Source organism: Homalodisca vitripennis, chromosome 2 (genome assembly GCF_021130785.1).
Source record: "Homalodisca vitripennis isolate AUS2020 chromosome 2, UT_GWSS_2.1, whole genome shotgun sequence".
Taxonomy (NCBI): Eukaryota; Metazoa; Arthropoda; class Insecta; order Hemiptera; family Cicadellidae; genus Homalodisca; species Homalodisca vitripennis.
In genome coordinates, this window is record NC_060208.1 from 127,061,556 (window position 1) to 127,133,644 (window position 72,089).

General features: G+C 32.0%; 2 protein-coding genes across 5 annotated transcripts in view; one reads left to right on the forward strand and one right to left on the reverse strand.

Annotated features, from left to right (window-relative positions):
* Positions 1 to 2,812: 2,812 nt before the first annotated feature.
* Positions 2,813 to 49,714, reverse strand: LOC124354697 (mitochondrial potassium channel ATP-binding subunit). Of its 4 annotated transcripts, none has more exons than XM_046805345.1 (13): positions 49,628 to 49,714; positions 44,459 to 44,786; positions 41,948 to 42,106; positions 40,204 to 40,349; positions 39,170 to 39,245; positions 37,049 to 37,348; positions 34,965 to 35,168; positions 33,327 to 33,446; positions 23,431 to 23,534; positions 14,225 to 14,399; positions 5,938 to 6,116; positions 3,343 to 3,490; positions 2,813 to 2,973 (listed from the first exon to the last, which is right to left on the reverse strand). In XM_046805345.1, exons 2-13 carry the CDS (start codon positions 44,600 to 44,602, stop codon positions 2,884 to 2,886), a joined length of 1,845 nt encoding a protein of 614 aa, XP_046661301.1. In that variant the 5' UTR covers positions 44,603 to 44,786; positions 49,628 to 49,714; the 3' UTR covers positions 2,813 to 2,883. The 4 variants fall into 4 exon arrangements, with proteins under 4 accessions (XP_046661301.1, XP_046661300.1, XP_046661303.1 ...); XM_046805344.1 differs by having other exon boundaries at positions 49,468 to 49,700; XM_046805347.1 differs by lacking the exons at positions 41,948 to 42,106; positions 44,459 to 44,786; positions 49,628 to 49,714 and having other exon boundaries at positions 40,195 to 40,334.
* Positions 49,715 to 55,772: 6,058 nt separating this feature from the next.
* The window catches only part of LOC124354698 (glucosidase 2 subunit beta), a 33,396-nt gene continuing 17,079 nt past the window's right edge, over positions 55,773 to 72,089 (forward strand). Inside the window, exons 1-8 of the mRNA XM_046805348.1 lie at positions 55,773 to 56,015; positions 61,336 to 61,548; positions 63,162 to 63,334; positions 65,197 to 65,420; positions 67,675 to 67,753; positions 67,842 to 67,958; positions 71,325 to 71,372; positions 72,034 to 72,089. The exon at positions 72,034 to 72,089 is cut by the window's right edge and continues 92 nt beyond it. Coding sequence (XP_046661304.1) covers positions 55,928 to 56,015; positions 61,336 to 61,548; positions 63,162 to 63,334; positions 65,197 to 65,420; positions 67,675 to 67,753; positions 67,842 to 67,958; positions 71,325 to 71,372; positions 72,034 to 72,089 — 998 coding nt within the window. The 5' untranslated portion in view covers positions 55,773 to 55,927. The remainder of the gene's footprint in view (positions 56,016 to 61,335; positions 61,549 to 63,161; positions 63,335 to 65,196; positions 65,421 to 67,674; positions 67,754 to 67,841; positions 67,959 to 71,324; positions 71,373 to 72,033) is intronic.

Genomic DNA, 72,089 nt, shown 5'->3' on the forward strand with positions numbered 1-72,089 from the left:
ACGAACTCTAAACCGCTTCTCCCAACATGATCAACCAAGGTAGCCATCTCTCTGGAGGGCGTAGAATCCACATAAACATACGGGATATATGATGGTGTGATCAACAGGGTTTGTCCAGCACCAGCCAGACAGAGAGAAATCCCTGGAACAAAATTCCAGAACAAGAATACTGTTCACCTCGTTTCTTACATTATTAACATGGGCGCTGACAATGTTGACTCCTGCCATGGAAGCCCTGATATTTTACCCTTACAAATCAAGGGTTTCTGTATTAGAGCCTCGTGACATTTTTCCGCCATAAAGCGTCTGCAGAATACACCTGAATCAGCTTTGCTTTGTTGTAGATTGATCTGAAGGACCTTGATTCCCATGATCAGTTGGAACACCTTGCATTCTCAGCTGGTCTGCTAGACCTCTACATCAACACCGCCAACTGCTGAATCTTCGTTGATGGTAGTTGAGCGTGATGAACAGGCAGAGACACCCACAGCCAAACTGCTAGATGCAACTGCCTGCTTTAACCTTTCCAGATAAAGATCTGTTAATTTTTGAATGGATTTCAGTATCCATAAAAGGTCACACGAGTACCGAGGTCCACCCAGTCAGTGCCCCGCGTGACCAGGTAAGCCTATTTACACTTGGGAGGGGGCTCAACCCCCACGGGCTCCGTTTGTGACGCACTACCCCTGCAACCCTTAGACACGGGCCGCCTCACAACGTGGGACTGGAGGGTCCTCAGTCATGCAAAAGCGGTGTGTGGTACGATTCCGGACAGACCAGCCGAGACTGGTCATGACCGACCTGGCACCACTACTACAGAGTGCACAATTGGGGCACTAGTCTAGATCCTGGGGTTCAGTTGAGAGCAGGACCATTACCGGACGCTTACTAGCCCAACTATTGGTTGGATTACCAACTTTTCCAGTTCATTGGGGATCACCCGGATTAAGGTCAGTCCATCCCCTAGACCCCTCTTTAGAGTTTCAACATTATAGCCATACACATATTTTAATATTTTGTGAGCTTCTTTGGCATTATTTTGCAACTGAATGTAAATGCGTTGTTTGAAATCCATGATGCACGACAGACACGATAAACATGACCTCTCTCTAGCAGCTCTGCCAATTGACTGATAGCTCCAGCCCGTTCAAACTACTAGGCAAATTACATTATATGAACGTATCGTCAGCAGTTCCCGCTATAAAAATGTATTTACCGTATTTTTTTGTATCACACCTTGTGTGTACAGGTCTGATATATATACTCACTTTTTTTTGTAACACACACACATATGTATACACATTCTTTAAATTGGTATAAACTGCAATAGGTTAATTAATTTCAATAAACATTGAATCTCAAAAAGTTTGGTGGCAAACTCGAACCCTGATCTCTCACTTGCCAGATGAATGCACTACCACTACACCACAGAGCCCATACCTTTAACGATTCAATTATATTGTACTTGGCAGTTTCTGTCACATATGCATTTAAATAACCAAATTAACATATGATCGGAAAACCAAGTATCTTTTGAACGATTTATACATATTTTACCATATGAACATGGGTCTCTGATGTTTAGTTTCCCATTTATCTGTCTGTATATGTTTTTATAAAAAATTAATATCTTAAAAATTAATTAATTAAATTATACCAAATTTGGCTCAAATGTTTATGATAACAAGGCCAATTACTGAAAAGAATATAAATTATCTCTAGTATTTTCAAAAAGTTGGCCATTAAAACTTTTAAACTTTGAATATCTTACAAAGTAGCATTTTTGATCAAGAATTGCTAATCTAATGACAGCAAAATTATTTAAATAGAATGATAAATAACTGATTTAGAGCAGATTTCCTGTAACAAGATGTGGCCCACTCAAATTATTGTTGAAGTTACATCCAAACTAACTGCAGGCTTATTTGGAAACTTATTCAATAATTTGCAACATATTCAATGCAGGAGGCTAGAATTCTAGCCTTGCAATTCTAGTGTGCTCTGTGGCTGACTGGAAATCCAATCACCCACTCCACCCTGACTATTAGCCATTGCCTCAGTGTTAGCCCAGGAAAAGGGAAAGAATGTTGTTTTACTTACCACGTATAGTGCCAGTTACACTGTAACCGCACTCACCAATCTCATATCGAAATTATGGTTTATTTTCACTACTGTGTATTGTATTTCTTGTGTTTAGTGTATCGTGACTGTGAATATTAACTGTAGTCCAATGGAGGAGGATACTGTACTCATTCAACACTTGAATCTTATTAATTTCAGACAGTTCTGATGATGACATGTTTGATCATGTGATAATGTTTTTGATTCAAAATAAATAGGGAGGGAAAGGTGTGCACTTTTTTTTATAAATATATATTTTCAAAATAATCAAACCAATTCACAGTTGTGATTGAAAAACAAAATAACCTATTGTGCATATTTGCTAAAGCAAAGTTGAAAGTCTAATTTAATTTTTTTTTAACACAAGTGTTTTGTAAATTGATTTGATATAATATAATATGCATGATGATATAATATGTACATATTGATATGACAGAATAAAAATTTAAGTCAAACTGTATTTATTTCTAGCTAATTTCACAATAAGAAGCATAGATAATAAATCAGTAACGTTACAAAATAAATTATGATTTACATAATTTAACCTTTCAATGACACTTTTCCTAGCTGAAGACTTGTTTGAAACCATATAATTGTTCTTTGTCAAACCTATTAAATATTAACAAAATAAGTATATTCAAATAAACAAAGTCAGATTAATAAAGGATTATTTAAACTATATACAGCAAAATACAGTTAAAAGTCTTTATTATTTACAGTTAAAACCAAAAACTTAACAAATGCCATAAAATGTCATGGTTTCTATGCTGAGGACCTGTTGGTTGAACTCTGCTGGTTCATCAGATTCCAATAATAGCCTTTCTTCTTGATCAAACTCTCATGATTTCCCATCTGGAAATAAAATTACACTTTGTAAGATAAAGTCTTAAAATAATTTAGCTCATCTACTACAAATAAATAATAATATTAACACAATCACTACCACCACATTAAAAACTTTCTTTGAAGATGAATTAGACACTTAATCTCTGGTTTATACATGTCTGTGATAACAAAAAAAACTGTAAAGTCAACACAAATTATGTTTAAGTTTCTACTGTAGCAGCATCTCCTCAATTCATTGTTTTAGTTGTACACAATTCTTCAATGATAAATAACTTATATGGTATTCACATAAATTTCCTGGCGCCTGTAAAGACTAAGCCACACTGTTTCATATCTTCTCTTTCCTTATTGGATTTGACACATTGCACTACTGACCTCTACTATGTGACCAGCACTAAGCACAACTATGATGTCAGCATGTTGAACTGTACTAAGACGGTGTGCTATCACAAGCACTGTACGATTCCGACTCGCCTGCTCCAATGCGTGTTGGACCACCTTCTCAGACTCTGTATCGAGGGCACTGCAGAAATATTACAACTCTTAAGTTAATCAGAAATGTAACAGATTATTTTCTTTTTATAGCAAAAATATATGCGAAATACAAATACATGATGGCTGAAAATTATATTCTCCTCAATGGTTTTTAACGAATTAACTCATCGTGCACCATTATCCTTTATATTATTATTGACAAGTCTTAATTCTAAATAGAGGAATAAACTATGTACTAAATATCAATACTTAATAAACATGCTCTGCTTATATTGAGTATGCGTTGCTTAGCTAATGTATGAAGCTTTTATTACGGTATTGGAAACCTTACAGCAAGCAGCGGCCATTTATACAAGTAGACAATTAATCTTATGTTATAATTTGAGACCAGCAAGTACAGCGCAACTATCGTGGATTTATTCTGTAAATAAAGAGCAACTCAGAACAGCCACTGATGAAAATAGAAAAATGATTAAACTACTTTCTCTCTCCATCCCTCAACATGCCTTCTATTTAAAGGGGAACAGCTTTGTTTACTCCCTCGGTAATATCAAACCAACCATACCAGAGCCAAGACACCTTGTGCTGTCTACCTCTTTGATCTTTGCTGAGGATAGCACCTGCCAGCTACTATCGGACTTGCAATTGCAATTTGTATTGTGTTTGCTTGTCATGCTACACTTACATTAATAATTATACTAAGCATCTTAACAATATTGACATTGAGGTAAATATTTTTTAATACAATTTATTGTCAAACTTGGTATGAATTGAAAAATTGTGAGAAATATAAATTTGTTAAAGGAATACAAATAAAACTAAACAAGCCTAATGAGTACTATAAAGTATATGAATAAGAGAGTATTCCTAAAAGTATCTCTACACATCTTTAAGGGAATGTTTAAAATGAAAAAAATTATTGGAGTTTTCCATGTTACACACAATTTTTAGGTATTAATATAGTAAAATTGAATTGTAGTATGAAGAATGTAAGTTATTTAGTGCAAAGAGTCTTATTCTAAGATTAGAGATTGTGTATCATTAGCCATAATATTGTGAAATCGTGACTTTCCAAACATGTTTTAGGCATTTCTGTTGATTTTATTTATTATTTTGTAATAAAATACTTTGAAAATATTGGTATCAGAATTGATAAGAATCAAGTTATCAAGAAGTGGAATTGGCCTTTTATAATTTTTACGATAAAATTATTTATTTATTTATAGGATTCCTGCTCCCATCTTTTCCTTACCGATCCTCCCCATGGAAAATTATATCCGATCCATAGAACTCAAGTCAGCTCTGAGACCTAAGCATTAAAGTTTGGGAGAAATTGTCATCACGTTAAACTCGAATCACACTTAACTTAATTATTTTTCAGTTTTTAAGTTTCATATGGAATAAATAAAAAATCAGCAATAAGTTATTTTTAACACTCTGAGGTCTCATTAAAAAACGCACCAACTGTCCTCAGGTCAAATTTATTTTCTGCTATGTTACGGCTTTTTTACATTATACAAACCAATTGCTTTAATAACTTTTTTCTGTAATATTTTTTTTATTTTTACAAAGGAAAGTTAATAATTCCAAAAGTGCCTATACATTCTCTTAAAATATTTTGTTCATGTTTATAAATAATAATTAGTAAAATGTAAAAATAAGATATCAAATTGATAAAAACTAATTTTTATTTCACACACATAAACAATAGACCAAAATTGCATGGATGAAGGTATAATAGCACTAGAATATTATTAGGAACATGTTTTTACTCACTGCCAAGGTTATTTGAAATGTTTTCTTTGGGTGTGACCATTTTCTTTACATGGGATCCAACCTACATTGTAATTAGGTTTATTTGGCCTGGATCCAGGTCTAGGCCTACTATTAGTTATGAAACAGTAAAAGAAATAGCGACAATACCTCTGTCGACAGTTGGTTTCCACAAAGTTTTAAGAGGAAATTTTACTCTGATTCGATTAAACATCACTATCTCGGTCTCCCTCAATAATTTGTTGTTCATTTTGAATGCTAATATCGCTATAAACAATATCAAAATTATTTAGTTTATTTAATATTTTATCATCATCGATAAAACTTCTAGAAGGATGGCCATAATTAGACACAATGCGAGTGCAGACGACATCTGAGATGGTGTTCTATTTTTCATTTTCATTGCCTCTTGTATCATAAGTATCAAAGAAGTATTCATTTAACACAAATAGAAGTCCAAAGTGTCAAATAATTCAGCAATTCAGCCGAACAGCAATAGTAGTAAAAAAAAAAAAAAAAAAAAAAAAAAAAAAAAAAAAAAAAAAAAAAAAAAAAAAAAAAAAAAAAGGCGACAATATCTGGTTGGCCTATAGTTGACACAATTATTTAAATAATGAAATGGAATAATCAAATGCAATACTGTAAAAAAATCCCTATTAATAATTTTATCAACAAAGGCTATAAAAACAAACAAATAGGTACCTGGTGGCCTCATCTAAAATCAGAATGGCAGGATTCTTGAGCAAGGCTCGGGCGATTGCTATCCTCTGTTTCTGTCCTCCTGATACAGTGACTCCTCTCTCTCCTAGCACAGTGTTGTAGCCTTCAGGAAACTGGCTGATAAACTGGTCAGCATTGGCTAGTCTTGCCACCTCGTACACCTGTCATATAATTTGTGTAATCACAAGTAACAAAACAAAGATGTTGTAAATGAAGGAATTTTTGTGAATATATTTCATTTCATATAACTAAATGGCTGAAAACTATGATGTATTAGACTCTTTATTAGACAGTCTACGAGAATCCAATGCTAAAATCTGTTACTACTGGTAACATTGTGGTTGAGCGCTATCTAGCGATAAATTAAAGAAACAGTGATTATAAATATATTATAGAAAAGCACTGAACATGCTTTATTGTGTAAACTCTGAAAATAATAATAAAAATAAACATTGTTCTTATTTATAAGAATAATGTTTAACTACAAGATTAAAATTGATTACAACTCTAAACAAAAGATTTAGTATGGTAAATAAAATCACATGTTAATAAGCACAACTAGCTATACAATATATTTGCCATACAATCCCCATAAGGAAGAAATCTATTCCCTTAAAGTCAAAGGTTGTATCTGGTTCTACCTACTTAAGACCATAACTAACCCATTTATTCCAGAGATGGTCTGCCTAATAATATTGGGTTAGGTTCTGTTTTTTTGGGTTTCACCAGTTTTTTTTTAATGGCCAAATAATATCTCACCACTTGTCAAAATCTGTTTCAAGGAAATATTTTCATCAGTTATGTTAATTGTGTACTTTTATTACATTTTTCTTTTAGGAATGACACAAATCCTGAATTATTACAGAAACTACTATGAATGTTCCCACATGAAATCCCAAGTTCACAGACAATATCCATCATTGTTATTCAATTTTTTGTGTGCACAATTGTCTTGAATTTAATGACACTAGACAAAAATTCTTTTTTAACATGTTCATTGAGAACAGTATCAGCGTCATAGTAAGGAATAAAAGTGTGTTTCACAAAATATGTTTGTAATGATACATAAGATTAAATTGCAAAATTCAAATGTCAAATAGTCTTTGAAAAATTCTTCTATGGAATAGAAGGGGTGGGCAGCAAGCCATGTGTGTAGTGCGTTTTGAGTTTGTTCTCTCCTTTCTCTCTCAGCTCTGATACCAAGTGGTTGTGAAGCTCCCTTCCTATGTATGTGGGCTCCTTTTCGAACTGTTACAGTTGATGTGCTGGAAGGTCATACAAAGTAGTGTCTCTGAGGTTGTACTGATGAACTTCACCCCGCTTTGGTAGGCCCTCTCTTACTGCGTGCATTACAGTTTCTTGAATGTATAGTGATACGATAGTGAGAATCTTTTGGGTTAAAATAAATTTTTTTTAGAACAATTTAAACCTAACCAGCTGAGGTTCCTCCCCATGCTACTAAACCATATCTCATGTGAGCCTCAAATAAAGCGAAATAAGCAGCTCTTGTAGTTGTTTCTTCAGTAGAACCATTGATGTTTTTGATTGCAAAGAAGCTGGAACTCAACTTTGTACTGAGTATTTCTATATGAGAAGTCAGGATAGGTTTTTATCAAGAGTTATACCCAAAAACTTGACCTCATCATTCATTGTGATCTCTGGTATATATGGCACACATTCGGATCTACTTTCAAAAGCTATTTGGGCAGTTTTGGTTGTATTTACTGCTATTTGTTATGACAGTTTTAGTAGGCCACGTTGAGGGACATGTAGGATGTGATTACTAAATTTTAAGTTGAGGGTCCACTAAATACCAGGGTTGTGTCGTCAGCGTACATCAAGGTTAAGCGTGCATCTCCAATGTATTGAGGCAAGTCACTAGTAAAGAGGATGAAAAGTACTGGTCCAACAACAGTTCCTTGTAGGATGCCTCGGCTAACAGGTAGGACAGTGGATTTTACATAATTAGATATTCCATTTTCCGTTTGTCTTACCTCAACCAGTTGTTTTTGTTCTTCTAGGTAACTTTGGAACCAATGTTTTGCTGATCCTGCTATTCCCAAGTTTTCCGGTATCGGGATGATGAGATCATGGCTAAGACAGTCAAAAGCTTTACTAAAGTCTAGGAATATTCCAGTTGTTAAAATCCCTTCTTTAATAATATCTATAAGAGACTCTACCATTTTACCATCTGTTGGAAAGATGGCTCTAAAGGTGGTGAATTAATCCTTAGTATCCCATTGTTTTTTCCTAATGTTTTTTTGGGTATGTGTAAAAAGTGAGAGTTTAGGTGGTCTGCTACTTCTACATAGCCGTCAATTATTTTTCCATTAACTTCTAGCTTTACTTTGTTCACTTATTTTTCTTTCTTGGATCGTGTTGTGGTTATGACTTCCCACATAGCCTTGGATTTATTTTCAACATGGGCAATATGGTCTGAAATTGCTTGTTTTCTGAGCTTTTTAGAAATCATATAGATTCTTCCTTGTCATCAATAGATCCAGTCACTTCATATTTACAAAGGGCTGTCTGGTATCTGTCTTAAAAATGTATTGGCTTCATGGTCAGCAAATTATTTGGGTTTTAGTTTTTGGTGTGTTTTAAATTTCCTCTGTAGGCATGTTGCATTCATGGCAAATCTTAATAGTATTGCTTAGTCTTTCAAAAGCTTTGTCAGCATCTTCAGTTTGTAAAATGTTTGACTAGTTCTCTTCACCAAGTATAAATTTCAGCTACTAAAGATTTTGTTTTTCTCAAACAGCGACTCATTTTGAGTGGATTACTCTGTATTACAAAGTTGATCTCATAGCTTTAGGCAGTATGGTCGGAGATGCCAGCATGGATAACATCTGTGTTAAGCTTCTAAATATCCATATTAGAGCAAATACAGTTATAGAGATAGTATCCTCTGATTATGGTGTTTTCTATTGGGTTTAGTTTAAGACCATGCTTTGTCAGAAGTATGTTTGGCTTAACTTTTTTAACTAAATGTTGGTCTATTAATTTTATTTAATAGACTTTTAAAAATTATATAAGAATTTAAGAGATAGTAGGTCTGAACATGCTCTATTGGCTTATAATACCTATTTAGGTTGTAAACGTAATTATAGGTCTGAGTTAAAGAGAGCAAAAAGGCAGGCCTGTGAGAGTTACATTGAGGCAGCCCCAAATAAATGTAAGGCCGCCTGGGAAATCATTAAACAGGAAAATTCTAGCGGCAACTCTCAAGCAGTAACACTTGATCCAAAACGAATCAATGATTTCTTTTTAAATTCAGTCCATCAACTTTCAAATGGTATTCCACCCACTAACACCTCATATTATGATCTGTTGGGCGATAGATCAGTTCCTTCTGAAACATTTTTTTGGCAAACAGTTGAGCCAAATGAAGTAGAAAAGATTACAGCAAAACTCTCAAACTCTAAAAGTATGGATTTTTATTGGATGTCAAATTACTTGGTCAAAAAAACTATTCCTTTCATTAAAGAACCACTAACATTCGTTTTTAATAAGTGTTTGGAGTTTGGATATTTTTCGGATTTACTAAAAATATCGAAAGTTATCCCCATTTATAAAAAGGGCGACAAACAATTACCTCAGAATTATCGTCCTGTATCTATTGTTCCTATATTTTCTAAAATATTGGAGTCTTTAATGCACAAGCAACTTTCATTTTATTTCAAAACATTTAATCTTTTTACTGAGTCACAATTTGGCTTTCGAAAGGGAAGGTCAACGACAACTGCTGTTATGAACATTGTAAATTATTCCCTTAATGCAATAGATAACAAAGAGTCTGTGGCTCTTTCATTGTTGGATTTAAGTAAAGCATTTGATTGTGTCACTTTTGGTATTATTCTGAATAAACTTCATTTTTATGGGTTGTCAAAACATTCATGTATGCTTATAAATTCTTACATGACTAATAGAAAGCAATATGTTTCAATTCAAGGTAAAAATTCACCTGTGGAGACAGTTACTATTGGAGTGCCACAAGGCTCAGTACTTGGCCCATTTTTCTTCAATATTTTGATTAATGATTTGCCAAAAAATGTATCTGTGGGTGCTGTTATTTATGCAGATGACACTTCTCTCTTCTCCTGTAATAAGAATCTCATCAATCTTCAAATGACCATGAAATCAGGGGAAGATGAAGCCTTGAATTGGTTCTCCTCAAATAGATTGCTTTGTAATCAAGATAAAACCCAAAATATTATATTAAGCTTATCAGCTCAAACTCAGGAGGTTCAATCAGTAAAGTTACTTGGCATGTACATTGATTCAAAATTAAATTGGTCTCATCACATTAAAAACCTGTGCTGTAGGATCTCTAGGGTTAGTTACCTGATTTGGAAATTGAGAGACATTGTTACTATAGAATATTTAAGAACAGCATATTTTGGTTTGTTTCAGTCCCATATTTCTTATGGTCTGATTCTTTGGGGTCATGCAACATCTGTGAGAGATCTTTTGTTGATTCAAAAGAGAGTTATAAGAACTATTTGTAGAGCAGGTCCTTTTGATCATTGCCGACCACTTTTTGTTCATTTGGGGATATTAACCGTTATCAATCTTTATATTTTTCAGGTATTAGTATACACAAAATCTAACCTACACTTATTCCTCACCAGGCAAGACATACATGTACATAATACAAGAAATAAGTTTAAGCTCAATATTCCTCAACATAGATTAACTAAAATTGGTTCATCTCATAAGATAAATTGTGTAAACTTTTTTAACAAATTAGATGAGTCTGCGCAAGCAGTATCTCTTACTGTGTTTAAAAGTAAGCTAATGAATTGGCTGTTGAGTAATCCATTTTATACATTAGCTGAATTTCTCAACTGTGAAGTAGATTTAATGTTCTGTTGACTCTACATTGACTTGTCTTATGCAGAGCTCTTATATGACTATTGCATAATTGTACTGTCATATTTCATATTTTATAATTTTAAATTATGACGATGTATTTTATTACTGTGCTTTTATATTTTAGTATTTTAATTTATGACAATGCCTATTTCATGTATACAAATGTGATCAATGGCAATAAATAATTTGATTTTGATTTGATTTGATTTAAAATTTCTAGTGTATTTTGATGCAGGATAAAAAGATTTGATGGAGTATTTTTTTGGATTTGTATTGTGCGATGATCCTAAGTTTCTGTGCTGCGCTACACTAATATTTTGTTCCAAAATATTTTTGTTTTGTGTCTTTTTTTTATGATTCTGTTCTAAAAAAAGGAAAATTTGGGTGGACATTAACAAGTTAATTTGGTGATAAAAATTATGATCCTGCGATTTTACTGGAGTTACTATCATATTTGTCATATTCAGTAGTGCCGAACAGTTTAATTGATTTTTGAAAAGTTTGTCTAAATTCCCCTGATGTTGCTTTGGTTGAGTTTTTTTTTATTAACTTGACTGGTTTTCCCAGTCAACTGATTTGATTTTGATCAGATAAGGTTATTTTATCATATAAATTTTCATTTAAAAATTCTTCAAGCTGTCATTTTCATCTCAGAGTTTAGCAGAAATATATTTTTTTTCTATCTTATTAGCGTTATTAGGAATCACAGGCATTGATTACTTATTGGTTTGAGGGAATTGTTGAGGACATATGCTGGTATCATACATGGTTGTGTTGATTGTGGGGTTGGGTTTTGGGGTTTTCATCTTTTGAACTTGTAAGGGAAACACTAAATTTGTTTTGTGTTTTCTTGGCGCTATGTGTTCCTCCAAGAGGTTTTTTAAGAGGGGTACGGCAGGGTGTAGGATTCCTTGTTTTCCCACTGTTTTTTACAGATGTTTTGTCCTCCTTGTCTTTCAGATTTTTTACCTCTGCTTTCAAAATTTTGAGTTTTTCTTTGAATAAATTCTGATTTTTCCATAGATGTCCTATTTCTGTGGAAAGAAAAGGAAGAGTTGAATTTGTTGAATTATTGAGATGTTCTGTTTGGGTTTCAGTGTTATTCACAAACTTTTCTTCTTTGTGACTCAAATTATGTCCACTTGAGCGTTTTATTTTCAACTGTATAATTTCTCTGTCAAGTTTATTTATTTTTATTGAGAAGTTCTGCTTGCTTTATGTCATGGTCTTCAAAAATATTTTGCACCTTGAGAAGATATTCTTTTTCCTTAACTCTTTATGATTCCAGTTCAGCATTTCTTTCTTAAAGGATTTCCATGGTGGTCATATATTTTCTTCACAGTTTTGTAATTCCTTAATTTTGGCCTCCATGTTGCCCAGCTTACTGCTTAGTTTGCTATTTTGTACTTTTAAAGACAACTTTTCATCCACCAATGCAGAGCCAATTTTAGCAGCAACAAATAAATTTTCATCAGTATTTCTGGGTTGAGTTCCATAATACTTTGTTCAAATGGGTTGAAGAGTTAGGTGTATTTATTTCTATTTGTACGTGGGGCTGTTTTCAGGCTACATATCTGCGAAGTGCTGCATTTTTTACATATCCAGTTTTTAGTCAATTTTAGAGAAATCATTCAATTCCTTACTTGATAAGTTGACACAGTCTGCATGGTACCATTTTTTACAGTTGCCTTTATATCTTACTCCTATTGTACAAACTACACATAACTCCAGCCTCCACAAGCTGTACGTAATTCAGTAAAGTAAGACTGTTTGTGTTAGTGTTAGTAGAAAACACATATAATGGCAAATAGTTGTAACTATCAATATAGAATGGTTGTTAACAGAGATAGTACTTGGCATATTGTGGAACTGTAGTTAAAAGAGAAGTGTTGTGGTGTGTCAGCACTGCTGACACGGAATCCAGATCGGATTCCTGTTACTGTGTGCTACTACTGACACTGATTCCTATTGTAGAATTTTATGAAAAGTGTAAACAGTTTTTTGAGTCTGGTTTGACTGGTCCCTATTGTCTTGTATAACGAAATTGGACAAAATGATACATGCCCTTGTATAGGGATATTGTAAAAATATTGAATGATGCCCTTGAGAGAGATTGTCAGAAGTTGTAGGTTGCAGTTCCCTCAGAGGTAGGCAGTGTGTTGCATACTCAGCTGGTGATGCACCTAGGTCAAGACTGTTGTGACAGCAGGTATCAGATCACTCACACTCAGCTGGAGCTCAGCAGTCTGTATACCTCCACTATTGTTGGTGGGTGAGTTGGAGGAAATGATGTGTTGGAACTAATGAATAATTGTGACTTGGCTATGGCATCACTACATGTCATGTTTGTGAAAACTTAGAAAGTAATAACTTATATAAAAATTGAGCGCTTGTGTCTTGAGTAAATTGACTTAGTCCTAAAAGAGAAATAATTGCTTGAATATTTAGTTATCAATTGTGATGTACTCTTTTTAGTTCTCTTGAATTGTATGTTAACCTATGGTTTCTATGTTTGTATAAAGTTCTTGGTAAGTAATTGTTTTATATATATATATATATATATATATATATATATATATATATATATATATATATAAAACACAATTACAGTTCTTAGTTGAAATGTTGTGAATAGTTGTGAACACTAATAATACTGAACTTTTTTAAGAGTCACTTTCACTAAAATGTTACCTGTCAGCCATCTTGAATGGACAATTCAATGAATATTGTCATATGTTGTGGCAGTAGAGGACGCCCATTTTAAAGATCTTCAATTATATATGATGTTCATGGCAAATATATGCCTCTTACACACCATCATTTTTTTACCACACCTTCTCTGTATTTTTCTTCAGCATCTTAAAAGTGTTAAAGAGATTATTTCTAAAATAAATGCTGAATTTAATGTTATCATCCATTTTTAAATGTTTACTAAAAAACACTTAGTTAAAAATAATTCAAAACATCTTGCAGTTTTCATTGGCAGTAATTGGAATATTCAATAATAATGTTGTCAACCACAAGAAGAGAATTGTTTCATTCAGTAAATCCCTGCTTAAATATATATAACAGTTATGAGAATATTTTTACTTTACCTCATATAACATTGTTATATAAAAGTTTCACAGTATAAATACAAATCTGAATATGTTAACAACATTTTATTCTTATTTCCTTATTGTTCACTTTCATTTAACGTAAAACAATAACTATTGCGATAGGAAGTCGTAAGGTTTCATTTTAAAGCTACCCAACAGAAGCGATGATTAATTTTAACAATAAACTACCAGCAGATTCTACTAGTTATTGCTCTACACTACAAAAAAACAGCAAAAAATCAATTTCTTTACAGCTCAGTCAAGTACAAATTACCCAGTAAGAAGTTATTGCAAACCTCCTGGTCGGTGGCTTGAGGCCGGCCGTAGCGGATGTTCTCCAGGATGGAGGTGGCAAACAACACAGGCTCCTGATTGATGATTCCGATGGTCTGACCTCGCAGCCAGCTGGGGTCCAGCTCTCTGACATCCACTCCTCCTACTCGTATTGTTCCGCCATCCACATCATAGAATCTTCACAGAACATGGTGTACTTGAACCAAACTTAAACAGATTGATAATTAATAACTCAATTCTCGATAACCATGGTCTATAGAGAACTCAAAATCAAAGGTAAAACTAAGGAATAAAATTGTAAAATTACATTAATGTCATTTAACTAATAGATTTATTATAATGAGAAAATAAATCGTGGCACATGCCAAACAGAAGCACATAAATACATAAAGTCCGTCATAAGAATCTAAAATAGTATTGATTTACTATAAATAACATAATAATATCACAGATAATGACATTATTATATCAATGTGTCGCAAATATCTTGAGACACAATAAAATGACAGTAATGACAATTCATTCAGTGGATAGTGAGACAGTGGGAACGGAAGAGAAAGACGTTTTTGGTATATTCTCTGTTAAAGGCTTTGGACAGATCAAGAAATATGCTAAGCACATGTTCTTGCCTATCCAAACCATCGACAACATTGTCCAAAAGGTTTTCCACAGCGTCAATTGTGGATCTGTTTTTTCTAAATCCAAATTGCTCTGGATTCGGAATTTCGTATTATTCCAGAAAGCTTTCAAACCGTTTTTTAAAAAGATATTTTTTTAATATTACTGAAAACTGGAAGAATTGAGATTGGATGATAATTGATTGTGAGACAAGGATCGTCCTTTTTGAAAATTGGGGTGATATTGGCTGTTTTTAAAAAAGATGAAAAACTTCCAATTTCCCATGAAAAATTGATGAATTTTGTTAAAGGACTCCAAATATGCTTGAAACAGCATTTGAGTAGCCACACTGACATTGTAGCCACATTGCGTCACTGGTTTTATTTATTTATTTGTTTTTGTATGACAAGTGCTACGTCCTCCTCACACAGAAATCCTCTGTGAGACTGAGGATTCTTAAATGATGAATTTGTAAAAGAAACGATTGAAGAGTATTTATTGAACTCATTTGCTACTTTTAATTTATCTCCAACAATTTTGTTTTCAATCTGGATTGCAATAGATTTGGAACACTTGTTGGAACCCCCATCTCAAGAAGTTATTAATTATTTTCCAAGCCGTTTTACAAAAATGTTCACAGCTACCCAAGGCTCTATTAATGCCATAGGCTTTAGCAGTAAGGATTTCTATTGCCTCTTCTGTGATGCCTTATTGTTGATGATCTGCTGATTAAAACTCAACAAATACTTTGAAATACGGTTATGCAGATGACCTTGTCTTTATAGCAGGAGGTAGCCATGAATTTGTATTAGTCAAACTCATGCAGAAAACTTGAACTCATGAATTTTTGGTGCTGAAGAGGGATTGAGTGTCATATCCTTCAAAACCATTATAGTTCCATCTATCCAACGAAGAAAGCTTAACCTTCAGCCTGTGTCTTTAAAAGGCCAATGTGCTTGATTAAAAACTCAAAATTCGTATTTGCAGTCACTATTGTTGCAGTGGTCGCTCTTCACACTAGCTGACAATACTGTAGCAGAACTTGGAATATGCGACCTAAAATGGTTGCCTGGCCACCTAATGATCACCTAAGGTTGTCTTGTTTGGTAGTCAAACATGGAGCAGAAGCCTGCGACTTCCAGACTTCACAATGTTTAGTGTCTCGCTTACCTCAGTAAAGCCATTTACTCTGGTCAAACAGTAACTCTCAGTCCTGCTGTGTCTCCTTCACTTGTGCATGAGGAAGTCATGTGACTTGGCTATGAATACGTATAAAATCAATAACTTGAAATATTGCATGTTTATATCTTGCTCAGGAACTATAATGAAACAATCAATATCCTGTCTTCTGATTGATGTTTTGTATCACTGAACAATAGCTAATATCTGGAAAAATATTGTTTCCTTCACTACTGTTTGTCTAAGGTACATTCCTACTATTAATTGTCTATACACAGTGCAGGGCTATTCTAATATGAAAAGTAATGTCTACTATTACTTAGGGGACATGAAGGGGTTGCGTGACTTGAGATGTCTACGTGTCGTGTCTCATTGACTTCCCTCTACCAAAATAGCCTGTAAGGTCCTAGACGAGCGAAAGTTGTCATAGACCCCTTATTGATTTTTAGAGCAGCTATTTTTGGACTCCAAAATCCGGACATTAAGCCTCGCGCGCACTACGACGGAACGGACGGAAACAACAGAACGGACGACTGGAAATTTTAAGATAGGGTGCGCGCATTAGGACGGAACCGCCGCGCCAAGCCAGACTTGTCTTGGGTGTTTTAATCAAGTTCTCAGTCTGTGTTAAAACATTGTCAAAGATGCTTCAGTGCTTAGATGAAGAATTAATTATTGTTGCTGCATTCGTAATAGAAGAAGAAGAGGCAGAGAGAAGACGAAGAAAAGCCAGGTTTTGGGTACATAACATAAACACTAAAAGGTTAGCTTTGGGGGAGTTTCATACGTTATTCTCAGATTTGATAGAAGACGATGAAAAGTTTTTTGGATATTTCCGCATGACTCACAGCAAATTTGAAGATCTTCTTATCATTATAAAAGAGAAATTATCACTCAGAAAAACGAAGTTCAGAGCACCAGTTGAAGTTAAAGAGAGATTAGCAATATGTTTGAGGTAAGCTTTTATATTAGTTTATCCAGATTTACTCACTCACACGCATTACCATTGTTATTATTTAATTTCCTTTGGCCAATTATGAACAAACATACTAATAATTACATATTATTTAATTTTATAAAATTATATAATGTTGAATTAAATACCTTTAACGCTACAATATGAGTATATTCAAACAAACTACAATGAATTGCTGCATGCAATAGGTTTCATATGTAGTGAACACAACTGTATATGAAAAATAAAGTTTAAGTAACGTTCTCAGAATAATATTCTGTCATTTCTGAAATAGCAAATAAAATACACAATTAATAATTTATTTCAGTACAAAACAGTGGTCGGGGATAAAATTAATATAAGAAAGTTAATCTTGTAAGCCAATTACCCTTTTGAATAAATAATTTAAAAAATTGAACCTTACCAATTAAGTTATACCTTTTTTAAGTCTTTTTTTTACTTCTTCAGTTCAGCGTTTTTTTATTACTGCTAATAGTAACGGAAAACATTATTTTATAATGTTGGTACTTAGAAGATGAAATAAAAAAATAATTGCCTTTTTAACATAAAAGTTTTATTTATTTTAAACTATTTACAAACAAAATGATATAGAGTGGACACAAACAACAAAATGCATAACTCAATGAAAGAGTCCAAGTGGTTGTTATGTTATTATGAAAGTGTGTTATTATATGAGTTCAAAGATATGTCCAATATGTTGTACCCAAGTAAACGTTCCTCTGGCGTTGCAGCAGAAGAACTTGACTGTGGTGTAATAAATGACTGTTCGACAGGTTCAGGACTTGGTCTATACACAAGATCCATTTCCCTATCACTGACTAGTTGAAATATTTTCTTTTTCATCTCAATTTGGTCTCTTAACCCTTTGCGTGCCACGGCGACGATACATCGTCGCCAAAAACCCTTGCGAAAAGTGCCATGGCGACGATCTATCGTCGCCGACTTACTGTGCGAAAAGTGCCAGGAGACGATCCGTCGTCGCCGTCTGTTATCGTAATTTTTAAACGCTTTATTTTTCATGAATTCTTTTCACGACCAATATTGTTTTATTTGTTAACTATCCTGCAATAGATAAATAATAGTTCACATAATACTTTATATTAGTGAAGATAAAAAAACACAGAATAATAGAAGCAACAACAGCTGGCGGTGATCAACCGGGTGCGTAACATCGTTGGCGCGTAAACAACTCGCTACGTATAGTATGCGTAATATCTAAAATAATACGTTCGGTCACATGGTTGTGTATACATCGTTTTGAGGTTAGGATCTCTAAAATGATTTTTTTAAATTGATATCTCCCGTGCGTGCGCGTGCGCACGCGAGCGTGTGTGTGTGTGTGTGTACATATCTTTTGGGAAAATATGAAGACCATATATTAGATATACTTTAGAACCAAAGGATAAATGTAAGTAATGCATTAATTATTTTTGTTTTAGTGTTGTGTTACCGGTACTGAAAAATGATTTTTTCATTATGTACATAATTTCAAGCATTGTTATGTAACTATAGTAATTATATAAAAAGTCAACCATTATTTTTTTTCACATTAACAATGTTATAAAGAATATTAAAAAAATTCTTCCCATAGTAAAATTGTTTCTTATTAATTTGTCAAAAAAAAATAAAAACTAAAAAATAAAAATTGCTTTATACATTTTTTTTTGTTTTGACATGCCAAAACTAATATTATTTTATGTTGTTTCATTTGTTTTGTAACATTTTATTGTAATACAATTTTTTACAAACATTTTGATACCTCTTTCATAAAAATAGTATGAAAAATAAAAAAAATATATTCTTTTTCCGGAAGCCCGGTAATACTTCTTATTATTCCCTGGCATTTTTCGCATATGACTTGCAATATAGTTGCTAGTGCATTTCTTTTGTACTAAATTTTTTGCCTTGTGGCATTCAAAGGGTTAAAGGAAAGCCCCTAACCGTCTTTTCCATGGATTGAAAAAAAGTTGTAAGAGAGTCAGCCACTTCAACTGTTTTAGGACGCTCAGATATATTATTCAAATAATCTTGCAAGACAGTAGCCGCAGTCTTCGGTTGACCACCATTTCTATTCCGTTTCTTATACATCAATGGTTTCCTAGTTAAGGAAGACGTATTTGAAGAAGAAGTCATTGCTTGGGACACATTTCCTGGTGATAAAGTTGAAGAAGTGTTCAGTGGCACAGAATTTGTGGTATTCACAAGCAGTGGGGATGTAGACAGTGACGCATGATAACTGTCTTCTGTGTCGTTTAACACTTCCTCCTCGTCCTCATCAATGCCACCAGCTTTGTCTTCAGTAGAATTTACGCTGGGAGCGAAGTTGGATGTACGCTGGTCGTCATCAACAAGATAAGGCACTAAAAATGCAAGCTCCTTTTCATATCTGGGAAGTTTTTATTTTCTTGGCTGCCTGGCCACTTTTTGTCCTGCGCCGCTGAAGTGCTTTGCGATGGCAGTCTCGTATCTTTACCCAACGTTCCTTGCAGTCTGAACCTGTAACATTACCAAACACTGTAACATGTTTTAACATTATAAATTTATAACATAAAACAAAACAACAAATTATTGTTTCAGATTCCTTGCTACTGGGATGTCCTACCGTGCAATGGCATATTCTTATCGCATGGGACTAACAACTCTTCGGGAAGTAGTCCATTCAACATGTGCTGTGCTATGGGAATGCTTACAACCGTTAGTTATGCCGGAGCCTACACAAGACGTGTGGGAAAAGATAGAAAGCGGATTTCACCAGCAGTGGAATTTTCCTAATGCCATTGGCGCTTTAGATGGAAAACATGTGTTAATAGAAGCACCACATGACAGCGGGGCTGATTTCTTTTGTTACAAAAAGTGCTTCAGCATTGTTTTATTGGCATTAGTGGACGCCGATAAAAAGTTTATATTCGTAGATGTTGGTGGCTATGGGAAAAACTCTGATGGAGGTATTTTTAGTACTTCGGAATTGGGGAAGAAACTGGAAAATGGAACTTTACGCTTACCATCTTCCAAAGTACTTCCAATGACTGGTGTGCATCTTCCTTATGTCATTATTGGTGATGAAGCTTTTCCTCTTCGAACAAACTTAATGAGGCCTTATTCACGAGACAATGTGCACGGAAAAGATAGAGAAAAAATCTTTAACTACCGCTTGAGCCGAGCTCGGAACGTCGTTGAAAATGCATTCGGCATTTTAGTTCGAAGGTTCAGGATTTTCGAAAGAAGATTAGCCCTGTCACAGGATCATCTTTCTTCTGTTGTTCTTGCGGCTTGTTGTTTGCACAACTACTTAAGAGAAGATTCAAGTCATTGGACAGAAAGGGATTTAGCGTATACAATCTCACAGGCTGTGTCACTAGCTCCACTGAAAGGTACTGGTGGTTTGGCTGGTAGTGAAGCTATCATAGTAAGAAATATGTTCAGGGATTACTTTTGCTCTGAATTTGGATCAGTTTCGTGGCAAGAAAGAAGAGTTCAAGTGGGCAAGCTACGTGTTTGATTGAGTGAACGTAACACGAAAGGAATGATTGTTTCTAGTTATTTCTACCACTACTGCAAAAACTCATTCACAAAAATATATATGTCAATAAATCTATCCATGTAATCTTATTTCTCAATAAAAGTATTTTCATGAATTAACTATGTGTTTGTAATAAACCTTAATTTTACAGTGTTTTGAATTTTCTTCTTACTTTATGGTTAGTTCTATTTATGAATTTTATTATTTCATATTTATTTGTTATGTGTGGAATAGTTTTTTATCTAAAATAATAGGCAATTCTAGGAAAGTTGGAACTTGGAGAAGTAGGTAGAAGAAGAAGAAATATGCAAATATTATGTATTACAAACATCTTTGAACAGTGATAAGCCTATTAAATAATTTAGAATATTATATAAACAAAATTGAGATTATTCAATATGATCATGTACATCATATAAAAATAATAAAATGTATAAAAAAAACATACGATCCGGAAAACCCTTTTTATAGCTAAAACAGAAATGTATTTTTCACCTAAACAAAATCAATTTTTTATTTTAATTTTTTCCCGAAATAATACTTTTTCACCAATTTTTCTATTATTTTAACCCTTTTAACCCCGGCCATTAAATCAAGTGATGTGCCAGAAATCCTAAGCCATTTTCAGACAAAATGTAAGGGTTTTGTACAAAATTCATAACTCAGTTATTTTTTAAGATATTTAGGTAATTCTTTTTTTGTTTTACTTCTTTAAACATGTCGCGTACAGAAATATACAAATAAAATTATTATTTTGAAAGTAATTTTTTTTAAATGCATATACAAATATAAAAAATAAATAAAAATGAAGAAATTTCAAGTTTGATCATGGAAACCATATATATAAAAAAATATTTGACACAAAAATACCCATTTACTTTATGATATATTAATTCCTTAATAAAAGGAAACAAAAATTATAGGCCTACCTTATTTACAAGTGGAGTAACATCAATTTCTGTAAAGCTGTGTAAATTTTTCTTTTTGCCATTTCTGGGCAAGGCAATGTAACACGACCTTTGAAATTCACAGTAACTTAAAATAAACATAAAACCAAAGTTATTTCTGACAAAATAACTAAAACTGTTCATAATCTAAATTTTAAAAAAGTTTTAAAACAATATTTACATCACTACAAAATGTAAATTTTCAAGATATCCATCACTTAAATCGTCGTCACTAATCACATCCACACCATTTGCAACTAGGTTACTAATTATTGTATTTTCACTTACGGGAGACTTTGAACAATGTCTTTTACTCATTTTGAAATAAAACAAATAATAAACTAAACTTTAACTGCCATACTTTATACTGCTTTAACCTAAAACTGTGAAGAAAACGGAATATTCACAACCATGTGATATACAGCTGTCTGCAACAAGCGTGAGCAGTCAGTCGAGACGAACTGCAATTGCTCAGTCACAGACTGACAAAATACGAAATCAAACCATTACAAACTAATATATTTCGATGCAAAAATATCTTTGTGCACAAGTCTGTGAAATTTCAAAGCATTTGGTGAAATAGGTGGCCAGTAAAGTAATAAAAAGTGCACGTCCGCACTATACGGACGTCGGGAGTTGACGCCATTTTTACGACGTCCGTATAGTACGGACGTCGGGGTTAAAAGGGTTAAAAGATATACTTACCAAACTGTAAAAATATGTTCTTGGATCAAATAATCAAGTTCCTTACACAGAAGCTTGATCAAATCCTTGCAAAAACCCTTGCATATGCTACAACGAAAGCTGCGCTTGTTCTATAGTCTCATGTATTTAGTTGGTTACACAGACTTAACACGAAGTACTGTACTACACAAAAAAGGTATGTGGTATGTTCAAAATCCTGTAATAATGAACATAAAACTATATACTGTACTGTATAGGCGTTACAAAGAAGCGTAAACAAACGTTGTCTAAAGTAGCGGTATTTGAGGTTAAGTTCGCCGAATTAACAATCATCAAGTGTCTACAGTAAAACCATTAGTAATTTGCTCTTACCTGCTTGTCCCAGCATTGCACCGATTTCTTCCCAACAATTCTCTCTTCTATTGACGTTAAAATATTCAGGATGACGCATGTTGTACAGCTCGGTGTAGTTTTGAACAAGAGAAATTAACTTGGAGACATCCATTTTGGCTCAGAAGATATAGCTGGAATAGAGAAAATTTCCTTCCGTTCCGTCTGAGGTGTGTGCGCTTACAACACCGGACGGGACGGACCCAACGTCGCCGACGCGCAGAATTTGTTCAAAAGTTCTTTTCTTCAGATAATCTGACTGATGTCCGACGCGTCTCTTCCGTCCCGTCCGTCCAAGTGCGCGCATCTCCATAACAATCAATACTATTCATATTTGAAAAATTCTGTCGTGTCCTTCCGTTCCGTCGTAGTGCGCGCGAGGCTTTATTCTCTAATCTGTGGATTGGACATTGAACACTTAACTACTACCTGTATAAGATGCATACCTCACATTTGCAAGGAAGTCAAGGGGTTGCTATACATATCATTTGTAACAGGGCAGTTGCCCTGATTAGGAGAAATACCTTCAAAGAGTTTTTCTTAAACTGATTTGTTATCTTTAGCTTCGAAACATGTTTTGGGGTTACATTAAAAGCATCAAAATTACCTGGGCTGTCTAGATTTCTGGGTTGTCACAATAGAGCCTTAAGGTAGCGGTGACAGGAATATACTCTTGCCCAATCGATTCTCTGTATTGTTTGGTAAAAACTATAGAAATATGAAATATTATTTTGCACAACACAGACATTTTGTACACTGTCGACCTATGCAATATCGCAACACTCAAAAGGTGATAACTTTTAATTTTCTAGGATTAATACTTATCAATACGTTCTAATTATGTATCACTAATTAAGATTCATAACTTAATTAATCACACAAAATGTTCTTTACCTCTCCAACAAAGCAGCTATTGTTGACTTTCCATTGCCTGATGTACCAACAATGGCAACTGTCTTTCCAGCTGGCAATTTTAAGTTGAAATCTTTTAGAACTACCTGAAAAGAAACAACTGATCATGAAACTTGTAGAGAAAACACCGGTAAAAATATTAATCTATTGTGTCAAAGACTTATAAAAGTACTTACACAAAATATGTTCTTTAGTTCAAGTTTTTTTTAACCCTCTAATTGGCAACTGCTGTATATACGGCAGTTAGGCCGCTCGCGTTCTGGCACTGCCGTATGTACGGCAGAAAGCAGACGTTTCTGAAATCGATTAATATTTGCGTATTTTCGATGTTTTGGTTTATCGATGACAGAATGATCGAATCTATCAATTGAGGTATATTATTACTCAATAAATCAAACTTTATTCCTCTTTGTATGGTTAGAAGAAACATTTTGTGCAAGCAACTGTTTTGACTGTGACCAGCTGACCGGGACGACTGTCTTATTAGTTACGTCTGTTGTCATTGTGTTTTGGTTATTAGTAATATGGCTGATAAAGTCACACTTAATTTTAGGAACAAATCGAATAATTTGAGAGAACTATTAGCTGAATTGGAACCAGCATTCTTATTAGACTTGTTCAAGGTTAAATGTTTTTTGAATAAAAAAACTATAGCACCAATAATAAGCGAGTATTATTATTCCTGTAGTTTTCCTGAACACAATGACATATGATAAGTCATATATAGGTTGAATTTCAATGTTGTAAAGAATTGTACAAAAATGCTGAAAAAACAACATTTAGTACATTTTGTGCTAAAGTTCAATGCTAAAAAATTAAAATAAATTTTAAGTAAAAGCACTAAAACTACATACATTTTTAGTAAGTATAAAATTGTGTTTATTTTGTATGATTTGGAATTTATACAGGGTGATTCATGAAGTTCTCCCCCCACTTCTACAGCACATTGTACTAGTAAAAATAATGAAAAAATTGTATATAAACATAGGTCCGAAAACGCTTCTTTAGCGAGTTACAGCTAGTGAAAGATTTCGCCTGAATTCCTGGGTAAAGAGTAAAATAAAGCCATACTGAACTTTTGGAAAGGTTAATTAAGTAAGAAATATCGTGGATTCTTATGTATTTTTACCTGATAAAGCTAATAAAATAGGTTTCAGAACTGTACCTGTAGTAGTTTTTGAGGGATTGAGGGTTAAATGCAAAAAATTGGGGCACGAAACAATGTTTTTTTAAGTTTGATGTACAATAACTTTGTTAAATTGGTAATAAATACATAAAATCAACAAACATTAATTATAGAGAATTTAATTCTGAGAAAATTGATATAATCAAAGTCTAAAATAAAACAGAAATAAGTACCAAAAAATCGATTTTATTCAGTATAATACATTACTAGTTTTAAGCAAAATTAATCAGGTTGGGCCAACCGTACGCACCTTTTTATAATAGATGTTCGAAAATGAGGCCATCATTATCAATACATTTTGCAGCACGTTTGTGTATTGCTTTTGTTGCGTTTCTTAATTTTTCAGGACTTCCCTGTATCTGCACAGCCGAATCCATAATACGGGCAATTAATTCATCACGAGAATTCACTTTTGTCTTGTATACAATGTCTTTCATCCATCCCCAGATGCAATAATCCAATGGAGATAGATCTGGTGATCTTGGTGGCCAAGGGTGAGGCCCTCCACGACCAATCCAGTGTCCAGGAAATGATGATTTAAGTAAGCAGAAACGGCACGTGAAAAGTGGGGAGGTGCTCCGTCATGCTGGAAGTACAAATTTTGTCTGAGATGTAAAGGAACATTCTCTAACAGCTGCGGCAACTCTTCTTGAAGGAAATGCAAATAGAACTCAGCATTTAGGCGTCCAGGTAATATGAAAGGTCCAATCAGCCGATTGTGCAAAAGGCCACACCAGACATTGACGCTAAATCGGTGTTGAAAGTTCTGTTCCACTACCTCATGTGGATTTTCTTCTGCCCATGAGTGTTCATTGTGCAAGTTATTGACACCATCCCGAGTGAATTGTGCCTCATCCGTAAACAAAATACGCTTGTAGAGTTGATTATTAATATTCAAAAAGTTGCAAAACTCCAAGCGAAGCGGACCATCCCCTAGCTGTAGATGTTGAACCTTTTGTTTATGAAACGGATAAAATTTGTTTCGATTAAGTGACCTCCACAACGTTGACTGCGAAACTCCTATCCGCCTAGAAATACGTCGTGTACTTACACCTGGACTGCGATGAACAGCATTAATAACAATATCATCATCAAGTTGGACAGCTCGTTCATAATTGGTTCTAGTACTTGGTAGTGATCCTGTTTCCCGAAGAGTACGAAAAGTTCCTGAAATTGTTTTGGTATCTGGAATCCTCCTATTAGGGTAACGTAGTTCATATTCTTCTACAGCAGCTCTAGCATTACCATTACAGTAACCCAAAATAAAAACCATATCAGCATATTCCTCTGATGTAAATAAGTAAGGCATTTTTTCGCTGAATAAACAATCGAATTATAACTCACAGAAAAATTGCATTTAATAACACGATTCACAGAACCCGATCTCCTGCTGTAGCTTGCAAAACACCACTAATACACAGTTCTAACGTAACAGTACAGAATACCATTGTTGATCAGCTGTTATTCGTGCGTTACCAACTTAGAAATTAATAAAACAAAAAACTGCATTTCGATGATTAGTAAACAATAACGGGAAAATGTTTGCTTCATTTATTTTCGAACATTTGATGTAAATTTTTATTTAAAAAAAAATACAACGTAATAAAACATTGTAGACTCTTGGAGCAATTGGAAATTCTTTAAATATTATTAAATATTAATAAAAACACTACTTTTCCAAATTGTTTATTATTTCGGGCGAGGCCTTTCAAAACCAAAGGTTTCATCTTCAGGCAACTCCACAAATAAATATTTACATATTGTTTGTTAAAATTAATATTAAATTAACATATGGTGTAAAATGTAAATACAAAAATTTTGGAAATATTTCAGCCAGTATGAAAAAATTATATTTGACTAGAGTTTAATTTTTGAATAAATTCAGAAGAAAGAAGATTGGAATTTTCAATAGGGCCCTCTTCATTGTTCATGAGTTTTTCTTTACTTCTGTTTATGTATAGTGTTTCCCAAGCATTCAAGTTCATTGGTTTTGTTATTTCTTTTATTAATTTTAGATTTGTAATTGATGTTCTGTGTCCTGATTCAATGCAGTGCTTGGCTACAGCAGATTTGTCAACTCTTCCATATTTTGTGTGCGATAAATGCTCTTTAAATCGTGTTTTTATTGTTCTTTTTGTTTGTCCAATATAAATTTTGTCACAGTCATTGCATCCAATTTCATAAATTCCCGATTTATTATCATTTGAAATTTTGTCCTTAGGGTTTCCTAAAATTTGGGATAATTTGTTGCTTGTTCTGTGAGTGACAGTTTTATTTGTATGCTTTTTAAAAGTTTTGCATATTTGGTTTGAAAAAGTGCTGTATGTTGTGCAAATAAATTCATGTTTTGTGTCTTCAGGTGGTCTTAATGTTGTCTTATCTTTTCTACTTTTTCTTTTTAAAGCTTGTTTTAGTATATTGTCAATGAGTTGTGTAGTGTAACCATTGAACATAGCAATAGATTTGATGTAATTTAGTTCTTTCTTGTAGTTTTCTGTTGAAAGTGGTGTATTTAACAGTCTATAAATCATTGAATTAAATGTTGCTCTTTTTTGTGCAGAAGGATGGTTAGATTCATTGATGATGAACCTATCTGTATGAGTTGGTTTTCTGTAGATATCGAATTCAAATTTTGTTTCATTTCTAATAACTAATACGTCTAAAAATGGGATACTATTGTTTTGTTCAATTTCATATGTAAATTTTCATTGAATTCTATTGAAAATTCCAATCTTCTTTCTTCTGAATTTATTCAAAAATTAAACTCTAGTCAAATATAATTTTTTCATACTGGCTGAAATATTTCCAAAATTTTTGTATTTACATTTTACACCATATGTTAATTTAATATTAATTTTAACAAACAATATGTAAATATTTATTTGTGGAGTTGCCTGAAGATGAAACCTTTGGTTTTGAAAGGCCTCGCCCGAAATAATAAACAATTTGGAAAAGTAGTGTTTTTATTAATATTTAATAATATTTAAAGAATTTCCAATTGCTCCAAGAGTCTACAATGAACATGGCACTCAAGCCCAGTGAGCTGAACAGACTTCACAAATACAAACAAAAAGTAAGGTTATTAGAATTAGATATCCAGTTTTTAAGAAAATGCAAGAAATTTAAGATTTTCCCAAAGTTTATTAAAATTAACATTCCAATTAAAAACAAAACCACTGACAGAGTTATACATAATGCAAAATTGAATTGGCTTAACCTGGAAATAAAAAATCTTTACTCTAAACAAGATACTTTATCATTACAAGCTTTAGAACTACATTTGGACATAAGTAAAAACTTATCAACGATCTATCATGAACTTTTTCAAGAAAAATATTGTAATATGCTGGATAGTATTGATTTTAAATACAAAAAGAAACAGGAAAAGTTAGAAAACAAATTTAAATTACTTCTAAATTCCAATGAGCCATTTCTTCATCAAGAAACCAAATTTCCTATCAAAAACCAACAACTAGTGTGTAACTTGTCATCAGAAACATTTAACGAAGAGGAAATGAATCTTTTAAACAAAGGTTTAAATTTTAACCTAACAAGTAGAAATGACAGTGAAAATGTAATTGTTGATATAGAAAGTAACATTCAATATTTAGATGAGAGTACAAAAACTGCCATAAGATCCGACATATACTCTACCTTTTCCAAGAATCTAAAAGAAAAACGTTCCTCACATTTACATAACACAAAATACAATAGAACAATAAAACGTCTTAAACAGAAGAATGTATTTTATTTGAAGGCTGACAAAAGTAATACTATTGTCATTATGAACAAAGAAGAATATCATAAAAGAGTTAAACAAATTTTAAACACTGGACAATATAATATCCTTCAAAAAAATCCAATCCAAAAGTACACTAAATCAGTATCAGAAACCTTAAAAAACTGTAAAAATTTAATTAACAACCAATTATATAGAAAACTCATAGTTCCTAATCCTACCATTCCAAAATTACACTGTCTCCCAAAAATACACAAACCTGGGAATGGAATGCGACCAATAGTGTCATGTATAAACTCCCCAACATATTTTCTGTCTCAATGGTTGTCGAAAAATCTTCAAACTTTAGAAAGTTTTCCTTCATTTTCCATCAAGAACAGATACGATTTTATAGAATCAATTAAAGACATTGTTCTATATGAAGATGAATATCTCGTTTCTTTTGATGTAACATCGCTTTATCCTAATGTTCCTATTAAGGACACAATTAAAATAATTACAGATTGGTTAACTTCTCAAAATTTACAAAAGGAAATAATTGATGAATATTCCCGTATGATAAATTTATGTATGAATCAGAGCACATTCCAATATAGAGAATCTTATTATACCCAAATTGATGGAACAGCTATGGGAAATCCTCTCTCATGTTTTATTGCCAATATTTTTATGAGCTATTTTGAAACTACAGCCAAATCTAAAATGACATATTTCCCAAGAAAATGGATAAGATACGTCGATGATATTTTTGCAATATTTAATAAAAATGAAAACATACAAGATTTTATCACAACTCTAAATTCGTTTTACCCTACTATTAAATTTACATATGAAATTGAACAAAACAATAGTATCCCATTTTTAGACGTATTAGTTATTAGAAATGAAACAAAATTTGAATTCGATATCTACAGAAAACCAACTCATACAGATAGGTTCATCATCAATGAATCTAACCATCCTTCTGCACAAAAAAGAGCAACATTTAATTCAATGATTTATAGACTGTTAAATACACCACTTTCAACAGAAAACTACAAGAAAGAACTAAATTACATCAAATCTATTGCTATGTTCAATGGTTACACTACACAACTCATTGACAATATACTAAAACAAGCTTTAAAAAGAAAAAGTAGAAAAGATAAGACAACATTAAGACCACCTGAAGACACAAAACATGAATTTATTTGCACAACATACAGCACTTTTTCAAACCAAATATGCAAAACTTTTAAAAAGCATACAAATAAAACTGTCACTCACAGAACAAGCAACAAATTATCCCAAATTTTAGGAAACCCTAAGGACAAAATTTCAAATGATAATAAATCGGGAATTTATGAAATTGGATGCAATGACTGTGACAAAATTTATATTGGACAAACAAAAAGAACAATAAAAACACGATTTAAAGAGCATTTATCGCACACAAAATATGGAAGAGTTGACAAATCTGCTGTAGCCAAGCACTGCATTGAATCAGGACACAGAACATCAATTACAAATCTAAAATTAATAAAAGAAATAACAAAACCAATGAACTTGAATGCTTGGGAAACACTATACATAAACAGAAGTAAAGAAAAACTCATGAACAATGAAGAGGGCCCTATTGAAAATTCCAATCTTCTTTCTTCTGAATTTATTCAAAAATTAAACTCTAGTCAAATATAATTTTTTCATACTGGCTGAAATATTTCCAAAATTTTTGTATTTACATTTTACACCATATGTTAATTTAATATTAATTTTAACAAACAATATGTAAATATTTATTTGTGGAGTTGCCTGAAGATGAAACCTTTGGTTTTGAAAGGCCTCGCCCGAAATAATAAACAATTTGGAAAAGTAGTGTTTTTATTAATATTTAATAATATGTAATAAAACATGATATTTTTATTTACAAACAAATTTATTTAACAGTTAATCTTGTTTTCTCAATTTATCTCATCATTAAGGAACAAACATTTTGTTTTTGTTTTATTTTAACTAAATACCGTACGGTATTTCTTTACAGCTAGTAATGTATTATACTGAATAAAATCGATTTTTTGGTACTTATTTCTGTTTTATTTTAGACTTTGATTATATCAATTTTCTCAGAATTAAATTCTCTATAATTAATGTTTGTTGATTTTATGTATTTATTACCAATTTAACAAAGTTATTGTACATCAAACTTAAAAAAACATTGTTTCGTGCCCCAATTTTTTGCATTTAACCCTCAATCCCTCAAAAACTACTACAGGTACAGTTCTGAAACCTATTTTATTAGCTTTATCAGGTAAAAATACATAAGAATCCACGATATTTCTTACTTAATTAACCTTTCCAAAAGTTCAGTATGGCTTTATTTTACTCTTTACCCAGGAATTCAGGCGAAATCTTTCACTAGCTGTAACTCGCTAAAGAAGCGTTTTCGGACCTATGTTTATATACAATTTTTTCATTATTTTTACTAGTACAATGTGCTGTAGAAGTGGGGGGAGAACTTCATGAATCACCCTGTATAAACCTTTCATGCATATATGATGACATAGTGCAAAGTTATAAAAAATTCAAAAATATTCTTAACAAGCATATTTAAACACCAACAGTTTTTTAAAGTAAAAAATATTAATGAAGATAATTTATTATTATCATTTGAAAAATTCTGGAACAAATTGTATATAAGTTGTATACCTGAAGAATTTTTAGAGGCATACAACAATTTAATGTAATTCTTACAAACGGCTAAAAAAAGGAGTGCCAGTACAGGAGCAGACACCACCAGTTCGAGGGCTAAGAAGAGGCCTATCCTCCTATAAGCCTTATTCTGCCTCTTCTCTGCCACTGGCCTGTGCAAGGATCTCATCAAGTAGAATAAGGGAGTAAGTTGATAGATTACAAGGTCAATGGTACTGATAAAAGTGTTATGGTCACAGACAGGATTTGAACCTACACTATCTCCAACTCAGATCCTAAGTCCAATACCTTAGATCACTCGGCCAACGGCATTCTCAGACACTAAGATAGATGGACGGATGGTGGTGTGTAGTTACTAACACAACCACCTACACTACCTTTTGTACTATATATTCAATACAGTACAACCTCATCTGTCCAGATTTACTGGGACCGGGAACGATCCAGATTAACAAAAATTTAGATAATCCAGGAATATAGCTCATAAAAACTCAACTGATTACAGATAACAAGGAATTTATTTGTTTAAAATTTTAAAGTAAAAGAGATCCGGTTTATTATTTTATTTGACATAGATTAGATAGCAGAATATAAATAAAAAGAAAATGTTACTGTTTTGTACAAAAGGCTATAATTTCCAACTACATATTACTGGACTGATGCTTAAAATGAACCATCCAGTGTACCTGCATCGTGGTATTAGAATAAATCATTACATCTTCCAGTTATTTTGTTTAAAGTTGGGTTTTTATGATGGAAGGATTGTGAAGAAAATTGCCGTAATTTGTATCTGCTGTGATGATCACTATTTACTATTGGTCTCTGTTCAGTTCTCAGTGCAAACCTATTGTTACCTGTATTTTTTAGTTCGGTTTTAATATTAGAGTTTAGATTTATAAAGCACTTGTTTTAAAGATAGTGTGCATGAAGTAAACACAACACGATTGTTGTGATCCTGACTTATGCGTGTTACAACACTCTGGTATGATTTTTTTATTTTAACCTAGACTATAGTTATGTGTTAGATTAGTTATCCACACACGATAACTAACCTAACAGAAAAAAATAATAGAGAATAGAAATAAGATTAAAGAACTTGACACTTAATGTAACTGTACTCTTGTATTACTGAAAGATGGCAAATATTCTGAAAAATCCTGTTTTTTCATCTTACAGTCCTTCATGAAAGATAATCGTTTTCACAGTCCTCTGTTACTATTGAAGAAAAAATGGCTGATACAATTTATAAGTTGGTCATGTACTGATGCTATTGGTGATCTGAGGCCAATCATGCATATTTTCCAAACTTACAATTATCAACCTCTCGTAGGACTAGTATAAGATTGACAACAGTGTAAAAATGTGGCAGTTATTTGTGTAATAAGATCTGAACCAGCTGGATTAGACGATCAAGAGACAGGTTAGTTTATACTAATGAATCTCACCTAGTGAGCACCGACATCCACTTGAAGTCCCATAAGCGAACACTCAACTATCCCTTGTCAACCTAAAAAATTATTTTATGTGAAAAGAGCCATTTGATACCCTCCCCCCCCACAAGGACCTCATTGGCAAGTTACAGCACTTGGTCAAATTTCTTGGACAGGCTGAAGTTTACTAGAAACCTTTATGTACTCAGTGGGAGGTGTAAAAATCCTTGAAGGCTGACAAAGGAGTTTTGGTCTGCCTCTTTTGAATAGAATGGATGCTGGTTTATAATGGCTGGTTTGATTCAATTTATCAAGTATTTTATAGAAAAATACTGTATTTAATAATTTACCTATCCATAAGAATAAAAATTCATCCCAAATTCATGGCTTTAGCCACTGTCTTAACTTGTTATATTGCATAAATTCATCTGTATCATAAATTGACATATTGGTCTCTTATTATTATGATTTTGTTCTTTAAATTAATGAATCCCTTTTACAAAATTGCTGTTCATCCTTTATGTTTGAAATATATGCAGCAACTAGCTGACAGAGAATCAACCCTGAATGATCTTCATGTAGAAGATAGCGAATTGCACAGCATATTTTACATTTTGTACAATCTTTTATTGTTTTTCATCCAGCAGGAGTGAAGTTACACTGTTACACCTCATTATTGCCACAGTAGAGAAACTAAGCTCAATTCTCTTGTCGTACACCTATATTTTTTCTCCTCAACTCAGCAAAGCAGCCAATTTAGAGATTACAAGTTCTCTCTGGACTTCTGAGCTATTGTTATTTTTACTGTGCTAATAGTCTTATATGTGAAACCTACCTGTTGCGGCCGGGTAGGATAGGCAAATGTTACATTTTCAAACTCCACATCAGCTACTAGAGAATGAGCAGGGATGATTTTTCCTCCTGTAAGCGGTATCTTCTCTTCTGTGTTAATGAACTGAAATAGATAAAACACTGATATAAAGAAAAGAAACAAAGAGTTCCTCTATTCTATAGAAAATGTTTCATCTTGCTTAGATTTAAATTTTTGGTGTCTATTGATTTCAACTTCAAACAAAACTGTTATGGTGGTTCATTTTTTATATGTATTTAGTGTAGTGAAACTGTAGATATTTCATGAACATGTAGCTATATTATTTTCATGAAATGGCTAGTATTAAAATAGAAATATCCAAATTGAGTTGGTGACAATGTAAAATTTTAATGTACATTTTATTTTAATCAAGCAAGCAAAAAATGATCGATTATAATTCGAATAACTCTAAAATTGAGGAAAGTAGAATAATAAATTGGACACCCAATAGAATGGTTGATTAAGTCCAATAACATTAGTATAAAAATGGAAGGATAAGATATACATGGTTTATCTTAATAATGGTTTAATATTTAGAGTGTCCATATTGAAATCGTGATAATCAGGGTTTTCAGTATAGTAGAAGACATGAGGCCTTATACTTCATGACATCCCAACACTAGCCATTGGTGCATTGGTTGGATAGTCTTTTCAAACTAAATGCAAGATCTAGAAAAATTTAAACTTCTCTACAATGCAGGTCTGTAGCCCCAGCCAAGGAGCCCAAACAAATTTGTCTTAATCAAATGAATTTAAAAGTTTTTTATGTATAGTAAACAAGTTTCGTTAAACATTTTTCAACAATATGTATGTTAAAAATAATTATAAATCTTCTTAGATTCAGTAAGTCAATAATAAGATGTTAAAAATATTATTTATTTAAATTAAATCATTATCTCTTTCAAGACCTCATGTACTGCCGACAGATATGCAAGCAGATGTTCTGATTACATAATAACATTATCAAAGCACAGATTAGATTATATCAGTTAGAAACACTTTGTAACTAAAGTTAAAGTTGTGTGCAAATTGAAAAGAAGTTGCACAATCTCTCCTGATAGAAAACAGTCTTAACCTACCCAGATGTACTAAATGCTTGCTTTATGTACCTCACAGTCCCTGTCACAGTAGCAAAAGCTGAGAGATCATTCTCAGAATTTAAACTTATTAAAAACTATTTGTGAAGCACCATGTTCCAACATTTTCATAGCAGTTTGTTTTTATCTATTGAGAATAATAGAGTACAGAGAATTAACTTTTAACATATTATCAATATCATTGCAAGCTTTAAGTCCAGAAGAAAACTACTGTAGCAAGTTTAGTTGTAAAAAAACTCTTAAATCTGTTTGTTCAGATTTGAAATTGAAGTGAAAACAACTAACAGTATTTGTAATAGGGTGTTACAACAGTAGTATTATTTTATGCTATTCTCAATCAAATTGATATAGAACTAATGTTGTTATAACTCAAAATTCCATAACTAAATGCCAATTATAATATGTTCGATCACAAACCAATACAGGAGCCCCGAAAATACTTTTTGCGTCCTAGAGATCTAGTTATATCCTGCTACAATGCTTAATTCCAAGAATCTAAATCTACCTGAAATACTCTGGCACCAGCCTGTACACCTCGCACATAGCTGCCAAAAAGTAAGGACAGCTGGGCAAGAGAACGCTGAATTGTTTGGGTGGCCACTAGGAATGACATCAGTTTGCCAGCGTCCAGCTCTTGTGCCGCTATCAAGTATCCTCCCACTGTCAAGCTGGCTAACACGATACCGTTCAAGAACAAGTTTGTCCCAGCCTGTTTGGCAACAAATGCTGTCAGCAACACCTTTGTCCATATACACTTCACAAAAGAACCTTTCGCTTTGAAACCAGCCAGTGCTACAAAAATATGGAATTTTTTACATTCTTACATTATGTACTAGCCTAATTATTTTTAATCTATTTGTACTAAAAATTATACAACTACAATAATACAACTATAGAAATACAGAATACAAATTTTTCTTAACATGGCCTTGTAAGGTCACGTACAAGGCATGTATAGAAGGCAGAATAAAAAAGATAATAGAATTGTCACTAATATTCAAGCAGAGATTCGTTTAAGGAAGCATTTCTATTCAGTAATTGGCAGCACAGGTATCAAGCAAGAATAAAAATATGTTATTGTCTTTAAAAATAAAATGTGCAATCAATAAAGTCAAATAATTAAATTATTATATATAAAAAATTATTGCTTGGTATTATTAGTTAAATTAATATTAAAAATAGTGAGGAATGACATTATTTAAAACTAATAAAAAGCTCACCCAAAAATTTAAAAACTTAACATTAGTAAACAATAAATACCATAAATACACAAACCATAAATTCTGCGAGATATTGTGAAACCTTGCACAAGTTAAGAAGAGCGATACAAAACAAGTACAGAGGAAAGTTAAGTTTGAAAATGTTTTTGCATGACAACGCCCGACCACACAAATTGGATTCGAGAAGTCCTGGATGCTTTGTAAATGGGAGGTATTTCCATCTTACAGTCCAGATCTTGCACTAAGCGACAACTACCTGTTTCCAGTAATGAAGACCTGGCCTGCGACGTAGCGCTTTGATGATGACGTGGAAATACGGGAGAGTGTGACTACCTACTTGAAGTCTCAGGTGACAGAATTTTATATTGCTGGAATTTAAAACTAGTTCATTGCTATAAGTGTGTAGATTTGTATAGTGATTATATTGAAAAATAGTATTTTAGAGTCACTTTTAAATGTAAATAATACAATTTTTTCTTGTACTTGTGTTTGTTTACATCGAAAGTAATCTACTTTCTGGATGACCCTCATATTTTTCAGTTCAATAGGCTCAGGACAATACTCCGATGAGCAATGTTAGGTGTATTTAATTTTATCAGAATATTCTAAAATATTTGTGAAATGTGTAGTTTGTTTCAGTGTCTGCATGTTTTGATTACAATCACATCTAGTTACGTCAGGTGTATCTTGATCTTAATTGTTATTTAATATGTCATAACGTGATGTTCATTGTTTCATTTTGGAGAGTAAAATGTTTATAAGTGTATTTTTAGGCTTACCAGCTTATGGTCATGTTTGAGGACCGTGGTTGTTGCAATCAAATCTTTATGCCAGCACATTCCATTATTGAAATTACTATATTCCATTATTGAAATTAATATGTCTTTAAATTTATACTTTTAATATCAACCTATTTGTGACAATTAATTATTCCATAACACACTTCAAGTGAACGGAAGTCCAATATGAAGGATGACTGTTTAATCTTAACAAAATTTTGTTACTAATAAATTGTAGTTTATTTTATTACATCCTCCCAGTATTTTACTTTTACCATATCAAGGGCGGTTCTAAAGCAAAACGCAGAATTTGACATAGGTGTATTGCTGTAAAGATGACACAGCAACATCAGATGAATAAGCAGAAAACATGACAAGTTATCTACAACTTTCAACAGCAGTAAAATAAATTCTTTTTTCTAAGAACCACTGGGCAATAGGCAACAATTTTGGTAACTGTTTTTGACTTCATAGATTGATGAATTTTATACATATTTATTTATTTCATATACCCATACCCACAACTTTTTGTGTATTTCAATATATATACACATATAAAGTAATTTTAGTTGTTATAATAAAATACAAACCTGAAACAATGCAATACCAGCACCCAATTTCTGGTACAGTGTCTGTGCTCTCTCTACCTGTCCCTGAAACCGCTGGAGCTCCAGCTGTTCATTGGCAAAGGCTCGAACAGTACGAATATTGCTGATGGTTTCCTCACTGACAGTGGTGACGGCAGCTGACTGCTGCTGTGCAGCACGTGACACTGAGCGAAGTACAGCTCCCACCATGGTGCCTCCAACAATTACTGTAGGCACTATTACCAACATCCCCATCGTCATAGTGGGCGACAACACGTACATTGACACCACACAGCCCACAATCTGCACGAATTATAGAAGCTGTTAAGATTTACAACCAAGTCAGTTTACCATCTCCTTTCAATTAATTTCAATTTACAATATGCTTCTCCATGATCTACAAAATGAGGTTAATTGTTTTTAAGTTGAAAGATTTTTGTAAATAAATGAGACTTGATATAAACTGTGCCCTAGATAGTAAGTACTAGAACATGTTAAGCTATTAAGAGGATTAATACATGGATGATCGATTAAATTGGGATGTTTCCTATATAAAAAAAATAGCTAAGGTCACATGTTGGAAAAAATTAACAAGTGTATCTGTATGCAATTTTGTCAAAAGCTACAAGTAGTCTGTTACAGATATTTACAAGAAGTTAATATAAGCTTTTGACGTAAAAATGTATGTACAAGTATGAGTGGATTTCAAAATGTACAGTATGTGATGAAATATTTGAGAATAATAAGCAGTGTGCAAGTGTTACCTATAACCGGTTTTGTGATAGTTGTAAAATATGTTCATCTGATAATCAAATTCAACAGGTTCAAGAGCCCTTCACTCAATTAATATTTCTCCTTGTGAATTTTTTTGCATCAACTGTTTTACAAGAATAAATAAAAATGTAAATGTTTACAAAATCTATTACATTAAACCAAATTGAAAACGCAAATTTTGAAATAAGCTCATTTTATCTTCCGTTTAGTGCAGCTTGTGAGATCAAACACCATCACAGGCTTGACTCCTGGAATCTGGAGTCCATGTTCTTCTGAAGGGATCCAGCAAGACCGAAACAATAGGGTACATTGGCAATGTTACTTAGTACTTACCAGTGTATCTCAGACCATACTGTATATGTATGTAACAGACTGAGTAGGATTATGACTTAGGTGTCTCTGATTAGAAACGATGCAAAATGAAAACAACTACGAACTCATTGTTATTGAGAGTACGTTTTTAAAACTGAAATAATCCCACAAATCAAATCTGTGACAGTATCAGATCTGAGACGCTGCACTAAGTAGAACATGAAATGGAGCTAAACTCAATATTCTCATTGAACAAATGCTTCTCTCAGCATAGCTGTGTTATAAGTGATTTGAGAAATTAATCTTATCTCAATAAGACATTATTACTAGATGTATTTTTTTCAACACATTAAATTAATAGAAGGGTATAAAACCGGAAATAAATTTACATGGACAAATACCTGGTCCAGCAATTTGTGTTGAATGATATCAAATAGTTACAATTACTTGCTGATTCAGGCACTATGATGATATGAAATGTGCAGAATGTGATCCGTAGCCAAAGTCTGAAGAAGGAAGCAGGAGCAGCAGAGGAGGCAAAGGTGACAAAGTTCAAGTCAAACATAACTGACCACAATCAGTTATAAGTATGCTAAAGGTGTTAACTAGCACAGCTTTTGATACAGGAAATGGAGAGAAATTTGAGTAGAAATGGAAATACTGGCATAATAGGTATGAAATGTAATGTATTAGATATTTGTATAAACATATATCATAGAAACTTTTAAGTAGCGAGTGATATATAAATGTTTTTACATTCACAATAAAAATTATATTTAAGTTTTAAACATGTAATAGGAAGATCAAGAAACGTAAGTTGCTTAAATTCCTCAACTTTTTTTCAAAAACCAAATATTTTGTTCCAAAAGGTTGAATCAAAACTTGCTTTAGGTCATGGAAACTGCACTGAAAAAGTATGTGTAAAGAAGAAAACTATTTTGAAAGATTAAACATATATTATTTTCATAGCCCTAAACCAATCTGCTCATATGTAATCATATGTAGTTCTACTAATTTTTGTTTACAACTTGTATTTACCTGAGTAAGACTCCGAAGTCCTTGAGATACTACCATCTTGAAGGCACTTTTAAATTCTTGAACGTCAGATGTGATGCTGAAACATTTATTTTTAATTGGTAACATAGTAATATTTCCTCTTTTTTAAATTATTATTATAGGTATACAATAAAATTTGATATTTTTATTAATAAAAATTTATTAACATAGTTTTTTAATACAAAGGAAGCAAACCAATTATTTTTACAATAGTTTATGATGTTTATTTATGTATATGAAACTATATTCATCCAAAAATTTAGTGATAACATTGTTCAAGCCGGGTGAATTCCTGACGTCAGCCTGAGCATGAATTTTGAAGGAGAAAAATAAAGAAACAATGCAAGCCGCCAGCTGGTGCTCTGTAAACAAACTGATGTAATACAGCATGGACATTTAATTGAAAAATTGTGTTACTAACACAATGTCACAGAGTAAGCAGAGTCCATAAAATTGGCAATTATGTAATACGCTAAAATTAAAAACATCAATTATGTGATCTGCATTCTTAGGGAGTTTTGGTGTTCCATAAAATGATAGGATTCACACTCAAAGTGTTAAGATAGTGAGTGAGTGGTAAATACAATGTCATAAAAAACATTTGTATGCATTGATTATTTTAATTTTTTGAAAATTAAATTAAACATGGCCAAAAATAAGTACTATAACATCCTACCTCCCCCCCCCCCAAAAAAAATCATCTCCCTTACTAAACCAATCTACATCATCTGGTGAGGGTTACAAAAACCCACATGTAATATATGGTACAATAATTTTAATTCTCACTGTATAAACTTTATTCGGATATGTTTTTTATCTCAAATAATTGGTTAACACTTTTACACAAAATAACAGCCATTTGAAATATTTAAAATAACTATTTTGTACTGTAGGTAAAATCTTTTAACAAAACAGTAGTTATTAGAACATAAAATAATAAACTCATAGATTATAAGCCATATAAAATAGCATTTATAGTAGAACGAATGTTGAGGATATGATAATACCATTATTACCAGTCTACGAGGTCACCGGTGCGTTTCTGGTCAAAGAAGGCAAGGTCCTGGCGCAAGATGGAGGAGTATAGCTCACATTTAAGGCGAGTGGCTAGTCTTTCCCCAAGATTAGAGAGCAGGTAGATGTATACAAACGTGGCCGCAGACTACAAAAAAGTTATATAATAAGAGGGTGGAATAAAAAGTTTCATACCTTGGCACGAAGTTTAAAAAAAAAAATACATTGAATATCTTTTTAATATAACACTCATCATCAATAGAATAATTGAGATGATTCTTTAAATGAATCAATGAGTGAGTTAAAATTATATCATTTATAAAGTAACAAACCTCCAGCTATATTTTATAATATCAAATTTCCAGAATATACGCTACATCGCCTCAGTCGTCCCACTAGTCTAGTATTTATCTAGTGAAACATTTTCATAATAGCCAAATATGCTGATGAAAAAGTTTGTACTAAGTTTTACCAGGCTACTCTCCATCCAATTATTATATAGAAACCATTTTGGAATCATTACATAACAAATTAATCATTTAGGTGATTAAAAGATGGAGCAGTGAAATGTATACCAGTGAACCTGCAGCATCAAAAATTCAAAAAATGTTGAACATTTTCGAGTGACAATCTATGAAAATTGTTGTTTCACTGTTTTATAGCCAGAAGTAGAATTTGAAAACTCAGTTTGTTAAAATTTGTAAGTAAATTTTATAAACGAACTATGTGATTCTAAATTTATTTTTCTCAGCTTCTGATAGAAGACCAAAAGAAGACCTGGTTGATTGTGCTAAAAAAACTTGGATGTACAGAAAAATTATTACAAAGTTGTCAAGAGAAGAATAATCTATTTTAGTCTTGGATTAACAAATTTCTATGACTAACATGTTGTTACAGAATGCAACCCTAGTGAATGAACAGTGATAGAGACACAGTAGTTGACAGATACGTATCAGTGCATCAACACTGCACAGTGGGGATTCCGAAAGACCTTATCACCACTGTAATTATCTGATCACTGGTTTCAATTATAAGATGTAGCTGGAGGTGAAAGAACATACTTTACACAGAAATCTTATACACAAATACAAATTGTTGAAGGTATTTTTATGCTACAGGATAAGAAGCAGTATCTAAAGATTCATTACAGTAAATATTGTATACAGGCCTAGTGTAAATAACCTTTCAAAATGTCTAAATGTCAACATGTAGTTTCACTATGTGTACTATCAAACACTACTATCTAAAAATCAACATGTTTTCAAGTATTTTATTTTTGTTTCATTAATATGCTTTTTATTTATTACTAATAATTACACAGTTTTTAATCAAATAATTTTAAACTATAATTTAAAATTCAATATAATACAATTTAATTTGCTTGTTTAAAATTATTAATACATAAGAATAGTTAAAACTTGTTTAAAAAATTACAAAGTCATAATATTTTGAAAGCACAATTTTCATTTCTATAAAATATATATGTGTAGATTAGAAACATTTCACCCTTCCAAATCTTTAGTAAAATTGAAATAGTAAAGAAGTGTAGCTTTAGATGTGTGGTAAAATTAAATTTACCTCACATTACCATCAGAAAGCTAGACTCAAATTGTATATTATAAATACTGTACTAAAAGACTGAATTTTGGTTAACACAAGTCAAGTGCAACTATTAATCAAAGAGCCAAGAATCAAATTTATAAATTAAAATTTTAAAAACCACGAAGACTAGAGTAACCTCCTCACCTGTGCAACATATAGTCCTAGAATGCTAAATACAGGTCCCTGCATTTCTGCATTGAAGTTGGCTGGAGTCACAGATCCCAAGTACCTTGTCATGACATTTATCACAGTTCCCAGATATATTGGTATCTGTATGTTCATCAGAGCTGCTGCAAGTGCAGCCTGCAACAGCAGAGTACAATAAATTTATTTTGTTACACCCCAATTCGGCTGATCTGCACAGCTGATTAAGGAGTATGAAATTCCAACTTAAAAATTCCTTTTTTTATTTAAAGTGGCCAGTAAACATTATAATATGTACTACAGTAAAACAAACAACATAAAATATACTATTTTAATTTCTTTTTGAATGAAAACTAGAAGAAATCATACCCTTAACTTCTGGACTGTCACTAACAACAAAAAGTGGCCTGTACACTTATCCAATCTTCTCTGAATGGCCAAAATCGGACCATCGTTTCCAGTTAGCCTTCTTATTTTCTTGCATTATGATGCTATCTAATAATTTTGTTACCTATTTTGACTCTTTATATTTTTTCCCTTTAATATTTTTTGTATATTGGTATGATACAACACTGTCTTTCCATACCAAAATTAGCACATGTTCGCAATAAATAATTGGCTGAGCATTAGCAAAGCTTATCATTCAAGAGACTGAAAACATTCCATTTCTATCTGACTATCTGTATGAACGAGATCTAAAATAGACTTGACTGTTAACATGAAGCTTCGTTTTTATATGAGCAACATTGAGTTCGATGATGGTGCACAGTGCAGGGAATTTCGCCGAGCATTAGCAAATATTTTTATAATATTCTAACTGGCAACAATGATGACAATGAGAAAATGGTAGAATAAATTAATTTGTAAACAAACAGTACAATCATATTATGAGGTTTCAACATATGACATTTTATTGATAGAAGGAAAAGAAAAAGTAATTAAGTGGAAAGTGAATGTTATAAGTTGGTGACAAGATTTGTTTTCAACATACTCATATATTATAGTACACTTCCTAGCTCACTGAAACTTTATATTATTTGAACACTGCTATGAAACCTACATTAATGAACAAAAATGTAAATACATCATGAGACAAAAGATTTCATTTCTTTGTTTAAAGTAAAGATTTCATCTGTAAACTTACAATTTTAAATGCAAATTCACTAGTCAAAAGTGATAAATAAATTACTTCTACCAGTCATTGTGCATAGTGGACAATGATATTTGACAAGGTCAGTAGTGCTATGGGTGAAATGGAATTTTATCAATGTTTGAGTTAATCCCAATTGGGTTATTTGAGCCTGTTATATGAAGAAAAAATAGATGAATAATTGTTAGACTTCTTTGATGGACTCTAGATTACAGACCTTTCAGCGTAATGCTAATTAATCAATTCTCAATTCTCAACTCGTCTTCAACCTACCAGAAATTTTTATTTCATTACATGAGCTATTTTGCTGTAATAGCATCATTATATTTATTGATCTCATTCATGTTAATGTTATCTTGTTATGATATTGGTTATTCTTTGTTTCTTTTAGATATTTAATTTAATTGTTGTTACATTTATATTTGTACTAAATTAGCTCATTACTTTTTTAAAATTATTTTTGGCTTTAGACATATTTGTTGTTAACATTATCAAAATAATATTACTGTGGTAATTTAATTTTTTTTGTAATTTAAAAGAAGTAATAATAGTTCTAGGAAAATAAATACTATTACTTTATAATCACAATAAAGCAATGAACTGAAACAGCATAAACTAAGCTATATAGGGCCAAACTTTACAAGACATTTTTTACTTATTTTGAACTGAGAACTTAACTGGTTAAATTTGGTAGAATAATTATAATTTGTGGACTCCCTGTATTAATCATTAATAAATTGTTAGGTAAATGTTAAAATTTTGTGCCGTTATTTGTTTGCAGATTGATAATTATTTAATATTTTACCAAAACAGTACACTCATGTACTTCATAATACTACACACAATTGGTTAATTGAATATAAAACTATATATTACTCTGAAACCAAATGTGTATACTAATAGGATGATTATTTGATATTGTATAGTCTGATATTAGTGGTAATTGTAGTTAGGTAATTATTTAATATAAATTATAATATTTTAATTTCAAATTGATTGGTTTTCTAACAGTTAAAACATTTTGAATAAAATCTTAATTATTATTTCTTTCTAAAAAAATTTCATAACGTTAGAAGTTGGTCATTTGATTTCTTGTGTTTCATTCTATTGTAGTTAAATATTTTTTCCAAATTTTAGATTCCAAATACAGGAATTTGAGGGTGATACTTCTATATAAAAAATTTTTAATAATCCTAAAACTTCTAATGGCTGTGCTTAAGATTCACAGTAATAATATGTGTATTACAACATCAGTCATTACATTATTTAAAACGCTACAATATCAGTTGTAGGTCTTGTGTTATAAACCAACATCATAAATAACATGGAACATACAAAATTTAAAATGATACAGTACTTACAAAAATTGCTCCCAGTAAGCTCCAAACATCTGGCCATATCAACTCAAAAAACTTTTTCCAATCAAAAGGTGGCAAATTTTGGTTTTGCTCACCTAATTTATTTGCTGCACAATCAACAGTTATCACAGGCGCATATTTCAACATAGAGTACCCATAATAACCAGATATTAAAATCGATGCCTTCAATGAATTATTTCTCAATCTGAGAAAAATATTTACTCCATTGGAATAATTCTTTGGTGAGTAGAAACTTCTTGCATTCAGAGGAACATTACTTCTATGTTTGATTACATGATGTACGTTCCTCAATAAACTACTGCTTCTTGAACTGAAAAACAACCAAAACAATATAGATAAACTAACCTATATATATATATATATCTTAGAGCAGTTTTAAAAGAAAACTACAATTGTTTACTATACAATACTTCGTTGTAATTACAACTTTATCAAGTACACTTCATAAACATACTGAATAAAATAAACAAACAAAAGAAGAAACACCTGATAATAAACTGTCTAATCTATATATATATATATATATATATATATATATATATATATATATATATATATATATATAAATTAATGTTTGTGTGTTTGTCCTTTATGGAATCGCAAAATATTAGACAGACCATTATGAAACTTTGTATGTATACGTATTTTGCCACGGAGAAGGTTTATAACCTATGCCCATTGATGTAACTCACCACCAAGCGGTGCTGCAAAAGATAAAAGATTTAAAAGCGCCTGCACACTATAAACTGCAGGTTTAATAAACTGCAATTACGAGACAGTTACATATATTACATAGCCAAACATTATTTGGAGGTGCTAAGTTATTATGTATATGTCTTTAAGATACATTTCTGATTGAACTTAAAGTTTGAGTGTTAGACCACTTTATAATAAAGTACATGTACGTGCACAATGGCTATAAACATAAACAGATTTTCTTGATTGTGGCAACAAGGCAAACTCTACATAGGCGTTGTAAATATAATTCAATTAAACCAGAAGTTCACATACACGGGCAAAGCTTACGAAAAGCGTGCAAAGCCGCAGGAAACAGCTAGTTGTAAATTCAATTTTGACATTCCAACAAGTTTTGATTAGTTGTTAATAAAAAATAATAACATAATATAATTTTGAATTTAAGTAAATTTGTAGATCAGAATCTAAGGATTCAAGTGTGGAAAACAATAATTTAGCGAACGTTAAGTCAATAATTAACCCAACAATGTCAGAATCACATATGTACATAAATTAGCTGAACCAGATATAACTTAACTTTAGGAACAAGAATCAATAATGTCAAAGGAGCACCAGCTTAACAATCAATATAACAAAAATGTAAAGCAAAATCATTGATAGTTGTGAACTTCACGGAAACAGCTAAAACAAAGATTTAGTAATAGGAGTTCAAAGACATTTACTACACATAATGTATTGAGCAAATCGATAGTGAACGCAAATTGTCAATCATGTAATCAATAATCAGTAAATCACAACACAATCCTGAAACAATCATCACTTGTTTGCTGTGAGGATTTGTGAAGTCAGCAATGCCAAAAATAAATTACCTGTAGACTAAACATGATTTTCAAACCAAAAACTAATTATACCTTAAAGGCAATCATTAACATAAAATTCTTCAAAAGTTAAACTTTCATAACATAGGTTCAACCTCGGTGAGAAGGACTGTACGTTTATTGTGGTAGATGTCAAAAAAGCTCTTAGAGAATATTAGTTTTAAATCTATAGCCATAAACATGACCACTACTCTTCAAAGAGAGTAGTTGTGGTGTTACCTCTCACTGCTACACCGGAAACCTCCTTGAGACATAAACCATCTGAAAGATAATTGCCCAAACGCTAGAAGGCAAAACCAGAAATGTCAGCAGTAAATAAAAATATGTACAATTTTTGTTAATGTACCGGTATGATAAAACCTCACTTGAATATTATTTACTGTTATTTTGTTTGACATGAATAATAAGGTTTTTGATATGATTTTGGCGCTGTTCTTAAATTTATAATTTAGAAAGAAAAGAAAAGGATTTCTTACTTGATAATAAAAAATTTCTTGTAGAGCATATTTTTCTTAGAAAATATTTTATAACTGAAATTGAAAAAAAAACTTAAAAATGAAGATAGTGATTATAGTGGTAGGTGTTCTATATAAACTTAAACAGGGTGACAAACAAAATACAAAGAATCAAAAATAAGCTTGTAGATTCAATAAACCAGACTTGTTAACATTACACATAATCATAGTATTGGATAACTTATAGCCTATGAGACTATGATAATTTTAATTGAATATTATACTCGATTGTTTTGGTGACTCCATATGGGACTGATTATTATTTGTTATGTTTCTTTTATAATATTGCTCTAAACTATGATCATTATTTCACTTACATAGTGCTTAATTAAGCAACCAAATTCAATTAATATTAATATAAATCACAATCTAGTTATGAATAATTCATAATTATTATTGTTGTTCATATATTTATTGTACCGTAAACAAATAGGCTAAATAAGTAGGTAGGCAGGCCTACTCAATATTCATGCTAGGCTATTTGAATCAGGCAATGATAACCTAAGAAAGATTTGCCTTTAAAAACTGTATTGGAAATTTGTCTAACAGGATAACAGAATCGGAATTAGAACATGTTATTATCATTTATAAAAATGCTAGAGATTATCAAATTTATATAGCCTATTTTACAGCTAATCTTATCTCTTTCTAATGCTTTATATGGTTTATATGATTGACGGTCTCATCTACATTATACATTCACGCATCAATTAGTACATATTTCATTTTGGACTTAGCTTTATTGCAGCTAATTTATTTAATATGGGTTGATACAAGTTGTACAGTTCCTTTTCAATTTCAATACTTTGATCTTTTTGTATTTAATGGTAAAACTGGCCTATTCTTGGATTAATACTCTGCCTAGTACAATGATTATGTACATCCCTGTTTCTTAATATAACTTAAATTACTTTTTACATAAAAGAAAACATTCAAGTACAAAGAAACATGGCACTGTCAATACTTCAAACTGCATGATCAGTGGTTTGTGTTCTACCTCCCACCTGACAAGATTATTTTGATGTATTTTTTTCCAAAATAATACCTTTTCACGTTAGTATCATTACCATATAGGCCTATGCCTAGTATTATTGCATATGATAGATTACTTTGTATATATATATATATATATATATATATATATATATATATATATATATATATATATATATATTATTCTAAATTAATTAAACCAAAGTAAAATCGTTCCTGTATTACTGGAGAAATGACCGCAACTAAAAAGACGATGCACATGCATTATTGGTGTTACAGGCTGCAGTTTAGTGTTTTTAATGACACAGTTTTATTTGCAGATAACTTAAGATACAATATTCTGAGACATAATTAGTCAAACTAATAATAGGATTTTTTTATATACGATTTCCTATTGGAGGGAAATAAAAAAATCATAAAAAGCTTACTACTCTGCAGCCAGTAGGTATGATCTCTTGCCTGTTGATAGGAAATAAACTACAATAAACTTTAGCATTGCAATTTCTCCCTGTGTACAGAGTATTTATTATATTGCCAAGAAATGTCTAGGGTAGGGTACGATAAGCAGACCCGGTTTTTTTATATCGAGGAATATAATCATCGATACCTAATATTTGCATCTCAAATAAATTTGAGATGCAAATAAATTTGCTTTAAACTGACACTATTCAAATGTTACATCATTGTAACCAAAACGAATAAAGATTTTTTTACTTTGACTAATAAAACGATAAAATTAAGACAGGTGACAGGAAAAATGTTATTTAAATAATAAAAAAAGTAACAAAAAAACAAACATTGGGTAGGGTACGATAAGTGGACAAGTTATTATAACAAAAATTAGAAAAACTGAAGACAACCATATTTGCTCCTCTCACAATAACAGTTGTTTCTTTCCCACAAATTTCACATAATGGGGTTTTCGGTACGAGTCCAACATGTTGAAGCCACAAAAACAATATATTTTATTTATGTCTTATTATCTTTCAAAGCAATGTCGTGTAGTTTTCTAAAATTGACTGCCATTTTTAATAATCAAAATTATGGGTAGGATACGATAAGCGGACCCGGTTTTGTATATCGAAGAATGTAATCATCGATACCTAATATTCGGATCTCAAATCCTAGACTATCAATCAATATAAAAGTATCTATAGTCCTCAATAACAATCACATGTTTTAAATTAAAATATGAATTTAATACTTACAGTGATCAAACAAATTATTATAACCAAAATTAGTAAAACTGAAGACGACCATATTTGCTCCTCCCACAGTTACAGTTGTTTCTTTCCCACAAATTTGACATACGTTTTTCGGTACGATTATGTGTATTATCTGAAAGTGTTTACAGCTGTTGATATAGATTAAGTTAATTGTTCAAAATAATTAATCAGTAACCATTGGTTATATCAATGGTTATGATTCAGTAATATCGTTTGCCAATTTCGATATAAAAAAACTGGGTCCGCATATCGTACCCTACCCAAAATTACTTATGTAAAATTGAAATATCTGTGTGTTTTATTATAAGTGTTTACAGCTGTTGATATAGATTATTTAAGTTAATGGTTTAAATTATTTAATCAGTATCAATTGATTATATTGATGGTTATGATTAAGTAATATCGTTTACCAATTTCGATATAAAAAACCGGGTCCGCTTATCGTACCCTACCCAATGTCTAGACTTTGGGTATCTTTTACATATAAAAGACAACCTTCAAGATAATATAAGCCAAAACAGGCCAGGATTAAATTTTTAATATTAGTTTGACAATTTAAGTATTTGGCAACTAAATTCTCCATACTAAATTCTGCATACAAAATTTTATTGAATGTATAAACATTGATAAGAATCTAACTCGGTATATAACTAAAAATGTGTATCTTCAATTATAATTCTCACCCTAATCTGCAAAGTACTGATGATTTTGAAATTGATTGAAGAATATTAACTGTCCACAACATTTTCTATGTTACAAAATTTAAAATAATAAGTTGAACAAACATAAATGTCTGTAGATTTGGCGAATGGCGATTGCAATAGTAAAATTTTAATTAAGTACCTCACTTCTCACTAATGCGAAAATTGGAGGTTATAGAAAGATCATGTCATTCCTAACCTAAAAACAATAACAAAACATTGAACCTACTATCGTGACCGTTAAGCAGGCGTCAACTTGTCATCAATAACATGATAGATAGAATAGAAGTCATTCGATTTTATAATTTTGCAATTTCAAGTATGAAGGCGTCTATTTATGTGTACTTGCTACCAATTTCATTTCTTTTAATTTAAAAAAAGCAATTTTATAACGACCATTTACTAATCATGTGAATATTTTTATTTTTTAAATGTTATTTTAATTTTAAAATGTAATAGTTTTTTTTATTTAACTGTATTATTACATTTATTTACAAGTGCCCAACAATTATACATGCGCTCTGCTTTATACTCAAGAAAGTGTTTTCTTTGGTTTACGTCCACGTCGCAATCGCCAGCAGTTTCGGCAGATTGGGTAAAGCCAAACAAAATCGAATAGTTCGTGCATTTCTATAAGATTGTTCATGGTTTCCACAGATTCTTGTTATATGAGTAGTAGCGGGCTTGGGCTCTGTTTCCTACTCTGTACTGTATTGCTGTGGTTTTTCGTATTGATGATTTTTACACGTGTGATGATTTTAATGCATCAAGCTTGATTCTGATCTGTCTGTTTAGTGTTTAGGAATAATTCTGAAAGTGTCTTTCCGCTGGCCAAAGGCGTAGCTCTGTATATAAAAAGTATTTCCCTGACCTTTTGTTTCATTGTTGAGGGATCTTCAATAATTGCTGCCAATCTGTGTTTGAGGGTATGGACGCTCCTTGCAACTAGTACGTTGGCCGATAGATTACCCGGTTCTATGAACTTTTGGAATATTCCTCCTTCTTTGAAGAACTGCTAGAAAGTTTCGCTGGTGAAGATCGCAGCGTTGTCCGATACCATCAGACCTGGGTATCTGTAGCAAGTGAATACATTCTGGAGAATTTTTACAGTCGAAGAAGTTGGAGCTGAAAAGCATACTTCCATTCCCGCCCATTTAGATTTTGCATCCATAATGACAAGAAAGTTGTGGTTCTGAAACGGCCCAACGTAGTCAATTTGAATCTGATGCCAATTTCTCTGTGGTTCCCGTCAAAGGTGTAGAGGTGTTTTGGATGATCTGTTTCTTGTTGAAGCACATGCAGCACATTCTCGCACGTCTCTTTCGATGTCATTTTTGATCAATTTCCAGTACTTGTACTGGCGAGCAAGTTGTTTCATTTTGTCAATCTAATGTGCGTGTGGTGAAATTCTTTAAGGATCGAATCTTGAGGGCTTTCTGGTACAATGACTCTTGATCTTCTGGAGATGATGTTGTTAGAGGTGATGAACTCGGCGTCTTCTTTGCTGCCTTGAAGTAGCTTGGATAGGTTTACATATTTCTTTATTTCTTCCCGGAGGATTTCAAATGTTAAATTCATTGTGGTAAAGACTTTTAGTGGTGTTAAAAACATTTTATTTACTTCAATTTTTATTGAGTTTTAGGCATTAGGCGATGCTTCGATTAGTGCTTTTGATAAGCAGTCAACATTTGAATGTTCGCTGCCTTTCTTATATATTACCTCATAGTTGAAACTTGATAGGAATGCGACATAACGGTAGAGTCGAGCTGAAGTTTGGGGTATTTTAGGGTTTCGAGGAAACATTCTTACAAGCAGTTGGATGATTGTCAGTTATTAACTTGAAAGATTTTGCAAACAAGTACTGAAAAAAATTTCCTACTGAAAATACAACGCCCAAGGCCCCTCTGTGAGACTGGGAGTATTGTTGTCAGCTTGCGTAAGAGATCTTGATGCGAAGGCAATGGGTTACTCTTGTCCATGGATGATGTGAGAAATTATCCCCACAACACCTTGAGGGCTGGCATCACAGGTGAGTTCAACTGGCAAGGCTGGGTCAAATGGTTTAAGAACTCGTTCAATGACAATCTCTTGCTTGAGTCAATTGAAGGCTTCGCTGCATTTTCTATCCCAGATAAACCTGGCGTTCTTGACTAGAAGTTGTCGCAGAGGGCGCTGTTAGGGTCGAAAGATTGGGAATAACCAGTGCTAATAGTAGTAATAGGTTACCACCCCTAAAAAGTTTTGTACTTCTTCAATTGATGTGGGATGTTTCATTTTCAGAATTGCACTGGTCTTCCTAGGCGATTTTAAGATTTTGTTGTGTTCAACAATGTGTCCTAGGAACTCTGTGCGTTCTAAAAAAAAAAAAATACTTTTCTTAATTGAGTTATAAATCAAATTTCTGCAGTTGCTTGAGGCATGATTGGATAGTGGGAGTTTGTCAATGCTTCGTTCACTCCTAACTCATAGTAGACAGAGACGTACTCAACCGTCTGCTTAATGAACAACTACAAGAGGAGAGCACTTGTTGCCGGTGTCGGATCGTTTTAATTATTCCTTCCGATTCGAGAGAATCTAGATCAACATCTACTGTTCTTTGCAATCCGCGAGGAATATCACGCTCTCCGGCTTGGTGCAAATTCTTATAGCTTGAGTGACACTTTGAAATTAGGTATGTAGCCTATTTTCTGTTAAAAAATTACAGGGCATGCTGATGACACGTCTTTTTTTATAGATAGGGTTGATATGGGGAGAAGTTGCTTGCTTGCTATAGACATTATATAAGTCCATTTTGAGATTGCAGATCCATACTCGCTCTAATATAGACGGGTAGTTTTCTGGTACGATATAAATTTCACCTTTGAAAACATTTGATTTGTAACTCACATAAGAATTTACCTTTTGATATGGAGTAAAAACGTTTTCTGAATACGATCTAACTGTCATGTATGTAGGCTGAAGTGGTAAATTTAGAGTTAGCTGGTTAAACATGTTTCGTAGTAGGAAGGTTAATTCTTATCCTGAATATACTTCACATTTTACTGGTGTGTCTTCAACATTTAGCAAGGCAGAGAAACGCTATGTTTCTTGTGATGGATCAATTTGGAAAATATCTACGATCTTTTCAACACCATATTGGTTGTTTTGTATATTATTTACTTGGTTGATTGATTAATCGTTGGATTCGGAATTTTTTGAAGCAAGTGAAGTGATACAAATTTTATTGACATGTCCTTGCCTAGAACATTCAGAGCATCTTAGATTGTTATTGTCTGTACGACATTCTTTGGATAGCTGGTTTCATTTACACCAACGTAAACATAACCCACTGATTCCAAATTCATCATAGTTGATTTGAGATTTTAAAGTGCGCATGTGCCTTGAATTTAACCTTTTTAACGTAAAATAGGGTGTTAAGGAACGGTTAAGTCTGTGGTTGGGACTAGATGTGTGAGAAACTTTGTCTGTACTTGGTATTGATGAGACTGGAAGATGTTTTTGGGCAATTAGCTTAGAGTCAATTTTATAGGTTCTAAGGCTATAGCTTTCGATACAATATTTTTAAATTTAGAAATTTCAGATTGTATGAGTTCCTCACGGACAGAATGGTTATTTTATTCTATGTATGATTTGAGTCCAGAGGAAAATATCTACTTTTGATGTTTTACAATCGCAGACTGATGTGGTCATAGTTTGTTATGTTACTTCTTAGGCGGGTAATAAACCGATTGCTGATCGTTTAGATAGATTGATAAAAACTGGCGTTGAGAGACAAGAATATTTTTCTTAGGATCTAGATATTCGGTTAGAAGTTTGAAAACACTTTCTTGAGTATAAAGCAGAGCGCATGTCTGCCCCCATAAGAATAAAAACCTTAACTCCAAGAAACAAAACTTTTCAGGAAACGAAGATTACCAATTTTTTTACCTGCATTAACGTTTTAGCACTTTAAAAAAAGGTTTATGCTAAAATGTTATTGATATACCTACAAAATATTTATGTTGATGTGAAATATCATTGATTAATTTTTTTAATAGAAAAAGTGGAGTTAGGGCTTTTTATGTCACAGTTTGTTTGGTCTGAAGCGCACCCTTGAAAAGCCCTAACTCCCGTAGAAGGAGTTAGGGCTTTTCATCGTTAAAATGGACTTGTTTAGTTGCTACACCTAATTGGCATAATCATATTTTTCTAACAGTTAGTTGTTAGTTCTTTAGGTAACTTAGGTGTAGAAAGTGATTAAGCTATGTTGATATTACTAGTCCCGATTTAATTTAGTAATTGCTTAGCACATTACTTTTTATTTGAACTTACATTTTTCATCTGGGTATAATTTTTAAAACATTGTTTTTGGTTTGGAAATATTCTTTTTTTAGGATCGAAATTGTCAAAATTTGGGACATATGCTACAGTTTTATTAGTCTCTGATCAGTTATTTTGGCCCATCGCATACGGAGCGACTGCTCTGCAACTATAATTGCAAACCAGTTAGCACGCAACTATTTGGTGACCTCAACAATGTATTGAAGTGGGGAGGCGCATACGACGCGATCGGTTTTTGGTGATCTAAAACCAGTCTGAAACCAGTCGCATGCAACCGTGGGCCCGCAGTTTCAGTTACGTTGCAGACTTGAGTTGCACGAGACCACGTGGTGTTTTGCCAGTGTTTTGACGGCCGCATAGGGTCTATTTCAACGTTAGTGATCAAGAACTCAAAAAACAGTAGCTGAATACTTTAGAGCCAAAAATGCTAAATTACTAGCAAATGTCGAGGCAGATACCAGAAATCAGCAGATTGATAGACAATACTCACCTCTCCAACGGTGTCCGACTCCAGAGATGCACAAGTGAACATTACTCACATGTCCAATGCAGTTGATTAAATGCAAAACTACGGATTTTTATAAAACCTCTTCTGATAGCCTTCACAACTAATAAATAAACACTTTTACTCAATTGATATGGTTATCATCTATTGATCATCTTATTACCTATAATGCTAATGTTATTATAAAATTACAATAAAGTTGACTTGTTAAACTTCCTTTAGAGTGATCATTAATCTTTCCTGTGCTGGAACACATTCCCTCATGGTTGTTTATTTATTTATTTCCAACGGACATACTTCTTCATTTTATATTTAAGTTTCATATAATTAACATGTAAACAACTTAACCTAAACAAGAACTTCTTCAAACAAAACATGTGGATGACTGAAAAATAACACTAACATAATAAACTATGGCAGAGGATAATATAACAAGAAAATTAATGCATGTTTTAATACAGTAACAATACTAACAGGAAAACAGTAACAATAAATAAACTATAACAATGTAAATAACATAATAAACTATAATAGCATAATATAACAAGAATATATCCTAACCTAACCTAACCTTATGTTGCGTCTATCTTCTTCAAGAAAGGACCAACCAGTCTTGGAAGTTCCAAAAAGAAGTCTTTTGTCATTTGGTAATACGATTTAAACTTCCTATCCGACTGACACTGCTCTCTAGCTGCTACAAATAGCCTAGATTTCACATTGTTGCTTAAAATAATCGTGAATCTAATGCTCTCATTGTACCCTTCGCCGTCTTTGGTATCGATAGTAACAACGTCTTCTACATCTGAGTCTGACATGGTCAGTACAAACGGTCAAGCTAAGGTCTTAAAAACAAACACGTTTAAATTATAAACACTCCACTAAAGACGCAACTGATACACAACCAACCCTTCGACGTGTGGGGACAGAAATTTTGTTGCAGACGCAACTGGTTTCCAACTATAGTTACAGAACAGTCGTTGTCTGGTTTATTTGCATTATTAGGAAACACCAAATGACTTGGAATAATCATGGAAGAAGTTACCAATAGTTGTTTTTTTTATATATTACAGCTAAAATAAAGAATGATAGTACAATATTTTCAATAATTTTTCTGGTTGACACAATATACATAGGGTCATATCTTGTATGTGATCGTTGTACTTTTCATCAGTACTACCGACCTTGTACTATACACCTCTCCCCCTTATTTTGTTTGATAGGTTAACAATAATAAATTATGATATGATTATATTAATAAATCATTAACACTATATAAACATTATTGGAAAATGTTGGACGTGTTGCAACTTTGTTAATTTATATAGGTCTTTGGTTATACTGAGTGGTTTATATTAATGTTATCAAAATAAAAAAAATGTGAATGATAGTTTCCTAGTTGTGGGTAATTTTGCCTTGCTGGCTTAATGATTGGTCCACAGTGCAGTTGTAGTCCTTTAGTTTCGTTGGCCATTGCTGTGCTGTCCAAGTACAATCATCTGATTGGTGCTCGCCAGCTTTGATGGTCTGCTTCTTGCTTGAAATTGACAGAGCTTGTTTATCACCTACATGAAGACTGGCTAAAGGATTACCGGCTTAAATTTTAAATATTTTGTTAAAATGTTATTAAAATTGTTTTTAGCATTCAATTTCTTGTATTCATCGGTGTATTGTGAGATATTAAGACCACGTGGTGTACCTATTTCAAGTGAGTTATTAAATTTTGTTTAGTTTTAGGTTATCTTAAACATTATTAGACAAGAAAGTAAGTAGGAAATGATTGACTGACAAATTGATAAATTTTCTTTTCAAAATAATAAATATCCAGTAACTGTTATGAGTTACGGACTAATATGCAAGAAAAGTTAAACTTGCTACCTTAGTAAAGTTAAGGATTTTATAGAATTCTCTATTATTAGCGTATGTGAATACATTGAATTCAAATGATTATTGAGCTTCCCAGGAACCAACAGAAGTGACCTAACTTATGACTGAAATGTTACTCAAGCCTTTATGCTTCCTTTAAACACAAGTAGGCTACATCTTTAAAAAGTTAGTATCCAAAACTTTTGTTATATTGACCCCAAATGGTTTTTCATTATAATAGGCCTTATTATTTAAATTAGCTTTTATTACACTAGTATCTTATCAGAAGTTATCAAATGTTTGCTGATTTTATTTAGGTTTAACAGTCCTCTTTTGTAAAGTCATAAACAAATGTTATGTGTAGGGTGTGTATAAAGTGATAAAAACTTGACTTTAACCCTCAAAGTGCTACTATCGCACTGTGCGATATGTTCATATACCACTTCAAAGTGCTACTATTGCACTGTGCGATATGTTCGTTTTTTTCATATCACAGACGAACGGTTCGCTCAATAACGACATGGTTTATAAGGCTACGTGTAGGAATAAATTCCCTATCAAGTAACGTAATTAGAACTATGTAATTCAGAAGTTTACAAGGAAGAGTAAGAAGAATAGTCAGCTGATTTCGATGCGTGTTTGTCTGTTACGGTCGTCTCGCGGCCGACGCTCTGTGACTTTATTGTTTTGCTTCGTTCTTTTGATTTGTAAGTGACTTATATTATTGTTTATTGAGTAATTATTTGTGCTATGAGTGAACTTAGTAATTCAAGTGCCATTAGGCGCTGTTTTGATGACGATTTGAGTGGAAATGATAGCGATGCAAGCAGCACCCCCACCAGAGAGTGACTGAGACTAATTTTTTTAAGTCTAATGTAAATATGTATATAAGCCATTTTTTTTTGTATTTTTAATACTTTATCTGTCGTTTTTCTTACTTTTACTCATATCAGTAACTAAATATGTGTTTATTTTGAGGCAATAATCACTATTCAACTACTTCTGCCACTTGTTGATGTGGTAAACATTTTAGTAAAATTTTTGCAAAAAAACATTGTTTTGTTTTTTACCAATTAGTATTGTGATATGTTGTGCAAAAGGTTAAGAAGTGATATTTTTCTTATTCAGCATTATATTTGGAACATTTTGCATATTTTTAGAACTAGGACTACTACATTTTGTAAAAACTATACGTCAAGGATTTTGAAAAATAAAAATATAAAAAACTACACTACCGGTTAGCAGTACCAGATTTTTTTATGATAAAAGATAAGCATTTTTATTTTTACTTGATCTTATAGAACATATGTTTGTGTAAAAAACCATATGTAATACATGCAATTTGAACATATGTTTGTATATAAAAAGTTGTTTAAAAAAGAAATGTCATATGCTCGAAAATGGCCTAGCACTTTGAAGTGGTTTAGTCATCACTTGGAGGGTTAAACACAGAGTCAATTGTTGACATTTTTTGTTGCTGCCATGTTAGTCTTATGTGACAGACAGTGTTGTTTTACTGCATTATAACTATTAGTTGTTCCGTTCATGCCAAATTTAGTTTTTAGAGATTATATGGAATAGAATGTGCTATTTTTTCCATAATGTTATTATATAGTCAACTGTATCAGTTGTTTTTGCCAGACGTTGTGTCAGAGGGAATCATCTTTCTCTAGGATATCTCTCACCATTCTCTTTAACCTTGTGAGGAAATACACACAATAATATTCTGTTTACATGAAACTAAGGTATAAATGAAAGTGTAAATAATGATTTGACTCCAACAGATTGTTTTAAATTGATGATTTCTGGTGGTATTATTATCACTATTCTGGGAATCACAAATATATATGCCTCCATATATTTATAGGCACATAATGATAGAAAATAATCAAGATTAAATGAACGGAAAGACACAGATTGCAATAAAAATAAGAGAATACATAGCACTTTTAATTTGGATGGGGCTTAAGAAAACACCCACTGTTAATGATTTTTGTTTTAATGACCCACTGTACAAAAATTAAATGAGTAATGATATGTCACTAGTCAATTTGTACTGCGTACAGAAATGTTATATTTTGCAGATGATGAGTGAGCAAAGGCAGATGATTTGGCAAAATCACGCCCTTTTATAAATACACAAATTACCAAACAGTATGCACTGTAGGAAAGACAGTCATTGTGAATAAAAGTAAAAGGTCCCTTGGTGGGAAAGATTACAAAGTAGGCTGTACATTCCTAACAAGAAGCATATGCAGTACCCATGTTTAGATATTCATATTCTGTGCTCGGCTAGAGTACGATAAGCGGACTCGTATTTTTAATATAGAAATTTTCAAACGATACCATATTTAATTATTATAACCATCGCTATAATCAACCAATAGTAATTCTCTGAGCAATAACTAAATCATCTGCACCTGTACACAAATTTTTATATTCTAAATACAATTTGTTCTATAATTGACTTCTTTTAATTAAAAAAAAAACATGGTTAACTTAAGAAAACCTACACTTCATGTTTGCTGGTCTTGACGAATTTTGCATTATAACATTTAAAGACTACAAACAATTTCATGCAGATTTCATGTCCAAAACATTTCATTATAGGTACTAATAATACAGCTATGACAGTTACAATGATTTTGAAACAAAATTGTTGTTTGAACGCAGTGAGTAAACATCGCAACCAATATTTAACTTAACATTCTTATATAACTTGGATTATTCAGTTTTCAACATATTCTGACTTACAGTTTTATTTCAATAATATAAAGAAAATAATTTACAGTCAATAACTCTAATTTTTATTCCAATAATAACAAAAAAATGCCTGTTTTTGATACTTTTCAACCAAAATGCAACTTTGAAATTCATATCTTGGAAACTTTTGGTTTGATTCAGCCCAATTTTATTATAAAATATAATTACAAGTGTAATGATTTTGCAAATGTAATTTTTGAACTATACAAATAAAAGTTGTCATGAACTTTTATTCTTGACCGGTTGGTTAAAAAATTCTGCATAGGTCTTGTAATAAAGCTCTTAAAAATATTTAAAATCTTTCTTAATTGATGTGTTCCAAAAAGTAACTTATTTTATAATCAACATTTTTTCTTCAATGATAAAAACTGGAAGTTCAGAATTACAATCAACAAAAAATAGAAACATTTCCAACTTTAATTCAAACACTTTGTTTAATACTTTACCACAATATAACTATCGTGTAAATAGTAAATGTTTGTGTTCTGGTCTTACCTCTTAACACAAGTTTTCAAATAACCTAATTTGCAATAAGTGACTCTTATTATAGTTAACTACTCGGACATCTTCAGCTAAATTGTGACTGAGTTCGTCAGGGATTTTATAACTAAAATCTAGGCTAAAACTTGCCTATATAGAAAACAGTGGGCCTAGGTTACATGTGGTATTTTGGATTACAGCCTGGCAATAAAATCACTGTTCTTTCCATAATGGCCTTTACTTCATCATTTAAAATTAAAATGTATCTGTTCCATTCAATTTTATTAAAAGGTTCAATAGCTTCAATAAACACCTTCAAAAGACTTATATGTTGCATTATTAGGCAAAGACTTACAAAATAATATGTTTTTGTGAATAGAATCACCACAAATCATACATAATGAAGTAGAAAAAATTAGCACATTTGGCAATCAACTTCAATTGAAAAAATAAGTACTGTATTTTTTTTATTTGCTTCTATAGCTGGTTCTGAATATATCTTCAACCATTTCAGATATTTTTCTTTGCCATAGTCAAGTTTAATTTAAGTTGTTGAGATTTATTTAAGTTTTTATGCATCTTGAAGAATGATTATGTTTGAAATCACATTGTAGCAGGAAGAATTAATTCCTGTATTAATTAAGCAGTTGTATGTGGTTTTTCTTTTTAGCGATCTCGAGTATTACCTCGTTTGGGGCTTACCCAGCAGGGATCACTTTTGGCTGGTTTATACCTTCCAGTTGAACCCACCACTGGGCACAGCAAAAAATTATGTGTCACTTCAATTTGGGCAATCTTATGGATGTCCAGGAGCGGCACATCACTAACCGCAAATGTTGAGATTCTGCCCATGAGGGCAATTCAATAGGTCTAGTTTACTTTGGGAGATGACTGTTGGAGTTGGTGGGGTTTGTTCCCTAATCTCAGAGGTTCTTGCTAGCCTCAACAAAGGTGTGCCACCCCCTGCCTACTTTGACTGGAGAGGCTGGTTCTGAGCTGGCCTCCTCTTCTTCCGGTGAGACATGACTATGAGATGTAGTGCCCTAATTCTCCCTCACGGATCTCGATAGGAGGCGGCCCTTACTCCCTAACCTTACTTATCCTGAATATCCTATCACTCCAGAAGCAGCGCAAATGTTCTTACAGGACTAAGTGCAATTTATAAGCTTCTTATCCTAAGAGAACAAAAAAAAATAACTGCTAGCTCATTGAAGGAATGTAAATAAATCAAAAATGTTGTATTAAACTATTTTTAAGGGTTCGGTTAAAAATATTTGGATTTATTGCTTGTCATATTTTATAGTTCTGTGCTCTAGCATTACTTGATAAGTTATACATGATTGTTAGAAGTAAAAGGTTACAACTATTATAGATTTTACTTGATTTTTTAACATTATAATTCAGAGAGGGTTGGCAAAATACAAAAATTAAAAAGGCAGGCACAGTAATTTCTAACTCAGTAGATCTAACTCAGTAATTAGGAATTGCATTTTAATATTTCTCCTAAAGCTGTAGGATAAAATGTCATGTTTTGTATACCAACTACTGTATATAGCCCATACATCGAGTGTTGAGAGGGAAGCACCACCCACCGCTGCTGTCACATAGTGACAGGCCAGTTCAAGTATGGTGTACAACAACGTAAACGTCATATAGTTTTCACTGTACATTTATATAATAACTATAGAAACTGAAGGAATTGTTTGTTTACTAGTCAAAGAGGACAATTTAATAGTCAGGATTAAGACTCAATGAAACCTTTGAGCACCATAGCATGTAATTTTAAGTTAATAAGTGTAAATTAAATATATGTATAGTTTTCTATAGCAAAAACAGAATGAATGCCAGATGAGACTAAACTGATTGTTAACATAATCTTCCTGTGTAAAAATTAGTAATAATTACTTGTCATGTTACAGAAGTATCACTTTACGATCCCAGCATAGACTTCACCTGTTTTGATGGCTTGAGGACAATTCCTTTCAAATATGTAAACGACGATTACTGTGACTGTAACGATGGCACGGATGAGCCAGGGACTGCTGCTTGTCCGAATGGCATCTTTCACTGTACCAATGCCGGTCACAAGTCTCTCAACATTCCATCCTCGAGGGTTAACGATGGAATTTGTGGTCAGTGCAGTTTGCAGTTGTAACATAACCATGTCTGTCCATGCTAAACCTTACACTTGAATGTCTTTTGACAGCCGATGAAATGAGGATAGATTCCAATTCTCGCAACTTAATGTTCTATTTTTGTAATATATTACAATGGCAAGTCCTATTATCCTTTCAAATAATCCATTGTCAATAACATACTAAGCATAAGACATTGTTCAAGAACTCATTGAGGTTTTGAGATATTCCCCTTACACATTTCAGTAACAACTTTGTCACCAAAGCTCTTGAATTTTTAACTTTATTTTTATCATAAAAAATAACACTGCTTCAGGAAGGTGAAAATACTCCTGGTGTCTATATATTTTGTTTTTCAATACAACTTTCAGATATTTGTACAAGGGGTATCATTGTGTTTTTTGGGCAAACATTACATGAAAATTATTGTCAACCCCTCAAAAAATGTTTGTTCACAAAGATGGAATATATTTTGTATTATATATTGTACAGTGTATCTATAAAGTATAGAATATATGTAAAATCTCAGTTACTTAGATTTAATTGTTAATTTTTAGTGTATGTCTTTGAAATAAAAGTTATTTTTTATTTTGTTAGTTTTTAATTTTGTTGGCCATCTTGGATGTATTTTTTATGTTTCAAATGGGAATTGGGTCACATGACATATAATTTTAAATTGGTTCTAAATCCTGTGTTCAATGATGAAAACTATTTTTTGATATCTGAATTGCCAAAAAAGTTACTGAAAACAATTTTACTTATTTACGAATATGTAATAATTTTATCATTCAGAGTTGAGTTATTATGTCTCGTTATATTTTATGGTCGCATATTAAACATTAATGGTAATTGTAAGTCACTATAAACATTTTGTATTTATTTCAAACTTATAACACAGTATAAAACGAAAAAAATAGATAAAAAATCTCTTTAGTCATCTTGACTTCTTGACTGTCCTTAAAGAATTAGACTGATAAAAAACAAAACTGTATTTCCAAAACCATTAAAAATAAATGCGATGGTAGATTACTGTGAAACTATAATTTTCATTGCTTAAGAGAAGTAGTTTTCTCTTTATTTCTTCTTATCTCATCAATTGAATTAAAAGCCCAAATACTACCTAGAAACAGCCTACAAAGACAACTCTAGACAATGAGATTTCATTATACAGATTTATATGTATTATCTTTTGTATCTTGTTTTATGTTGTTGTGGGATTTGGAACTTAGGAATGGAATAAAAAAAAGGAAGTTACTTCAAAAATTTAGAGAGAAATCAAACCTTTACTGGAGTGTAAACATTTAATTTTTATACGTATATGCTGTTTATGAACATTAAACCTTCATACTTAAAACTGTCGTTGAGTTCAAAATATGTAAATGAAATATTTTTGCTTCCTTTTGTTTTTTTTACCTAGTGTTAAGTTATTAATTAAATGTGCACTTCACCTTATATAATAATAAGCCAACAAAGAGTACCTACAGTCATTCTAATCGTTATTCATTACTTATGTACTTCAACCTTGGTATGATGTAGCCACTCATTCTTTGGAATTAATGTTGCAGGAAATTAGATAGTTATAGTAACAACAATAATCTTGTTCAATCTAGATTGCTGTGATGCGTCAGACGAGTATACGACAGGCAACTGCAGTGATGTGTGTTACGCACTGGGAGAAGTGGCAAGGCAAGAGGCCAAGCAGCGGGCGGAGCTGCTGCGTCAGGGAAGCGAAGTAAGGCAACAACTCATCGCTAGAGGCAAGCAGATGAAGCAAGAAAAAGTGGTGAGTAACCTAATGAAAGATTAAGTACATCTTGTTTGATCCATACTAATTAACGCTACCTGTGTCTGATGTTATAATGGTTTTATTATTTAAAAGCCTAAAGAAATAATTACAATTTTCATATTGCTAGAGAATTAAGGTTGAAGATCTAATCACTGTCGCTCTTTTTTTTTAGGTAAAATCTATTAGAAAACAATGACCAGCTGAATTCACAGTAGGGAAAGGATGATTTTTCTATGTATTGTGGTAGCAGTAATTAGTGTGTTCACAAACTCAGCTTAATAAGCCGTTTTAAAAGTGGAGAAAAATTACATGTCATACAATTGTATGCTCTTATTTAATAGTACTGAAAAGCTCATCTGTGAACCATGGATTTTCACAGACGATTTCGTAATCATTACTAATTTTACCATCCATAACTTTTCTAAATGTTCATGGTACAAAATTTTCTCAGTATATCCCTTTTCTTTTCTTAAATAAAAATATAGATAACAACACAACCTCTATATTCAGCCCACATTATTTTCATTCTTTCTATTAAAATAATGTTAAATGTTAATAAATTAGGTAAATTATATTGACTACTTTATTTTATAGCTCTAGGAAGTAAACAAAGTAAGAATAGGAAATTGGTTGCAATGAAAACAGATTAGTTGTTAAATAATTCCCAGTAAAATAACTATTACCAATTTACTAATTCAGTAACTTAGTTATAGAAATCATAATTTTTCAAAAAATAACACTTAGAGAATTCAAAATATTTAAAATATTAATAAACTGATTTCATTTTGGGTTAATTATTTTAATATAATGCCATTCAAACATAATTATGTTTGAGAAATACTATTTTATTTTACAGACTGAAGATAGTAAGTTGCAAATAGCCTATAAAATGATAGGAGCATTATAGTTTTTTTTTTTTTTAACTAGAAAATGAAGAATTGACATATCCTTCAAGCATTCAGAATGTGGTATCTTTTAAAATCTAAGTATATAGCATATTTTGTCAACTTTTTTTCTGTATAACTTTTAGTTTCGCTGTTATCAGCTGTGTACAGTATTGTGTGACAGTTTGTTGTTATTATATTAAAAGGATGATTATTATGGAGGCGAGAGACAATCCAACAAGATGTGAACAAATTTACTGCAGTGTGGACCATCGTAGAAATATAATATAAGCATGTGTGCTCGCGTGTTAAATTCATTGTTGTGAACTGTGAATCTTGCTATAGAACATACCATCAGCAATAGTGACTGACATTTGCATGGAATAATTGAAAAAATCACAGTAGAATTTATTTAAGTTAATTTTATTCTGAGTCCGAATTTTGAGATATGTATTTAATTATTTTTCTCTGTGTAAAAACATTAATTATAAAAAACACTTTCAGACATCTTAAAAATTTTTTATTTTAAAAATACTTGTTTATATTGTTGTTTACTTTATTCTAAATGTTTTTATATATACAAAATGTTTTGTTAATTTAAATTTTGTATAATAATATAGAAAACCATTTATTTTATACAATGTTTCAATTTTACAAACCATAAAACTGAAGACTTTATATTATAACCAAACTTTTACATTTTCTCCAAAAAGAATTGTGGCCACTAGGCCTTTATATCTACTACTCAATGGGTTAAGTGCACAATAATGCAAGTTTTAAACTGAAATATTCTTCTTTGGCTGTTGGGCATCTGTCGTGCCTAGGTTCTTGAGTCACAAAGGCTTACTGTACATCCTGGAAGTGAGAAAAAGAACTTTTCATGATTGCTTAAAAAATCTCACTATCTCCTGGACACAACTAATTAGATCTTGTTAACCATAAATTTGATATGTTAATTCAAGTTTTTGATTTCAGAACAGAGTACAGTCACTGCAGAGGGATAAGTCAGAGGCCGAGGCAGTCAAGAAGGAGAAAGAAATGTTGAAGCAGGAGGCTGAGGCTGCTGAGTCCGTGGCTCTAGAGGCCTATCGGCTGGTGGAGGAGGCTGAGAGGGCGAAACAACAAGAGGAGGAAAGGGCCAAAGAGGAACAGGAGCGTTTTGAGTATTTCAAGCTAATAGATTCAAATATGGATGGCAAGTAAGTGTTTGGTTATTTCTCTATCTTTTAGGAATTAGTTTGATACAGATTTGGTCCATTTATTAAGTATTGTTTATGTAATTAACTATCTCTTCACCAACTGTATATACTATATGTACACTAGATACATGATTGTCCAAATATGATGGGATCATGCCTATTTCTAATAATTTAAATTTTTGAAAAGGTGGAACACTATTAAAAAGATTCTTTTGATTGGTAATTTGATATATAAAACTGAGTAATTACATCACACTTTCACATATGCATGTACAGTGAGTACATATTTCTTACATATATTTTATTATAAATAATATAAACCGAACATAGCAACTGTCTTTTTTTTTAGTGCAGTACACTTTAAAAATGTTTTTTCAAACATAACAGGCCAACAGCTTCTGCTTTGTCAATAAGAGAAGATGACCAAAATTGCTACATGAATTGTAGCATACATAATTGTCTGCAATTCCTCATTAAATGATCAAAAGTGTTTTAATATTTCCTGTTTTAGGAAGATATTTTAAAAGGCTGTAACAATATTATACAAAAATAATTAACCTAACCAAAAACCGAATGCGTTATGGTAAAACCAACAGACTGTTAAATCCTGTTATATATTACCAGAATAAAAACTATCAATTTTAATATTTCTTATTTAATAGAGATAAAAAATGTTACTATTGAATTATTCTTTCCTGGAAATATGGCCTACTATCAATCAGCTAACCCTTAAATTAGTGATTTCCAGTATCTTTATTGAGTTGTCTGATAATTATATAAAGTATTACTTATTCATGCGATGGTTCATTTTATGTGTATCAAGCTTGAAAAAATATAACCTGAGAAAAAAATACTGTTTTATATTTTATTGACTTTCACAATAAGGCTTTTAGCGTAGCTGACAATCGATTTCTTCCAATATCGAGAAAAACCAGTTTGTGCTTATTATAAAGTGCAGTTTGACTCTTGACTCCTGAAGTAGTAAAAGGCATATCATAGTTTACTTAAATAATAAACTTTCTGATCATTTTCATGTTCTGTTATATATCTAAATGTTTTAAAATCATAGAATTATTTCTTACGCTCCACGTGCTGCGATGAGTCACCTGGTTCACACAGCTGTTTTTATTCTGCTGATGTTGTTTCTTATTTATCTATATTACAAGTAGTAATTGTATGTTTTTGTGTGTGAATGTGTCTCTTGGTTTAAAAAAGTACGAGACTGAATGATCATAAGTGAACATTGAAGTTTTACTTTTTTGGCAAGTTTCGATTTTGACCATCGGTACTCTTTTTTATCATAATATGTCAATCAATTTAAATCATTTTCTCTTTTTTGTTTTACTCAAAATTAAATGCCATATCTTTTTACATATTTTTCATATCATCAATTACAGCTATTGTACAATTCAAAAACTTTAATTAATTTTTTTTATTTTTTTAATGTATGCAAGCATGCAGTGACTAAATTTAAAATACATATATACTTATTATTTATAAGAAAAATATTCCTTGAACATTCTTGAATAAACTAGTTTATAATGTAATAATATTAGTTTATAGTATAAACATTATAACAAAATAAATATAAGGCAATGTACAAGGTCCAGAAAACACTCCACCACTGAGAAGTTGACCGCGGATTCCAGAGTTAGTTTATCAAATATAGTCGAACTAGCAAATATTTCATATATAAGTTAATGTATACTAACAACATTGTTTTAGCCTTTTAATAACATTAACTTAGGTTTAAATAGGCTTGTGAAAAAACACTGAATATTTTTTAATATTTACAAACAATATTGCTTCATTGTTATTGTAATAGCATTAACTTAATTATAAGTACAGAAAAATATCACAATTGCTATTTAATATGTACAAAAAATATTGTTTCAGAATATTTTTGGCACAATAACAGTACAATTGAAGATAATTGTACATTATAATGCACAGAACTTTTGAAAACATTCACAATAATTATATACTGTAACCAACTATTGTAAACAGCTTTACAGCACTGCACTTTCCACTGTACAATTTGAAATGGAACTCCGGTCATACCTCCAGTGTATTATTTCAAAATATATTATGAAAATTAACTAACTACCAAATGAGTTTTATGTTTAAATACTTTTGCACTCCATGAAACGATGATAGTTTAGTGGGAACCAACATACAGTGTACAATAAGATAATAAATGGAAATTTAATTTTAAAAATAATTTCTAATTTAATTTTGTGTCATTTTATCACAGGATCGACATTTCTGAACTTCAAGCCAGACAAACATTTGACCAAAATAAAGATGGGGTGGTCTCAGAAGAAGAGATCAAGGTAAATCCATGTTGCCTACTTCACCCTTAAATTTGTCAGTGATGTCAGTAACGAATTTGTTTGGTAAATAATTTGTATGTTTGTCCAGTTCCTTTTAGGAGACCTGACAGAAGCTGACTGGACTCAGTTCAGTTCAGAAATCTTCAACCGAATGAAACCATTCTTCATGTTGGAGAAGGGACTGTTTCAGCCTCCGTCAGAACAGGTACTCTTTAATAGTTTGTGTGTGTTATTTTATATTCAGAGAACAATTCTATTTCTTTATACTGCTAATAACAAAGATGGAAAATATAAGAAGAAACACAATTTGAAAAACTAAAATAGAAAGACAGCTTACAGAGATGCCTAACTTACACTCAACACAAGCAAACTAATTCTGCAGATCTGTTGTTAATCTTTCCTTGTATACAGTTTGTACAATTGTCTCAGAGGATTTTGTTTATAGTTGTTTTAAATAGCCCACAACCATAATATGAAATACAAATTTATTATTAATTCCACACCCTGACACTCATTAACCCTTTGATGTGTCTCTTATTTTTTACCTCATTTACTTCTTCCTGCGCAATACTTAATTTTGAAATTTTGGCTGGATTCGATATATACCTAACTTTGTGCTAGGGTGTGGTATTTGTCACTTATATAAGTTCTTGCTCACCATAATAATCTTCCATAACCTTTCATGTCATTGTAAGTGCCCAGATTTCAGTTCTTAGAAATAGGATCATCGTTAAGGCCTGTATTCATTGCATTAATTCATTAATTTAGTTCCTAATTCATGAACAGCAACTTCAATTTCACCAAAACTTCCCTCTAGACCTAGACCTAGATTTTGGAACTTTTAGATTCTTGAGCAAAGTTTGGAAGGCATTGACAGAATCTTCTGAATTGTTTAGTTTAAACATGAATACTTGTGGAGACTGAATGCTGACTGAAGACATGGTTCACTACGCAAACACAAAACTCTGCATTCCCGCCTAACTAATCAGCACGTAATTATTACAATTATAATAACTTGAATGGTGTTCAAAACAAACTAAAACCAATGTACATACGGGGCACAATTGAATTACCTGCCAGCTAACTTGTAGGCAGTGATGTCTGCAGTACATAACTGGATCGCTATATGAAAGCATAGTGTGTGAAGTAGATTAAAACTCATAGTGCATGAAAATATATTCTCTCATGATTACCTTCAAAAGAAAGCAATATGAAGCATTGCAAAAATAAGAATCAGAGAATCCTGTAGGGAATGTTTTAAGAGAACTTTATTTGTTAACCTTCCCGGCCCTCTACATATACGAGACCGTCCTGTATTGTCATCACAAGTGTGAGGTGACGCGGGGCAGGGACATTCATGAGTACAGTGCCAGAGGGTGGGATGCGTTTAGATCTGCGCAGCACAGGCTCCAGGCTTACAAAGCTCTACCATCTGAGGTTGGAGATATACTGTTCAACAAGCTGTCCTAGACTTGCGTGTTGAAAATAGGAAACCACTGTTTAAGAGGAAGCTAAGATGCCTACTGGCGCAAGGAGCCTACTACTCTGTTGGTGAGTTGTTTTGGGGGTGCTGTTATTTGTAGCACTTTAGCTTTTTATCTTGCAAAATTCTTTGTTTACAATTAGGATATGCCAGTGGTGCTGACCTTACTAGCTATTGACTTATTTATCTTGGCAAGTACAGCTGGACATACAAGTTGAGATAACATTACAGAAAAAATTAATATGCACTTCCGACAAAATGGCGGTGGCCAGTAGAGCTGGCCATATGAGTTCCAAGGACAAATTATTTAACCACTATTTTCAGTTTGTTTATATTTATGATCTTGAAAGCATAGAGTAAGCTGGATAGTAACTTTTCTGCAACCACTGTTGAGCGCAGAGTAAAATAATATCCAGATAAGAAATTGAAAGGTGTTAGTAAAGCTTTTTAACTGTACATTTTAGAAAATATTAAGTATGTAGTGCTTGGTCATTACTGTAATACAAATACCAAAGACAAGGTTACTATCTAACTTTAACTATAAATTAAAATACTGTTATAAAACCCATAAAATTAGTTGTCTTTTGACAGAAGTAGGCTTCTCAGACCTGTGTATGCATATATATTTTCTTGATTGGGGAAACTAGGCATAATCAACAATGGTGGAAAAACTAAAAAGACCAAAGTACATTATAATGGCCATAAATGTACTAAATGAATATATTTTCCTGAACAAGGTAAGCTCAACATTGGCGTTGGAAATATAATTCACTCAAACCAAAAGTCCTAATACATTTGTAAAGTCTATGAGATTGTGTGCGAAGCTGCAGGTAACTGCTAGTATATAATATTTTTACTTAAAAAGTGTTTTTACTTCCAGAGTCAACTGTAATGAAACTAGCTTGAGCTTGACCCCATAGAAACAATGTAAAACTTCAAACAGTTTTATGCCGTTAGTTTTGGTCATAAAATTTCAGGAGATGCCTCATTTTAAAGATATAATTCAAACTCATCCAAACGCTTTTTAGTTTTTTTTGTGAAGTATATAAATTTTAAATATTAAAAAGTTGATATACCGGAAATTGTGATATATTTTTTATAACCATTAAAAATGTTTAAATATAAAAAGCATTTGTTTATATAATTAACCTTACCTATAAAATGAGACATATACAATAATCCTATGACTAAAAATCAAGTCGTAACAGTATTTTTCAAGTGCCACATTGTTCTTAAGGGACCATAATCAAGATGGCCACCAGTAGGCTTTATCAGTGTAAACGGTCAAGTTTTATTTTTACAAATTTATGTGAATAACTGCCCTTATCATAGTTGTAGTTTAAAAACTGTTTAAGAATATTTATTTTAAACAAGCAGAATTTTAAGTCTAAAAAATTGTTATATACCTTGGAATATATGTGATATATTTTAATATTGCTTTGGTAAATAATCTTGTTGCTTTTTATTTTCTATAAAAGAAATACACAATTCTGCAATAAATTTCAGTTGATTCACAAGGCCTTTCGACATTACAGGTGCAATCGTCATGAATCTATGATGTTCTCCTTTAATGAAACCTCGTTGCTGTTTAACAAACATACAAACATTTCTCTAAGTTAACAAAAATAAAATATAGTGAAAAATTTGTTAAAAGTTATATTTTTATATCTTTAGTGTTAATGTGTTATACTACTGTACATTAACAATCTAGCTAGAATACATGATACTAACACCTTCACTGTGGCTTTATACTGAGTGAGACCAAGTACTCATACTGTGATACTGCGCCATAATGTGTTTTATTGTGTTACACAAATTTTTATATTTGTTTGAAATTTTAATCACTTTGAAATGAAAAGCCACTTGTTTATTGTGAAAACCTCATTGAATAAAATTATATAGACATTTATTTTTGTTTTGATTTTAGTTTTAACATAGATTTAGTATTTTGGTTCATCATGTAACAAATAGTTTTTACATACCATCTTTGTTCAAATTCTCTCTATGTAATAACAGAATGGCTTAACTTTTATTCAATTTTGAATCATTAGCTTTCAATTTTAATTTCCTGCTCTGTATTTTTTACAGAAAGAAGAAACTGAAAAAGAGGAAACTACTGAACCTAACCAAGCTGAGGTTAGTTTAGTTTAAGCTTTAAATTAACTTCAAACAGCACTATTTTAACTTTTTTAGTATCACACTCTGTAGTAGTAGACTGAGATAACAGTATTTCGGGTTCTTCCTGTCAGGATTTTAGAGTGTAATGGTTAAACCAATCATCCTATAGATTATACACAGTTTTTAAGTTTCATATTCTCTTGGTACTGTGATCATTAATTTTCTCAAACACCATCATGAAAAATTTAATTAATCATTAATGTGGTATTCACACTTAAGTCCCAAATTAAAACTTATTTTAGTTCAGGACCCTTCTAGTTCTATAAACATTAATGTCCCATCCACAATTGTATACTAAATTAAACATTGTAGTTTAGTACCATTCTAGTTCTGTCCAATCCAAACCTTCATTCCATATCAAGCCTTTCTTATGTGTAAGACCATTCTTGACCCTTAATAATTAATGTACCATCTATACCCAAAATAGAATGTATATTTACTGAACTAAGAAACGAAGAACTAATTTTGTTCTTCGTTTACTAATTACTATCAATTATCTTTTCAAATCATTACATCTTGTTCAGGACCATTCTTGGGCTTTCATTACTAATGTTTGCCTAATACCTTGCCCCATTCATGTTTTATTTTGAAATTAAGGCCTACTGTATTACTTCTCCAGGAGTGGGGTGATGAGGATGAGGAAGAGAGGAATGATGATGATGAAGATGAGGGAGA

What these genes read in the sequence shown, in the direction of transcription:
- LOC124354697 (XM_046805344.1), bottom strand. Translation starts at nt 49,529, where the DNA reads ATGTTGTGGACAGTTAATATTCTTCAATCAATTTCAAAATCATCAGTA. An exon ending in GCTTACTGGGAGCAATTTTT is followed by an intron (nt 42,107 to 44,458) that starts GTAAGTACTGTA and finishes CTGCTGTTGCAG; the next exon opens with GCTGCACTTGCAGCAGCTCT. An exon ending in CTGGTGCCAGAGTATTTCAG is followed by an intron (nt 33,447 to 34,964) that starts GTAGATTTAGAT and finishes TATCTATTTCAG; the next exon opens with TTCATTAACACAGAAGAGAA.